General features: G+C 40.5%; 1 protein-coding gene across 1 annotated transcript; it reads right to left on the bottom strand.

The window, feature by feature from the left end:
• Positions 1 to 17,142: 17,142 nt before the first annotated feature.
• LOC115197791 (forkhead box protein P2-like) lies at positions 17,143 to 48,411 on the bottom strand. Its single transcript, XM_029759580.1, has 14 exons — positions 48,313 to 48,411; positions 45,472 to 45,631; positions 44,125 to 44,244; positions 41,190 to 41,406; positions 37,254 to 37,358; positions 37,076 to 37,163; positions 36,795 to 36,878; positions 25,035 to 25,233; positions 24,714 to 24,790; positions 24,491 to 24,592; positions 24,164 to 24,285; positions 23,729 to 23,798; positions 22,480 to 22,646; positions 17,143 to 18,364 (listed from the first exon to the last, which is right to left on the bottom strand). Exons 1-14 carry the CDS (start codon positions 48,409 to 48,411, stop codon positions 18,298 to 18,300), a joined length of 1,677 nt encoding a protein of 558 aa, XP_029615440.1. The 3' UTR covers positions 17,143 to 18,297.
• Between the last annotated feature and the right edge of the window lie 23,678 nt (positions 48,412 to 72,089).

Raw genomic sequence — 72,089 nt, 5'->3', positions numbered from 1 at the left:
ATCTCAGGAGGGATGTTGTCCCACTCCTCTTTGCAGATCTTTTCCAAGTCATTAAGGTTTCAAGGCTGACGTTTGGCAACTCGAACCTTCAGCTCCTTCCACAGATTTTCTATGGGATTAAGGTCTGGAGACTGGCTAGGCCACTCCAGGACCTTAATGTGCTTCTTCTTGAGCCACTCCTTTGTTGCCTTGGCCGTGTGTTTTGGGTCATTGTCATGCTGGAACACCCATCCACGACCCATTTTCAATGCCCTGGCTGAGGGAAGGAGGTTCTCACCCAAGATTTGACGGTACATGGCCCGTCCATCTTCCCTTTGATGTGGTGAAGTTGTCCTGTTCCCTTAGCAGAAAACACCCCCAAAGCATAATGTTTCCACCTCCATGTTTGACGGTGGGGATGGTGTTCTTGGGGTCATAGGCAGCATTCCTCCACCTCCAAACACAGTGAGTTGAGTTGATGCCAAAGAGCTCCATTTTGGACTCATCTGACCACAACACTTTCACCCAGTTGTCCTCTGAATCATTTAGATGTTCATTGGCAAACTTCAGACGGGCATGTATATGTGCTTTCTTGAGCAGGGGGACCTTGCGGGTGCTGCAGGATTTCAGTCCTTCACGGTGTAGTGTGTTACCAATTGTTTTCTTGGTGACTATGGTCCCAGCTGCCTTGAGATCTGTGACATGATCCTCCCGTGTAGTTCTGGGCTGATTCCTCACCGTTGTCATGATCATTGCAACTCCACGAGGTGAGATCTTGCATGGAGCCCCAGGCCGAGGGAGATTGACAGTTATTTTGTGTTTCTTCCATTTGCGAATAATCGCACCAACTGTTGTCACCTTCTCACCAAGCTGCTTGGCGATGGTCTTGTAGCCCATTCCAGCCTTGTGTAGGTCTACAATCTTGTCTGTGACATCCTTGGAGAGCTCTTTGGTCTTGGCCATGGTGGAGAGTTTGGAATCTGATTGATTGATTGCTTCTGTGGACAGGTGTCTTTTATACAGGTAACAAGCTGAGATTAGGAGCACTCCCTTTAAGAGTTGTTATTCTGTCTCTCACTGTTCAAATAAACCTACCATTAAAATTATAGACTGATCATTTCTTTGTCAGTGGGCAAACGTACAAAATCAGCAGGGGATCAAATACTTTTTCCCCTCACTGTACTTATACAGTACCAGTCAAAAGTTTGGACACACCTACTCATTCAAGGGGTTTTCTTTTAGTTATTACATTGTAGATTAAGACAAATCAAAATATATTTTATATTTGAGATTCCTCAAAGTAGCCACCCTTTGCCTTGATGACAGCTTTGCACACTCTTGGCATTCTCTCAACCGTCTTCATGAGGTAGTCACCCGGAATGCATTTCAATTGACAGGCGTGCCTTGTTAAAAGTTATATTGGGAATTTCTTTCCTCCTTAATGCGTTTCAGCCAATTAGTTGTGTTGTGACAAGGTGGGGGTGGTATGCAGAAGATAGCCCTGTTTGGTAAAAGACCATGCCCATATTATGGCAAGAACAGCTCACCTAAGCAAAGAGAAATGACAGTCCATCATTACTTTAGACATGAAGGTCAGTAAATACGGAAAATTTCAAGACATCAAGAGCTATAATGAAACTGGCTCTCATGAGGACGGCCAGAGGAAAGGAAGACCCATAGTTAACCCTGCAGCAGAGGATAGGTTCATTAGGATCCAGCCCAAATATTTTATTTGAAACTGCAGCCCAAATAAATGCTTCACAGAGTTCAAGTGACAGACACATCTCAAGATCAACTGTTCAGAGGAGACTGCGTGATTCAGGCCTTCATGGTCAAATTGCAGCAAAGAAACCACTACTAAAGGACACCAATACAAAGAAGAGACTTGTTTTGACCAAGAAACATGAGCAATGGATATTAGACCAGTGGAAATCTGTCCTTTGGTCTGATGAGTCCAAATTTTAGAGTTTTGGTTCTAACCACAGTGCCTTTGTGAGATGCAGAGTAGGTGACCTGATGATCTGTGTGGTTCCCACCATGAAGTATGGAGGATGAGGTGTGGGGGTGGTTTGCTGGTGACATTATTAGTGATTTATTTAGAATTCAAGGCATACTTAATCAGCATGGCTCCCACAGCATTCTGCAGCGATACTCCATCCCAAAAAAGCAGCCAACAAGTGCTCAGCATATATGGGAACTCCTTCAAGACTGTTGGAAAAGCAGTCCTTGTGAAGCTGGTTGAGAGAATTCCAAGGGTGTGCAAAGCTGTCATCAAGTCAATGGGTGGCTACTTTGAAGAATCTCAAATATAAAGTATAGTTTGATTTGTTTAACACTTTTTTTTGCTTCCTACATGATTCCATATGTATTTTTTCATAGTTGTGATGTCTTCACTATTATTCTACAATGTAGAAAATAGTAAAAATAAAGAAAAGCCCTTGAATGAGTAGGTGTGTCCAAACTTTTGACTTGTACCGTATATTACATATTTAAACAGGGAGGCCCAAGGGGCTGTTCTTAAACGCGACACAACGCGAAGTGCCTGGATATGGGCCTTGGCCGTGGTGTGTTGGCAATATACCACAAACCTCTAAGGTGCCTTATTGCTATTATAAACTGGTCACCAATGTAATTAGAGCAGTAAAAATAAATGCTTTGTCATACCCGTGGTAAAAGGTCTGATGTGCCACACCTCTCCGACAATTAGCATTCAGTGCTCTAACCACCCAGGTTATTATTCTATATAAGCTGTTTAAACTACTTTTTATTTTCTTGATCCTAATGACATAGGCCTAGGTGTAAAACAGCCGAGGTGATAAAGAAACGACCCTGGAATAAAAACAAAATGTGTGTGGGTGGAGAGAGGGTTGGTTTTTTACAGGTTTACTCGCTTTGGATTGTCATTACTCCATCTATTCTTGGCTATTGTGCCATGGCTGTGTCTGGGTTGATTGTAAGTTAAACTTACGTATTCCTTTATAAGTAGTGTGATGCCTAAGACACATTTCTACTGGCAGTCATTAGTGGCCATTAGAATCTGTTCCCTTTTCCTCCTTCCTTTTTTGTCGGAATAAAACAGGAAATAATGAGGACAACATGACATACGTCTTGCATGTAATCGACATACAGAACTGGTCTTACAATATATATATAGGTCGTTTTCTCTTAATTGGATCCACTGAAAAGAGCAGGCTGGGCTGACATGCCTATAGCCTAGCTAGGACTTTCTAAATTTGAGCATGAGTTTATAATATTGTGCTGTTATTATTTCTATTAATATGGTCTGTTTTTTGTTGTTGTTTTTTTAAGACTTTTTTTCCAAGCTTGGCACACCTGTATTTGAGGAGTTTCTCCCATTCTTCTCTGCAGATCCTCTCATACTCTGTCAAGTTGGATGGGGAGCTTTGGAGCACAGATATTTTCAGGGCTCTCCAGAGATGTTAGATTGGGTTCAAGTTTCGGCTCCGGCCGGGCCACTCAAGGACATTCCTTGAGTGGCCACTCAAGGACATTCCTTGAGACTTGTCCCAAAGCCACACCTGTGTTGTCTTTGCTATGTGCTTAGGGTTATTGTCCTGTTGGAAGGTGAACCATTGCCCCAGTCTGAGGTCCTGAGCGCTCTGGAGGAGCTTTTCATCAAGGATCTCTCTGTGTTTTGCTCCGTTCATCTTTACTCCAATCCTGAATAGTCTAAAACCTTACCAAGTGAGGAAAAATTTGCTCACAGTTCAGTCTGGATGCTTGCTATGGGGCTTTCGAGTCATCATACCGCTACCACTGAGAAGGCAGGAGCTTGAAGAACTCCATTCAGGGCACTGTGGCATGGTGCGAATGAAGGAGATTTCACGCAGCTACTTTTGGTGTCCAGGTTTGAACGCAGCTATCGAAGACAAGGCCAAGTCAGGTTCCGCATGTCAAAAGATGAACATTGTTTTATTTCACCTTTATTTAACCAGGTAGGCTAGTTGAGGACAAGTTCTCATTTACAACTGCGACCTGGCCAAGAAAAAAGCAAAGCATTTCGGCACATACAACAACACAGAGTTACACATGGAATAAACAAACATACAGTAGAAAAAAATCTATATACAGTGTGTGCAAATGAAGTAAGGCGGCAAATAGGCCAGGGTGGCAAAGTAATTACAATATACCAATTGAACACTGGAGTGATTAATGTGCAGAAGATGAATGTGCAAGTAGAGATACTGGGGTGCAAAGGAGCAAAATAAATAAATAAATACAGTATGGGGATGAGGTAGTTGGATGGGATATACCGTAATTTCCGGACTATTAAGCGCACCTGAATATAAGCCGCACCCACTGAATTAAAAAAATAATAATATTTTGAACATAAATAAGCCGCACATGTCTATAAGCTGCAGGTGCCTACCAGTACATTGAAACAAATGAACTTTACACAGGCTTTAACGAAACACGGCTTGTAACAAAAATAAATAGGCTTTAACGAAACACGGCTTGTAACAAAAATAAATAGGCTAACGAAACACGGCTTGTAACAAAAAATAAAAAATTAGCAGTAAGCTTTAGTTGTCTTTTTGCACTGAGTCAAATCCTCATGCTGCTGTTTCCAACGTCTTATCATCGACTCATTAAGACCAAGCTCCCGTGCAGCAGCTCTATTTCCTTTTCCAACAGCCAGATCAATCGCCTTCAACTTGAAAGCTGCATCATATGCATTTCTCCGTGTCTTTGCCATGATGAGGGTGACAAAATGACTACCGTAATCAGAATGATGGGAAGTTTGAGAGCGCTTGATTTAATCTAAACAGTAAACAAAAAAGTTGTTTGACCTTAACCCGTTCGGCAATTTCATTGGTCTAATGAAAGCTTCATGCCGCCAAAAAACTGAGCACGTCACAGAATGTGTTTTTTTGGAGAAAAAAATAGAAAGCGGGAAAAATCCATATATTGTTTAAGCCGCGAGGTTCAAAGCCTGGGAAAAAAGTTGCAGGTTATAGTCCGGAATTTACGGTATATAGATGGGCTATGTACAGGTGCAGTGATCTGTGAGCTGCTCTGGTGCTTAAAGCTAGTGAGGGAGATTTGAGTCTCCAGCTTCAGTGATTTTTTGCAGTTCGTTCAAGTCATTGGCAGGAGAAAACTGGAAGGAAAGGAGGAATTGGCTTTGGGGGTGACTAGTGAGACATACCTGCTTGAGTGCGTGCTACGGGTGGGTGCTGTTATGGTGACCAGTGAGCTGAGATAAGGCGGGACTTTACCTAGCAGAGACTTGTAGATGACCTGGAGCCAGTGGGTTTGACGACGAGTATGAAGAGAGGGCCAGCCAACGAGAGCGTACAGGTCGCAATGGTGGGTAGTATATGGGGCTTTGGTGACAAAACGGATGGCACTGTGATAGATTGCATCCAATTTGTTGAGTAGAGTGTTGGAGGCTATTTTGTAAATGACATCGTCGAGGATCGATAGGATGGTCAGTTTTACAAGGGTATGTTTGGCAGCGTGAGTGAAGGATGCTTTGTTGCGAAACAGGAAGCCGGTTCTAGATTTAATTTTGGACTGTAGATGCTTGATGTGAGTCTGGAAGGAGAGATTACAGTCTAACCAGACACCGAGGTATTTGTAGTCGTCCACATATTTTGAATCAGAACCGTCCAGAGTAGTGATGCTGGACGGGTGGGCAGGTGCAGGCAGCGATCGGTTGAAGAGCATGCATTTAGTTTTACTTGCATTTAAGAGCAGTTGGAGGCCACGGAAGGAGAGTTGTATGGCATTGAAACTCATCTGGAGGTTAGTTAACACAGTGTCCATAGAAGGGCCAGAAGTTTACAGAATGGTGTCGTCTGCGTAGAGGTGGATCAGAGAATCACCAGCAGCAAGAGCGACATCATTGATGTAAACAGAGAAGAGAGTCGGGTCGAGAATTGAACCCTGTGGCACCCCCATAGAGACTGCCAAAGGTCCAGACAACAGGCCCTCCGATTTGACACACTGAACTCTATCAGAGAAGTAGTTGGTGAACCAGGCGAGGCAGTCATTTGAGAAAACAAGGCTGTTTAGTCTGCCAATAAGAATGTGATGATTGACAGAGTCGAAAGCCTTGGCCAGCTCGATAAATACGGCGCCACAGTAATGTCTCTTAACGATGGCGGTTATGATACCGTTTAGGACCTTGAGCGTGGCTGAGGTGCACCCATGACCAACTCTGAAACCAGATTGCATAGTGGAGACGGTATGGTGGGATTCGAAATGGTTGGTAATCTGTTTGTTAACTTTACTTTCGAAGACCTTAGAAAGGCAGGGTAGGATAGATATAGGTCTGTAGCAGTTTGGGTCTAGAGTGTCTCCTCCTTTGAAGAGGGGGATGATCGCAGCAGCTTTCTAATCTTTGGGAATCTCAGATGATACGAAAGAGAGCTTGAACAGGCTGGTAATAGGGGTTGCAACAATTTCGGCAGATAATTTTAGAAAGACAGGGTCCAGATTGTCTAGCCCGGCTGATTTTTGCAGCTCTTTCAGAACATCCGCTATCTGGATTTGGGTGAAGGAGAAATGGGGGAGGCTTGGGCGAGTTGCTGTGGGGGGTGCCGGGCAGTTGACTGGGGTAGGGGTAGCCAGGTGGAAAGCATGGCCAGCTGTGGAAAAATGCTTATTGAAATTCTCAATTATAGTGGATTTATCGGTGGTGACAGTGTTTCCTACCCTCAATGCAGTTGGCAGCTGGAAGGAGGTGCTCTTATTCTCCATGGACTTTACAGTGTCCCAGAACTTTTTTGAGTTTGTGCTACAGGATGCAAATGTATTTTTTAAAAAGCTAGCCTTAGCTTTCCTAACTGCCTGTGTATATTGGTTCCTAACTTCCCTGAAAAGTTGCATATCACGGGGGCTATTTGATGCTAATGCAGAATGACACAGGATGTTTTTGTGCTGGTCAAGGGCAGTCAGGGCTAGAGTGAACCAAGGGCTATATCTGTTCCTGGTTAAATTTTTTGGGAGATTGTGAGGAAGGCACTTTTAAAGAATAACCAGGCATCCTCTACTGATGTGATGAGGTCAATATCATTCCAGGATACCCCGGCCAGGTTGATTTAGAAAGGCCTGCTCGCTGAAGTGTTTTAGGGAGCGTTTGACAGTGATGAGGGGTGGTCGTTTGATCTCAGACCCATTACGGATGCAGGCAATGAGGCAGTGATCGCTGAGATCTTGGTTGAAAACAGCAGAGGTGTATTTGGAGTGCAGGTTGGTTAGGATGATATCTATGAGGGTGCCCATGTTTATGGATTCGGGGTTGTACCTGATAGGTTCATTGATAATTTGTGTGAGATTGTGGACATCAAGTACAGATTGTAGGATGGCCGGGGTGTTAACCTCTACGGGCCACGGGGGCAGTATTGAGAATTTTGAAAGAAATATGTGCCCATTTTTAACTGCCTCCTACACCAACTCAGAAGCTAGGATATGCATATTATTAACACATTCGGATAGAAAACACTCTGAATTTTCTAAAACAGTTTGAATGGTGTCTGTAAGTATAACAAAACTCATATTGCAGGCAAAAACCTGTGAAAAATAGATTAAAAAAAAAGAGAATTTTGTGACTGTACTATTTAGTGTCATTGTTTTAAAGATACCACAGTGAGAAAGGATTCAGTTCGCAACTCCTACTGCTTCCACTAGATGTCAACGATCTTTAGAAAGTTGTTTGAAGCATCTGTGATAAATACACACCGAATTAGAAAGCTTACAAGTTGACACGTCATCACTTCATTTTTTGCGCCTGCGCATGAATCTGAGAAGAGTGCCTTTGTCATTATCGTTTATTCTAGACACTTGATAGGTTGTGTGAAAATATTACTGATGTTTACTGATGTTTCACGTTAAAAATGGAACAAAAGATTAGTGCTAAACAACGTTTGACATGTTTAAACAAACGTAAATAGATTATTTACTAGGTTTTCTTTAGTTTTTCGACGTGACTTTACACTGCCCACCTCATTTTGTGGGAGCCTACTGAACGCTAACTATTTGGACATAAATTATGAACTTTGTCAAAAGAAACCACATTTGTTCTGGACCTGGGATCTCTGGCAGCGCCTTCTGATGGAGATAATCAAAGGTAAGGGGATATTTAGAATGTTATTATCGATATTAGATGATGCTAATGCTAACGGTATAGCTTAGCTTAGCTTAGCATATAGCTTATTGTTGTTAGCATAGTACCCAGTTTATACAAAATGTGATTTCCCAGTAAAGTTATTTTGAGATCTGGCCCTTCGGTAGCAATTACGAGATGATAATATATTATTCTTTGAATGACAATATTATAATTTACCAATGTTTTCGAATAGTAATTCCGTGATTTGTAATGCTGGATTCACTGGGTGCATTCGAGCCGAAAAAAATTCTGAATTTCACCGCGACTGTAAATGCTGTTTTTGGATATAAATATGAACTTGATGGAACTAAAAATGCATGTATTGTATAACATAATGTCCTATGAGTGTCATCTGATGCAGATTGTCAAAGGTAAGTGCATAATTCTAGCTAGTTTTCTGTCTGTTGATGCCCTTCTTTGAATTGGCTAAACATTACACGCAGCTATTGTCAATGTACTCTCCTCACATAACCTAACTTTATGCATTCTCCGTAATGCCTCTGAAAATCGGACAGCGTGGTTAGATTTAGGAGATATATCTTTCAAATGGAGGAAAATAGTTGATTATTTGATTTTTTGAAATGATTACTCTTGCAGTTTTGAATTCCCCGCCATGGTCACATGACAATGAATCCCAATACCGGGATAAGATCGGGATAAGATCCTCAACAGGTTATTAAGCATGTCCCAGTTTAGGTCACCTAGCAGAAATGAGCTCTGAAGATAGATGGGGGCAATCAATTCACATATGGTGTCCAGGGCACAGCTGGCGACAGAGGGTGTTCTATAGCAAGCGGCAACGGTGAGATACTTGTTTCTGGAAAGGTGGATTTTTAAAAGTAGAAGCACGAATTGTTTGGGTACAGACCTGGATAGTAAGACAGAACTCTGTAGGCAACTCCGCCCCCATGGCAGTTCTATCTTGGCGGAAAATGTAGTTAGGGATGGAAATGTCAGGGTTTTTGGTGGTCTTCCTAAGCCAGGATTCAGACACAGCTAAGACATCTGGGTTGGCAGAGTGTGCTAAAGCAGTGAATAAAACAAACTTAGGGAGGAGGCTTCTAATGTTAACATGCTTGATAGCATAGCGATAGAATAGATTCAAGGCATAATGAATGTACAGACAAAGGTATGGTAGGATGTGAGTACATTGAAGGTAGACCTAGGCATTGAGTGATGATGAGAGAGATATTGTCTCTAGAAACATTTAAACCAGGTGATGTCATTGCATATGTGGGAAGTGGAACTAAAATTGTTGGTTAAGGCATATTGAGCAGGGCTAGAGTCTCTACAGTGAAATAAAACAATAATCTCTAAACAGAACAGTAATGGACAAAGCATATTGACATTAGGGAGAGGCATGCATAGCCGAGTGATCATAAGGGTCCAGTGAATGGTTGGGCTGGTGGAGACACGGCGATTCAGACAGCTAGCAGGCCAGGGCTAGTAAGCTAGCCAAAAGTGCCTTAGAGGGACGTCGCGATGGAGGGAAGTCTGTTTTAGCCTCCTCTTGCAGTTCCGTCGATAGACCAGTCGTGATGGATTAGTAGGGTTCCGTGTAGCAGAGGGGTCCAGTCCAATTGGCAAATGGATCTATTCAGCTAACAGTCCAATATGCTCTAGACAGCTAGTTTGCCGCGGCTAGCAGGCTAGCGGATGGGCATTCAGGGGATGTCGCGACGAAGGGGCCTGTTGGAAGAAGAAAAAACCTCGGTCAGATTCCGTCAGTAGTCCAGTTGTGATGAATAAGCAGGGCTTTGTGTGGTAAAAGGGGCCCAGGCCGATTGGCAAAATAGAAATAGTGGCAGGAGAAATTGGCCTATTAGCTAACAGTCTATGTTAGCTATTAGCTAACATGCCTCACTACACCCATGAGACTTCCCAGAGGAGCCTTAGCAGCGAGTCCACATAGACTATGCAGGCCCACTGGCATGTTCTTAGTCATAGTAGAACAGCAAATGACCTGAGGTCACAGTGATGAAGAGCTCCTCAGCAGAGAGAACAATCGAAGCGCTACGGTCAATCTTCAGTCGCTTCAGATTGCCAACGCAACTCGTTAGCAATAACGGCCCCTAACTGGTGTCTGAAGAGTTCCAGTCATTCATGGAAGCAAATGGAATTCAGCACATCAAGTCAGCACCGTATCACCCTGCAACGAACGGCCTCGCTGAAAGATTTATTCAGACAATGAAGCAAGCTTTAAAATCATCACAAGGTAACAGGTCCCTCAATGGGTGCCTAAACACCTTCCTGTTGACCTATAGAAACACCCCCCCATGCTACAACCAATCTGGCACCCGTGTCAGCCATGATGAAAAGACCGCTTCGCACGCGACTCGATGTCCTGAGACCTCCAAAGACTAAACAGGTTGTACAGACACAACAGAGAGCACAGGTGGAGAGACAAAAGACAGAAGCTTCAGAGCTGGAGAGAGAGTTCTTGCTCAGAGCTACTACAAAAGTTCAAAGTGAATACCAGCAACAGTGGTCGCACAAACGGGGCCTGTGTCCTACATGGTTCACACACCGGAGAACATAATCTGGAGGAGACAAACCAAGATCAGCTACTGGAGACCTACCATGACTACGAGCCATCACCTGAACATTCACAGCAGCAACCTACAAATGTGGAAAGTGCACCTGACTCACCTGAAACAGCCAGAGTGCCTACTCAGGGTACTGTTACACCCCATTCTGGGCATACACATCACCACTCAGACTCAGAGACAATGGGACTGTAGACTCACCTGTACATCGTCATTACCCTGCAAGAGAAAGACGAGGCCTGAAAGGTGAAAGGTTGAATATTTAGTTTAGACTAACCTCCGAGATTGGGGCAGAATACACCCCAGGGTTAAGTCTGAGAAATGAGGCAGTCTACCCTCTTTCCCTAGATGAGAAAAGGCTATTCTGAAAAGGTCCTTTATTTACATAAAGAGAACAGTTATGTTGAAAAGAAAATAATATGAAAAACAGTGAATATTTACTTTTTCCTTACAAGGTATCAAAAGTAAAGGGGGAGGAATATGTTGTGTATTGATATTCTAGTGTGTCCCTTTACGGTACCTCTAACACCCCCCTTTTTTACGTACATTGCAATGCTTGGAATTTTTTGTCCTGTGGAATGCAATAAACAATGCCCACGTTAGTTTCTACTCCTGTCTCATGTCCTGTCCTTATATTAGCTGTATAAGTAATAGTGTCCTATCTAAATCAAATCAAGCTTTATTTGCCACATGCGCCAAATTCAACAAGTGTAGACTTTACCGTGAAATGCTTATTGAAGAAAATATTTACCAAGTAGGCTAAAATAAAAAGTAACACAATAAGAATAACGAGGCTATATAGAGGGGGCATCGGTACCAAGTCAGTGAGCAGGGGTACAGGCTAGTTGAGGTAATCTGTACATGTAGGTGGGGCGAAGTGACTGTAGGTGTACCAAAACACTGAAGTGCCATTTTCTCAAAAGTGGGGTTACAAGTTTATCAACATTCACAGCAGAATTACTTTCCCATTGTTCCTCAACTGTAGTGGATGATATAACATTTTGTAGCTCAGAGTCTCTATTTTTATCCAATGTAAAAACTACATTTCACATTTTTCTATATAAGACCGAATCGAACTGGTCAGTCACACATATATATTTAATTGCATTTTTATTTATTTATTTCTCACAAAGGTATTGCACTGGGCCTTTACTAGTCCTGTTTTAGCCATCTAATATGTCCGTCTGTAGCTCGGGGAAAAATAAATTGCAGCAGCCCCACCCCCAAACATCTTCCCGCGATCATAGCATCTGAGACCTCATTCTTCCACCTCTGCTACATCTGTGGAGTCAGGTCCTCCCTCTCCTGTCCTGGCGCTAAACCCTCATTCATATATTAATCTCTGCACAACTAGACTTCTGTAACTCACTACTCTTTGAAATCAACACAAGCTCCCTCCATAAACTCCAAATGGTTCAAAACTCTACAGCCCGACTTCTACATTTGACATTTTAGTCATTTAGCCGATGCTCTTATCCAGAGCAACTTACAGGAGTGGACTGATATAGCGATCTGTAGCACATGCAGAAAAATATATTCTTCCACTTCTTCCACACCCACCTCCATACATCATCCTGCGGCTATGGTTAAAGTGTCTTGCTCAAGGGCACATCAGCAGATTTTTTTTCACCAAGGTCGACTCAGGGATTCAAACCAGAGACTTTAAGTTATTGGCCCGACACTTTTAACCACCACCTGCCGACTTCTCACCCACACCAAGTCCTGGCAGAACATTGCTCCTGTCCTATAATTCTTTTCAGAGTGTAGTGGTTAAACCATGCCCTATAAGGAATTAGTAGGAATTGTAAATTGTTAGAAGCTATGTCTATCTGTGTTTGACTGGATGACTATTTGAATACACATTTGTTTAGGGGCCGTGGTCACCACCTGGAGATTCCTAAAGATCTATTCTCAGGTAGATTTTAGGATTCCACCAAACAAGTTTTTGGTGAGGAGCTAAGTGTAATTGTGTCGATGCAATAATTGTGCAATACTGCAACTCTTCCACTTTTCCTGTCAGGGGATGGGATTATAGTTGTGTATACACTCCAAAAGGGTTATTTGGCTGTCCCCATAGGAGAACCATTTTTGCTCCCAGGCAGAACCCTTTTTGGTTCCAGGTAAAAACCCTTTTGGGTTCCATCTGCGGAAAGGGATTTACATGGAACCCAAAAGGGTTCTACCTGGAACCAAAACGGTTCTGCCTGGGTTATCCTATGGGGTCAGCCAAAGAACCCTTTTAGGTTCTAGATGGCACCTATTTTTTGAAGAGTATTGTAATGTCAGTGTTCAAGAAAGCTGGTGATGACAATGTAAATAAAACCACAACTTTTTTGTTTTTTATATCATCGATGAATATTCTGTTTCTGCATTACACCTCCTATACGATTATGTTCAGCTAACACCTTCCTGTTTTCACCATGATCTGTTTTCCTTCACAGCCCTCCAGAGCTTGAGCACATGTAAAACATCAACTTGAAAAGATACATGCCATGATTTTGACTTTTATTATAACCTTGTGTATGATCTGTTTTATGTTATGTACAGTAATTAACTGACAAGCAAATTTATGAAGAATGACAACCTTCCATTGCGGTCTGGTTTCTTTATCAGCAGTTCACCCACAAGTCTCCAGAAAAAGTGTGTTTTTGGAGCAAGAGGCACCTTTTCATTATAACGTGTGAAGAACTTGTTTATTGGCCTCAGAAATGCTAGCCAGCTAGCTAATATTGAGTTACCCATTTGAAACCCCTTTAGCTTTGCTAGCTATCTTGCTGGATAGATATTGAGGTTAACCGGCTAGTTACCGACAGTAGTTAGCTACAGCCATCAAGTTCTTGTGTTATCATATTTTGCCTATTCCACTGTTTGCAGAATGCATACTGGCATTTGAATATAGCGTGGGGAAAGGGAATCCAGACACGGTATACACATTTAAATGTAGGTGTAGATGGGTGATGAGTTCGGAATTCCATGATCAGAACTCCATGATAAGAATAAAAAAACTGCATTAACTGTTAGTCTTGACAAGGCCTGTTTTCCACTAGTGGCAATAAATATTATTGTTGCCTAAGGTTTTCCGCAGATCCACTAGTGGCAAACATTTGCAAACTTCTAGCCACATTTTGTGTCACACCCTGAATGCCCAATTTGATTAAAAAAAAATTAGGACCTCAGTCGGGGTCTCAACTTACTGTTGTCAAAATAGTAGAATACACAAGGTGCAGTTTTGAAATTTGATAATATATCAGCTATTTTTAGTTTGTCAGTCACTGATGGTCAGTAAATTAGTCCATGTCAGGGTAAAATTTTTTAGATTGCTAAGTTAGTTTAGTGGCCAGCATGGTCGAATTACTGGCCGGGGGGCCCCGATTTGCTTTTGTTTGTCAGTCTTATTCAGATATCATATGAAAATCAGCAAATTTTCCTCTCTTCACAGGCGAGAATTCAAACTTTTTAAAACATTTTTTTATTAAAATGTTTTTTTGGGGGGGCAGAAATGCCTTCTCGAACATGTGAACTTTCATGTGCCAAATTACAAACTTGTAAGCCAACTGTAAATACGAAAACAGTTACTAGCCTTTTTGGTTTAGCCGCAGAAAAAGTCAGCAACCTTCCCGCTAGCCGTGATTGGCTGAGATAATGAGTGGGCTGGACATGCTGAGAGATGATTTTGGACTGGTCTGCCATATAGCACGCTTCTGTCTATTTGAGCTGGTCAGTATGTGTAGGTAATCCGGTCTAACGTCCCTTTTACATTTTTTGATCACGTAGTAAAACTGCATGAGTGTTGCTCTCCACTTTCTGGAGGCCCGAGTTTTGAAATCAGTGAAATTTGAGTATGATTGCTAAAGAGATGGAGAAAACACCTGTCTCCAGATTACATCTTCAAACTAAGGCATCCGTGACAGGAGACGCGTCCATCGATGATGATAGTCTAGCTAGCTACATTTTCAGATATTACACATTTCTAATTTTGACAGAAAGCAGTTTCATTTCAAGTTAAAGTGTACTGTTAGCTAGCGAACGTTAGCTGGCTGGCTCACCGGACATGTATGATCTTATTATTTGTATCTTAGAACCATTTGCTTGCCTAGTTATAGCCTAATGTTAGCTAGCTAACGTTGATCCTGGTTGGTTAGCTACATGCAGATTCATAAAAGGGTAGTAACGTCATTAGTTGGGATTATGGTTCATTGTTTAGCTAGCTAAGCTACATGTTTTAACAAAAGACTCCACTATACAAGTATCCATTTCAATAGAATGTCACTGCAACAACTGTTGATAGACGGTAGTTGGTAAATTCGCTCTGGCTATCTATTCTGATTTCAGACCACGGGTAAGATAGTCTAGCTAGCTACATTTTCAGATATTGCATGTTTCTAATTTTGACAGTCTTTTCATTTAACGTTAAAGTGTACTGTTAGCTAGCTAGTTAATGTTAGCAGGCTGGCTCGTTAGCTAATGTCGTGTATGATCATATTCTTATCTCAGAGCCATTTGCTTGCCTAGTTATAGCCTAATGTTAGCTAGCTAACATTGAACCTGATTGGTTAGCTACATGCATATTCATGCAGGGTAGTAATGTCATGAGTTGGATTATGGTTCATTGTTTAGCTAGCCAGCTAGCTACATGTCTTAACAAAGGACTCCACCAGGCAAGTAACTATTTTGGTTGCGATTGTAAATTCAGTATGGCCATCTACTCTCGTCTGAGTGTGCCAGAGCGCAGAATAACTGATGAATTTATGAACGCTCAACACCCGTTGAATATGGCCAGTGTCCGTAAACATAGGCAAAAAAACATAATTAAATTGTTGCCAGCAGCACAGTTAGTCACCAATGCTCTAGATAACATGAAAACAGCCTAACCAGCTCTGCTAGGGCGAGTAAAATGGTCAGAGTGGGGTGTACTCTCATTTGTGTCTGGAAGTAGCTAGCCAATGTTAGCCAGTTAGCTTGGGTGCTTGACTGCCATTGTGAGGTCAGAACGTTCGGATCAACCCTACTCATTGGCCAGAACGTCCAGTGTGCACTCTGAATGCTCCGAGAGCGAAACGCTCTGAATTTATGAACGGACAATCTGACAGCACAGTTTCAGTCACCAACGCCCTGGATAACATAACAGCCTAACCAGCTCTGCTTGGGCGAGTAATGCTCAGTGAGCTGTTCTCTCATGTATGTCTGGAAGTAGCTAGCACGTTATCTTGGGTGCTTGACTGCTGCTGTTAGTACAGAACGCTCGGATCAACCTTTAAAGAGATGGGTGGGGCTAAAGCTTAAGAGGATGTGAACGATGCTGAATGGGAGTAGACAAAGAAGGGCTCTCCAGTAGTAGTAGTACCAAAACATTCAAAGGCCATTTTCTCAAAGTGAATTTCAAGTTTATCAACATTCAAAGCAGAATTACTGTAGCATATGATATACAATTTTCTAGCAAGTCTCTACCTTCATCCTATGTGTAAAAAAAAAAAAAAAAAATTAAACAATTTCACATTTTGCTAAATTAAGACCGATTTGAGACGTCTGTCACAAATGAGTAGAGATGCATGAAATAAGCTATAAAATTGCAAAATCTTCTCTCCGACCCATGAAAGAATTGGTCTTATGTAGCAAAATTTGAAGTTGTTTTTTACATTGGATAAAAGTAGTTAACAGTACACTTTTACTTGAAATGAAACCACTTTCTGTCAAAATGTGTAATATCTGAAAATGTAGCTAGCTAGACTATCTTGGGATTATCAATTATCTCCATCAATGGATGTGTCTCATGTCAAGGATGCCATTGTTGTCCTTAGTTTGAAGATATAATCTAGAGACAGCTTTTTTTCTCCATCTCCTTAGCTATCATACCTGAATTCCACTGATTTCAGAAAGTGGAGAGCAACACTTACACAGTTTTACTACATGATACATAAAAAAGCTACATTAGACAGGATTACCTACATATACTGACTAGCTCAAATAGACACAAGCGTGCTATAAGGCAGACCAATCCAAACTCATCTCTCGGCATGTCCAGCCCACTCATTATTTTAGCCAATCATGGCTAGCGGGAAGGTTGCTGCCTTTCTGTGGGTGGCTAAACCAACTAGGCTTGTAATTTAACAATTTGATTCATATTTACAGATGGCATACACGTTTGTTATTAAGGCACATGAAAGTTCACATGTTCGAGAAGGCATTTCTGCCCCAAAAAGTTTACGTACAAATGTCTCTCCTTTGAAGAAGTGACCTGCGACATACGCCTAGTTTCCTGAAACAGGTCAGAATTGTAGCAACATTTTCTTTACACCCCCTGACAAAATGTTTAGATTGCACAAAATTAACTCTAAATTGTAACATTTTGGGGATATGGGTACACAGAACCGTGAGCAACTGCGGCCCCTCATGATGAGTTAAAAATTTTTGTAGCCCCCACCACCATCAAAGTTGCTCATCCCTGGTCTACCTTCTGAGGACCTAGCCAATGGCTGACAAAGCTAGCTCGATTTTTCTCCCCAAAGAAAAATCCTGATTGGATATTTTTTTTCTCTTCAGTGTTTTTCCAACACAAACTGAAGTGAAGAAATCAGAATATAATTTTAATTATCGAAAAGATTAAAACGAAATAAAAACATAAGGCCATTACGGTTCTCCACTGTTCAAACACACTGTAATTCACAATTTATTGTTGTAGTGTAGTAAAAAAACGGTGTTTTTGCATTTGTGTAACTACTATATTGCATGAGCCAAGCAGAAGTAGACATACTTGTCACATTTACATCTCTTACTTTTAGAAGCAAGTAAAAGACAAAACAACGATTAAACACAAGCTTACGTATCTCTGCGAATCACATATTTGCATCTGGGTTGTGCTCATTAGGCACCAAATGGAAGAAAATGGACTGAAACAGTGAGAGAATACCTGGACATGTCCAATAAGAAAGCCACATTTACACTTTCAATTGCAATATGCTTTAAAACTTTTTATTTTGCGTGCCCAAAGAACACGGCCCTGGTCAAACCGATGCTGCTCATTCACATTCTATTATGTTTGGTTTGCATGTTTTTTGTGTTGTGGGCTAAAGATTAAGAGAAGCAATCACATTCAATATATTGCTTTGATGTACTCCTTGGGTGCATGTTTATGTTACAATAACATGTTTACAGTTCTGCAAAGACCACTTTGACAGAGAAGACAATCATGAATAAACAATCACTACAATACAATAGTTTGCACGTCTCGTAATTTTGTAAACAAAGGACCATAATCTGTGAGCCATTATTGCATTAAGTGATTATAAAGGATATTTTGTCCAGTTAGAGAAACAAATGCAAACTGGACACACTGGAAGTTGAGAGTTCTCACTGCCATGGAATGTAAGTCTTATTCACAATAAAATAAAGTTGGGCAACAAAGGCCAGTCAGTAAGGTTTCCGACTGTAGGGTGGAGTCCATTCCAGATTACGGTGTCCATATTAGGATAGCTTCAGAGATAGAAGGCATTGGTGTCAGAGTCAGGATGTTGAGTTGTAGTCATACTCAGCCATATTCAATCATTGAGGTTCCCATTGTTATTCCAGGTCTGATTGATGTCCCTCCTTTTGCTCCATGTCCTGCTACATCTCTGGACTGGGATTAGCTGTTGTCAGCAATTACATCAGACATTCTTTATCCTCCAAATTCTTAACCACTGGTGATGTCTCTTCCTTGACGAGGGGCCTGCAATAAAAAAAATACTATATATTATCAAGACGACTTAGTTCTTCTCAACCAAACAATGTCTGTCAATCAATATATTTATTGTCCCAACTGGGAAAGTTATAGTTCGGTTAGGGAAAAAGATCACATCACACCTAGTCTCCATAGGCAGACGGGTTGCGTCCCACTGACACTTACTTCCTGATTTGGCCTTGTTTTTCATCAATGCTCATTAAGAAATGCTAGCGGCCATGATTGAAGGCAAACAAGAGATGCCTTGGGGGTGTGGTTTGATGTGGGTGCAGGGCTGTCAGCTTTCGAAGATGGCTTGGAGTGATATTTCCTACTGTGAATGTCATAGGCTCCATCCCTAGCCAGGGGGGGAGAGTCGGGTTGGAAAATTGTTTTAAAGCTAATTTCCTCCAATTCTACAGATTTTCACTTTTTTATTTTTATTTATTATTTCACCTTTATTTAACCAGGTAGGCAAGTTGAGAACAAGTTCTCATTTACAACTGCGACCTGGCCAAGATAAAGCAAAGCAGTACGACACATATAACAACACAGAGTTACACATGGAGTAAAACAAACATACAGTCAATAATACAGTAGAAAAATAAGTCTATATACAATGTGAGCAAATGAGGTGAGATAAGGGAGGTAAAGGCAATAAATAGGCCATGGTGGTGAAGTAAATACAATATAGCAATTAAAACACTGGAATGGTAATTTTGACAGTAGATGAGTGTGCAAAGTAGAAATACTGGGGTGCAAAGGAGCAAAATAAATAAATACAGTAGGGGAAGAGGTAGTTGTTTGGGCTATTTATAAATGGGCTATGTACAGGTGCAGTGATCTGTGAGCTGCTCTGACAGCTGGTGCTTAAAGCTAGTGAGGGAGATAAGTGTTTCCAGTTTGAGATTTTTGTAGTTCGTTCCAGTCATTGGCAGCAGAGAACTGGGAGGAGAGATGGCTTTGGGGGTGACAAGTGAGATATACCTGCTGGAACACGTGGGTGCAGCTATGGTGACCAGCGAGCAGAGATAAGGTGGGACTTTACCTAGCAGGGTCTTGTAGATGACATGGAGCCAGTGGGTTTGGCGACGAGTATGAAGCGAGGGCCAGCCAACGAGAGCATACAGGTCGCAGTGGTGGGTAGTCTATGGTGCTTTGGTGACAAAACGGATGGCACTGTGATAGACTGCATCCAATTTGTTGAGTAGGGTGTTGGAGGCTATTTTGTAAATGACATCGCCAAAGTCGAGGATCGGTAAGATGGTCAGTTTTACGAGGGTATGTTTGGCAGCATGAGTGAAGGATGCTTTGTTGCGAAATAGGAAGCCAATTCTAGATTTAACTTTGGATTGGAGATGTTTTATGTGAGTCTGGAAGGAGAGTTTACAGTCTAACCAGACACCTAGGTATTTGTAGTTGTCCACATATTCTAAGTTAGAACCGTCCAGAGTAGTGATGCTGGACGGGCGTTTAGGCTGGACATTGCTTAGGCCCTTGACCAGGGTAGAATAAACATGTTAAAAATCACAGGCCGGGTGTATTCAGGATTCTTTTAAAGTTGAATACACACAAAGAATTTGACCACTTTGTTTGAAGTTACTTTGAGATTATTTGGCCATGAAATTTAGAGTATGCTAACTGGGGGCCGTTAAATAGGGTGGCGCACAATTGGCCCAGCGTCGTCCGGGTTAGGGTTTGGCCGGGGTAGGAGGTCATTGTAAATAAGAATTTGTTCTTAACTGACTTGATTAGTTAAAAATAAAAAATGTAAATTACATTGGTTTTTGGTTAGAAAATCCTAATATTAAATGGTTGGTGGCAGTGGCTAAACATATGATGGATTGCAGTCTCTCCTTGTCCATAAGAAACAAACAAGTAAATATGTAATTAATTTGGGTGAAATAGGCTATCCCTTTAAAATAGACCATAGAAAATCCTGCCTAGTGGTAACTCTCCAAGAGGGTTGGCCACCCCTGATCTATGTTCACAAGTACCATAATTTCCGGACTATTAAGCGCACCTGAATATAAGCCGCACCCACTGAATTAAAAAAAATATATATATTTTGAACATAAATAAGCCGCACATGTCTATAAGCCGCAGGTGCCTACCGGTACATTGAAACAAATTAACTTTACACAGGCTTTAACGAAACACGGCTTATAACAAAAAAATAAAAAAAGACAACTAAAGCTTAGCAGTAAGGTTTAGTTGTCTTTTTGCACTGAGTCAATTAATCACGCTGCTGTTTCCAACGTCTTATCATCGACTCATTAAGACCAAGCTCCCGTGCAGCAGCTCTATTTCCTTTTCCAACAGCCAGATCAATCGCCTTCAACTTGAAAGCTGCATCATATGCATTTCTCCGTGTCTTTGCCATGATGAGTGTGACAAAATGACTACTGTAATCAGAATGATGGGAAGTTTGAGAGCACTCGATTTAATCTAAACAGTAAACAAAAAAGTTGTTTGACCTTAACCCGTTCGGCAATTTCATTGGTCTAATGAAAGCTTCATGCCGCCAAAAAACTGAGCACGTCACAGAATGTGTTTTTTTGGAGAAAAAAAAGTAAAGCTGGAAAAATCCATATATTAGCCGCGTCATTGTTTAAGCCGCGAGGTTCAAAGCCTGGGAAAAAAGTTGCGGCTTATAGTCCGGAATTTACGGTACTGGGCTTTTGAATATGTTCGTGACATTTGATTTCTACAAATTACTCCACATTTAAGAAAAATCTCATGTAAATCTTCAGGTGGTTGAGTCTGATTTGCAAAACTTTTAATCATCTTACTCTACTCAATGTTTCCCAACTCCAATCCTTGAGTACCCCCAACAGCACACATTTTTATTGTAGCTCCAGACAAACTCACCTGATTCAACTGATTGAGGGCTTGATGATTAGTTGACAAGTTGAATCAGGTGTGCTTGTCCGGGACAACATAAAAAATGTGTGCTGTTGGGGGTACAGTTGGGAAACACTGCATACATGGGCAACATCTTTTGCATTGCTGACTCCCATTTCTGTCTAGCAGGCTTGTGCACAACACTACAATTACAAAACAGTATATTTGAGCAAGGGGCATTTCAATATAACCTATTCTCATTTTACCACTTAGCCTGTACTCCACACTGTTCATAAATGCATGGACACGAGTTGGCATATCAGATTTCAAATTACACCAGCAATATTGGTAAGAAGTGAAATAATAAGTCTGTGGAATAACAGTAGTGTTCTTGTTGAGAAAAGCACACGAATTAGTCTATTTTAGCCCATAGTAGGGGATGAGAATTGTTCTAATGACTTACATCAGCTATTGTGAAAGAACAAATAAAATAAATACATAAAATCTCCTGAAGATTACATAAATCTGCCCCTAAACCCAACACAAATTAATGTATTGTCCTCCCACTAGAAATAGTAACACATTTGGGTTCACAATCTGTTTGCGCAAAATAATGTTCATAATACAGTTCGACAAATCTGGTCATCTTACCAAAATTCCTGCTGAATGCTGCCTTTTCAATGTTACAGCCTAATGAACCTAGTGCTAAATTTACATTGACCAAACGAGGTAAATAATGTAAATAATGTAGCCTATGTATCTGGGCTCATGCAAGTGGTGGATTAAATCACTAGTAATATGAGTGCAATTGCTAAAGTTATGTAGATATTCTAAAAAGTATTTTGATAACTTTCAAGTGTAACAGTTCCATGTAAACCATACGCCACATAATATAGTAGAAGCAGTGTTCTGTTAATATAACAATGTGCAAATATTAAACCTTCCTGTACGGTGTCATTTAAAACAGGAGTTCCCTGACATGTTTGAAGAATACACCCCCCCCCAAACACACACACATTGATTAAATAATAACAAAAGATGATCAAAAGTAAGTCTAATCTTTTTAATGCTGAGTGCAAGGTCTCTCCCAATTCAGACATCAGTATCAACCTGTTTCAGTCAGAGGACTCCATTTCAAAAGCATCTCTTCTGCCAATCTGTAGAAACGAGGAAGAGTTGATGAGTGACATTACTAAACACTTGTGATGTCTGGGATTTCCGGGACAACATGACACCTGTCATGTCTTTACCATAACAGTGATATACTGTGACATACTCACAGCTGGGCCAGTGAAGTGGAGTGTGGGCTGCGTTGTCCATTTGTGTCCTGGAGGTCCGGATGTTTTAGTAACTTGGTCCGGTGTACCAGACCCAAATAACTGCTGCCTATCAGGTCTGCAGGGGTCCTGTTCTTTAATACAGTCAGAGCATTCTCAGTCAGTGGAGCCTGAGTAGATGTGATTGGGAGGGAATGGATGACAGAATGTATCACTCATAAACCTCATGTCAACACTAAGAGGAACTTTAAAAACTTTAGTGAACAAGCTTTTTTTTACATTATCTTTACTTTAGTGACCTTGATTGTATCTCATCTAACCCTGAACCTGATTTAGCTTTAAGCTTCTTGCAAATGTGTTCAATACAATTGTAGATAATCATTCCCCCTTCAAAACTCAGAGTTAAATAGATTGCATGCCTGGTTAATTCCTGAATTATCTGAAACCATTCATAAAATAATTGTTGCCTAAATCAAGGCCAGGAACAAAGGCTTGGGCCCAGATTGGCAATCTATTAGGTAATTGAGGATTAATGTGTAAAACTGATCAGAAAGGCTAAATCTGATTATTATGTAACTACCCTTTCTGATTGTAAGGCGAATCCAGCTAAAATCTGGAAAACTGTCAAATGTGACCCTTTTCAGGTAGCTAGGCGTATGTCACACATCACACAGGAGAGGAATTTTCATTTTTTTCTTCTTCATTTTTATCTAAATATGTTTTGGGGCAGAAATGCCTTCTGGAACATGTGAACTTTTATGTGTCTTAATAACAAACTTGTATTCCATCCGTAAATAAGAATTAAATTGGTAAATTACAAGCCTAGTTCGTTTAGCCATGGAAAAAGATGGAATCCTAACTCTAGCAATGATTGGCTGAGATGATGGATGGGCTGGACATGCTGAGAGATGTGTTTGGATTGGTATTTTTTTAGGGGGTAGGATACCTTTTTACGGAAGAAGAATGGTTTTTTTTATGATTGATTTTATTTTGCTTTTTATGTATTGTGTATATGGATGTGCAGTTTGAGGTGTATATTGGATCTTGATCTGTATTGTTGTGTTATACAGGGCTCATCTGAAAACGAGACCTTGGTCTCAGCTTTGACTCCTTGTCTCCCTGTTATTTATTTTGCCAGAGTAGGAGTTTGTATAGTTTTGCTTTATGAAGTTTCAAGTTTTAATCACATGCACAAGTACGGTGAAATGCCTTTTGTAACAGTTCTGAAGATTAATAATAAAGGTACACTCACTTGTAAACTGGTATTAAGAGCAGTCCAATAAGCAAGGCTGGAGAGAAGGTTCTTCCCTAGCGTTGGGCTTCTACAAAATGACAACAAGGCCTTATAGTAATGTATTCTCACAAATCAATACAACTCCACGCAACTTATATAGTTAGAGGCAAGGTTTAGCTAATACTAATTAAATCTGACAGGTTTGATCTCTTTCCTTTTCAAAACACAGTAAAAATAATCTGAAAAGCCAGATTTCTAGAATATACATCCTTAAAAGAAATACATACAGTATGTGTACAAAATACTGTATAAAAGGCCTATTTGGAGTTATAACACTCTTCATTGTAAATAAGAATGTGTTCTTAACTGACTTGCTTGGGTAAATAAAGGTGAAATAAGTAAATAACTGTATGCTCTATATCATTTTATAAAAGTATCAACCCAATACAATACCTTGTGATCTTCTGAGACCTCCTTCTCTGGTACTCCACCTCATCCACAGTCCACACGGCCCCCTTCACATTTTCCACACGCACAAAACACTTGTGCAGGCTCAGGTTGTGGCGGACTGCATTCTGTGTGTGTTTGACAGGCAATAGGGTCAAAAAAGTCTTCACGTACAGAACTCAAGGAGGCGTTATCACAGTTATGGCATCCCTATTAGGAAGTCATCACATCAGACAAAACTGATGACTTCCTAATATGGATGCTGTACACTTTATTATTTTCAACTTGTAAGTCACAATCAACATTATAACAAAGATTAAGTCAATACAGTACCTTCCACGCTGCAGCATTGCGTCTGAAGTAGGCAAAGGTCTGTGTAAACCAGCTGTATATCTCATTAAGTGTTAACTGCATGTCTGATGCATCCATTATAGCCTAAAACGATGACAACAAAAAACATGTAGGTTGTAACCCATCTAATGGGGCGAATGCTGATATACCCCTTTTTACGCAGGGATTACAGGGGAAACTATAAGTTAAATTCATGTCTACTTACCTGTCTTATCAGAGTAGCATAGGTAAAAGGTGGCCTGATATCTGCATTTCTGTACATCTCATGATTTGGGCTAAATTCTATTTTAAAAAAAATACATTGTACAATTGATTAATTTCATTCACACGGATATTTCAACCAGGTTGGTTAATATTCAGAAAAAATCCTGAGTATTAAATACGTGTCACAGATGATATTGAAAAGGACATGCAAAGGCCAATATTGACTTTTTCATAGCACAAGACTGGAGCAACAGTGAAGCAGGGACAAAGCTATGTACATCTATTCAGTATGGACTGTGTTGACATCTGTGCGGGTTGTTACCTGAAGACAGAGAGCAGAGAGAGGTGTGCTTGTCTGAGTGGTGTCTTCGCATTGCCCCTACACTTGTGGGGCAGAGTCCTGCAGGCCCCCGGGGTGAGGATGGGGAAGTGACAGGGGCCATTGGGGACATCTGAGGGTCATCTTGAGGGGACAGTGGTGGCAGGCTCTTGGACATGGTGACACCGGACCCAGAACTCAACTGCACACAGAAGAAGAAGTAGAAACACAGACCAGGGTGGAAAAGGAGAGGAAAGAAAAAGACCAGAGGGAGAGGAGGGAGCTTTTTAAATGGGTGTGACCGATGCCATTGGATTTGCTTCTTCATTGGTGTTTCCACTAATATCCTTTGGAGAAGGAAGTCAATCGTCAGTAATTAAAGGGTGAAATTGTATCATAAGTATTGTCATTACAGCGCCATGTTAGCTAGATTAGTTAATAATTAGCTTCTCTATTATCCAAGCTTGTGTCTTAACCTGCTGTCTTCAAATGTCTGATCAATGTCTGATGTAAACAGAATTCACAAAAACTAAATGTTATTGTGATCACGTTAATTTATTGTCAGCGTTATTTCAGGTTTATTTTTGCATTGCTGATATTTTAAGCAATGTATGTCATGTTCGGGTTGAAAATATCATGCCTCTAAATATCATTCAGACAATAAACATAAAATATAGCTGTGAGCAGCAGCAATGAATGGGGTTCACAAGATGACTAAAAGGACACAAGATCAGTTTGATAACAAAGCAAGCACTCTATCATGTAGGAACTATCTTCCTTTAGGTGCAATCAGTGAAATTATTACCATTATTACCATGTTTATCTCTCAATACCACAAGGAGGATGCTAGGGAAGTTTAGTATAGTGCTGTAGGGTGGTTCTTTGAATGCAGCAGGTAACGATTGTTAAAGTAGTTCATTATTGAGTTTATATACCAATTCTGGGGTCAATTTGACTAGTGGTTTAGGTTAAGATTAGTGAAATAATTTCAGCATTAGTGTATTGGTATATTGCGGTCATCATTGAATTCTGGGACTTTATTTTGTCAATCTGTTTGTAAAGGATTTAAATCTCAGTTTGTACACTCTACATTAGCATTTCAAAATACTTCAATACATATGTAACACACTGACTGTTGAAGTGGCAGGACTGCCGGTTTCAAATTTTCCCAAATAAAATATCCACTTTCACTACGTTCAGACCACATAATAGGGCAACAATATGTAACCTCCCTATACCGGTACCCCTGTATATAGCCTCACTACTGTTATTTTATTGTTGCTCCTTAATTATTTGTTATTTTTTTCAGTTTATTTTAGTAAATACTTTCTTAACACTTATTTTTCTTTAGTGGATTGTTGGTTAAGGGCTTGAAAGTAAGTATTTCACTGTAAGGTCTACACCTGTTGTATTCGGCGCATTGACAAATACAATTTGATTTGATTATAAAGATATACTACATGTTCATCTGCATAATTTAAATCTAACATTAATTTGCACTGAGACAAAGTCCACTTGATCAATAGTTATTAATCTAGTATTTTATTGTGCAACTAGTGCCAATGACATCTATAGTGCCATCAACTGGTCTGGTGCAGCTATCTAAGGTTCACTCAGCATTTAAGGACATATGTATGAGGTTTACATACCAAATTTCTTGGCCCCATGGCCATCGGTTCAGTTCATTTAGTCCTGGTGTGATACGGTGCAATCCACTGTGTAGTGTAGCTAACGTTGAATGCAGCAACTAGTCATTCTCCATTTCATTAGAGACTAATTCATTGAGTCTATATACCAAATCTGGAGTCAATCTGACTTATGGTTAATGAGAAGAAGATTTGTAAAGAATTTCACCATTAGCATATGCACTAATAGGTACAGTACCAGTCAAACGTTTGGACATACTTTCTCATTCAAGGGTTTTTCTTCATTGTTACTATTTTCTACATTGTAGAATGATAGTGAAGACATCAAAACTATGAAATAACACATATGAAATCATGTAGTTACCAAAAAATGTTAACCTGTTATGACTAGGGGGCAGTATTTTCACGGCCGGATAAAAAACGTACCCGATTTAATCTGATTATTACTCCTGCCCAGAAACTAGAATATGCATATAATTATTAGCTTTGGATAGAAAACACTCCAAAGTTTCTAAAAATGTTTGAATGGTGTCTGTGAGTATAACAGAACTCATTTGGCAGGCCAAAACCTGAGAAGATTCCAAACAGGAAGTACCCTGTCTGACCATTTCTTGGCCTTCTTGATTATCTCTATCCAATTCAGGGGATCTCTGCTGTTACGTGACACTTCCTACGGCTCCCATGGGCTCTCAGAAGGCGGCAAAAAGCTGAATCGTGGCTTTGCAGGCCCTGGCTGAAAAACATTAGCGCGTTTGGATATTGGCCGGTCAGAGTACTATGAGACTGAGTCGAGCACGAGTCGACTCCATGTTTACTTTCTCTCTCTTTGAACGAAAATCACCACTCCCGGTCGGAATATTATCGCTTTTTTATGAGAAAAATGGCATAAAAATTGATTTTAAACAGCGGTTGACATGCTTCGAAGTACGGTAATGGAATATTTAGAATTTTTTGGTCACGAAACACGTCGGGCGCGTAACCCTTCGTCACCCTTGGATAGTGTCTTGAACGCACGAACAAAACGCCGCTATTTGGATATAACTATGGATTATTTTTAACCAAACCAACATTTATTATTGAAGTAGCAGTCCTGGGAGTGCATTCTGACGAAGAACACCAAAGGTAATCAAACTTTTCTAATAGTAAATCGGAGTTTGGTGAGGGTCAAACTTGGTGGGTGTCAAAATAGCTAGCCGTGATGGCTGGGCTATCTACTCAGAATATTGCAAAATGTGCTTTCACCGAAAAGCTATTTTAAAATCGGACACCTCGATTGCACAAAGGAGTTCTGTATCTATAATTCTTAAAATAATTGTTATGTTTTTTGTGAACGTTTATCGTGAGTAATTTAGTAAATTCACCGGAAGTGTTCGGTGGGAATGCTAGTTCTGAACGTCACATGCTAATGTAAAAGCTGGTTTTTGATATAAATATGAACTTGATTGAACAAAACATGCATGTATTGTATAACATAATGTCCTAGGAGTGTCATCTGATGAAGATCATCAAAGGTTAGTGCTGCATTTAGCTGTGGTTTTGTTTTTTGTGACATTATATGCTAGCTTGAAAAATGGGTGTCTGATTATTTCTGGCTGGGTACTCTGCTGACATAATCTAATGTTTTGCTTTCGATGTAAAGCCTTTTTGAAATCGGACAGTGCGGTTAGATAAAGGAGAGTCTTGTCTTTAAAATGGTGTAAAATAGTCATATGTTTGAAAAATGTTAGTTTTTTTTTTTTAGGAATTTGTAATTCGCGCCACGCCTATCATTGGATATTGGAGCAGGTGTTCCGCTAGCGGAATGTCTAGATGTAAGATTAAACAAATCAAAAGATATATTATACTTTAAATTCTTCAAAGTTGCCACCCTTTGCCTTCCACAAATTAACTTTTAACAAGGCACACCTGTTAATTGAAATGCATTCCAGGGTAACGACCTGATGAAGCTGGTTGAGAGAATGCCAAGAGTGTGCAAAGCTGTCATCAAGGCAAAGGGTGGCTACTTTGAAGAATCTCAAATCTAAAATATATTTAGATTTGTTTAACACTTTTTTGGTTACTACATGTTTCAGTATGTTATTTAATAGTTTTGATGTCTTCACTATTATTCTACAATGTAGAAAATTGTAAAAATAAAGAAGAACCCTGGAATGAGTGTGGCCATATTTTAATACAGCAACTATTTCTTCACAAAACCATTAAAGGCTGATGTACTGAATCTAAATATAAAATCTGTAGCGAATCTGATGTTAGGTTCAGGAGGAGAAGGTGATTGCAGATGATTTTGAGCGTTAGCATTACATATGCGAAGAATAAGTTGTTAATAGTATCCTAGCCTCTGCCGAATCTCCAACAAGCAAATGTTTTGGTTTTCAGGGGAAATGGTAAGAGAGCTTGTGATTTTTGTCCTTCTCATCAAGATCAGTATTTAGAGGATCTAGTTTCAGGCGTTTTCTTTTACGCCTGCAATGTTAGGTTAATAGTTTCCTTGTTTTTTAAGACATCAATACCAAATTCAGTATGGTTCATCTTAGGGACGTCCATGATAGCGATGACATGTTTAAAGTTGATAGGCCTATGTGGAGTGGATTTACAGTGTTTAAAATGGACACGTAAAATCTGTCAGCCATCTTTTGACCAATCACTTAGCAAACCAAGTTACAATTTCTTAGGGATAACCCCCTTTTTTTCAATTTTCACCTAAAATGACATACCCAAATCTAACTGCCTGTAGCTCAGGCACTGAAGCAAGGATATGCATATTCTTGGTACCATTTCAAAGGAAACACTTTGAGTTTGTGGAAATGTGAATTGAATATAAGAGAATGCAACACAATAGATCTGGTAGAAGAAAATGCAAATAAAAAACAATTGTTTTTTTCTCTACCACCATCTTTGAAATGCAACAGAAAGGTCCCACATCTAGCCATCACTCGGGTTGTTCCGATGGTGTCCACAAGATGGCAGCAGTGTATGCGCAAAGTTTCAGATGGATAACTTGAAGTATGAGCAAACTACAGTACATGACATTTAGTGTGAAGTCACCCAGGTACATTTAGGCAAATCGTGAAGGAGACATTAACATTCGCATTACATTTTTCTGCAAGAATATCATCAAATCTGTATACTTGGACTTTGATTTAGCTTTTCCAGTATTAGTAGCCATATTATAAGTTCAACATTAGCAAAACAACCAGTTTTCATAACTGTCCATATTCTTATAATTTTTGTCCAAAAGGAAAAGGCTTGATGTCGCACAAGGTTAGCAGGTACATTTTAGAACAGATACAAGGTTTCCAGATACTCCCGTAAAACCCAGCTCATTGGCTATCTAGCTAGCTTTGTTTGACCCCGATTGCTGCTTATTTGACAAAGTTACAGTCGATTAAGTGTAGACCGCTCGCGTCATCGGCGTGCCATGAAGGCGTCACTCTCTGACCAAATGTGGTATCCTATATGAAATACTACACCCCTACTGATATAGTGAAGTCTGGTTACGTTCTAGGATCTCTAACGAATAAATACGAACGTGATTTGATTCATTGAAACAACGTTTAGGGTTAGATTTTCACAGATTCCTTTCTTTGCAAATTGAACGAGTAGAAATACAAAATCGATTGTGCATGCTATATGGACCTTTTTAGGATATGAAAAAGAATTTTTATCTAAAACGACACTTCATGTTATCTCTGGGACCCTTTGGATGATAATTCAGAGCAAGATTTCAGAATGTTAGTCCACATTTCACCTTCAGAGGTGAATTTATCAAACCTATCGTGGTGAAAAAAGTGTTTTGTTGTTAGGAGCTCTCCTCAAACAATAGCATGGCATTTTTTTCACAGTAATAGCTACTATAAAGTGGACAGTGCAGTTATATCTTACATCTAGACGTTCCGCTAGCGGAACACCTGCTCCAATATCCAATGATGGGCGTGGCGCGAAATACAAATTCCACAAAAATCTGAAAACTTCAATTTTTCAAACATATGACTACTTTACACCATTTTAAAGACAAGACTCTCCTTTATCTAACCACACAGTCCGATTTCAAAAAGGCTTTACAGTGAAAGCAAAACATTAGATTATGTCAGCAGAGTAAGGAAGGAATACCTGGGATAGGATGAAGTAATCCTTCTAACCTCCCCCCCTTAAAAGATTTAGATGCACTATTGTAAAGTGGTTGTTCCACTGGATATCATAAGGTGAATGCACCAATTTGTAAGTCGCTCTGGATAAGAGCGTCTGCTAAATGACTTAAATGTAAATGTAATGTAAATGTAATAAAAATCTGAGGTGACAGACAATGACACATGGACAGACAATAGTGACTCAATACTGCCTTGCACACTCTTGTCTGCATCTAGCTGATCTTGGGTGTAATCGTTAGTCCAACAGTTGCAAACGAGAGTGTTTATTGGACAAAGGGAAATTCTCCGCTTCGTTCCGTTTGCATCCATTTAAGAAATGTTTTTCACCAGAATCAGCAGAATAAATACACCACTGGTCATCTGTAAACACAGTTCACTTTCATAGCAGAAACGTTGTATTCCTTCTTGCGTCTATGCGCTCTCCCCTTTGTTTGTGGACTTCAACACATCAGCTGCATGTGACTAGGCAAAAAACCTTTACAAGCCAAACCATATCATAACCGCTACACACAACCTACATACAGTGCATTCAGGAATTAATCAGACCCCTTGACTTTTTCCACATTGTGATAGGTTACAGCCTTTTTCTATAATGGATTTAAAAAAAATCCCATCCAACTACACACAATCCCCATAATGAAAGTGAAAACAGTTTTTTTGACATTTTGGAAATGTATAGAAAAAATAAATACCTTATTTGCATAAGTATTCAGACCCTTTGCTCTGAGACACGAAATTGAGCTCAGGTACATCCTGTTTCCTTTGATCATCCTTGAGATGTTTCTACAACTTGATTGGAGTCCAGCTGTGATAAAGGAACACACCTGTCTATATAAGGTCCCACATCTAACAGTGTATGTCAGAGCAAAATCCAAGCCATGAGGTCAAAGGAATTGCCCGTAGAGCTCTGAGACAGGATTGTGTCAAGGCACAGATCTGGGGAAGGGTACCAAAAACATTCTGCAGCATTGAAGGTGCCCAAGAACACAGTGGCCTCCGTCATTCTTAAATGAAAGAAGTTTGGAACCACCAAGACTCTTCCTAGAGCTGAGCAATCGGGAGAAGGTCAGGGAGGTGACCAAGACCCTGATGGTCACTCTGACAGAGCTCCAGAGTTCCTCTGTGGAGATGGGATAACCATCTAGAAGGACAACTATCTCTGCAACACTCTACCAATCAGGCCTTATGGTAGAGTGGAGAGATGGAAGACACTCCTCAGTAAAAGGCACATGACAGCCTGCTTGGAGTTTTCCTAAAGGCACCTAAAGGACCCTTAGACCATGAGAAACAGGATTCTCTGGCCTGATGAAACCAAGATTGCACTCTTTGGCCTGACTGCCCAGTGTCATGTCTGGAGGAAACCTGGCACCATCTCTACAGTGAAGCACTGGTGGCAGTATCATGTTTTTCAGCAGCAGGGACTAGAAGACTAGTCAGGCTCAAGTGAAATATGAATGGAGCAAAGTAGAGACATCCTTGATGAAAACCTGCTCCAGAGCGCTCAGGACCTCAGATTCGAGCAAAGGTTCACCTTCCAAGAGGACAATGACCCTAAGCACCCAGCCAAGACAATGCCGAAGTGGCTTCGGGACAAGTCTCTGAAAGACCTTGAGAGGCCCAGCCAGAGCCCGGACTTGAACCCGATCGAACATCTCTGGAGAAACCTGAAAATAGCTGTGCAGTGACACTCCCCATCCAACCTGACAGAGTTTGAGAAGAGAGAAGAATGGGAGAAACTCCCCAAATACAGGTGTGCCAAGCTTGTAGCTTCATACCCAAGAGACTCGAGGCTGTAATCGCTGCCGAAGGTGCTTCAACAAAGTACTGAGTAAAGGGTCTGAATACTTATGTAAATGTGATATTTCAGTTTATTATTTGTAATACATTTGCAAACATTTTTAAAATCCTGTTTTTGTTTGTCATTAAGGAGTGTTGTGTGTAGATTGATGAGGGGGGGAAACAATTTAATACATTTTAGAGTGAGGCTGTAACGTAATTTTTTGTTGTTGAAAAAGTCAAGGGGTCTGAATACTTTCTGAATGCACTGTAGTTGTCACCATTTTAGCTAAATTAACTTCAAAGTAAACCCGCTACAAACATGCATTAACATTGCAGTGTATAGTCACTAAGCTGTTTAGCAGTTGGCAATAAATGTGTAAAACCAAAAGCTTACCTTGATGTGAAGAGTTCCAGTGTTGTGTTGGATTGTCATAGCCAGCTAGCTAACATAGCATCCCTCTGTTTGAGTAGGGTGTTTGAGTAGGCTGAACTAGCTAGCTGCATTTGTTAGCTAAGTAAGTGAAATGGGGAAAAAATGACGCACTCTCTATTGATTCTCCATAATTTTGGAAGAAATTAATTTGTTCAAAATTGTTTAACTATTGTATTTTTCTCTCTTCGAGACAACTACTCAGCACATTTTACGCACTGCAGTGCTAGCTAGCTGTAGCTTATGATTTCAGTACTAGATTCGTTATCTGATCCTTTGATTGGGTGGACAACATGTCAGTTCATGCTGCAAGAGCTCTGAAGAAGAGCACTGTGAAGCGCACAGGGTGCCAGTGGCGAATTTGCCAATCTTGGTGTTCTCTGGCAAATGCCAAACGTCCTGCACGGTGTTGGGCTGTAAGCACAACCCCCACCTGTGGACGTCGGGCCCTCATACCACCCTCATGGAGTCTGTTTCTGACCGTTTGAGCAGACACATGCACATTTGTGGCCTGCTGGAGGTCATTTTGCAGGGCTCTGGCAGTGCTTCTCCTGCTCCTCCTTGCACAAAGGCGGAGGTAGCGGTCCTGCTGCTAGGTTGTTGCCCTCCTACGGCCTCCTCCACGTCTCCTGATGTACTGGCCTGTCTCCTGGTAGCGCCTCCAGGCTCTGGACACTACGCTGACAGACACAGCAAACCTTCTTGCCACAGCTCGCATTGATGTGCCATCCTGGATGAGCTGCACTACCTGAGCCACTTGTGTGGGTTGTAGACTCCGTCTCATGCTACCACTAGAGTGAAAGCACTGCCAGCATTCAAAAGTGACCAAAACATCAGCCAGGAAGCATAGGAACTGAGAAGTGGTCTGTGGTCACCACCTGCAGAACCACTCCTTTATTGGGGGTGTCTTGCTAATTGCCTATAATTCCCACCTGTTGTCTATTCCATTTGCAGAACAGCATGTGAAATTTATTGTCAATCAGTGTTGCTTCGTAAGTGGACAGTTTGATTTCACAGAAGTGTGATTGACTTGGAGTTACATTGTGTTGTTTAAGTGTTCCCTTTATTTTTTTGAGCAGTGTATTTAGTATAGTTTTATCTAAAAAGTTTAACTTTTTAAATTTTTACCATTTATAAATAAATTCACTGAGGATGGTCCTCCCCTTCCTCATCTGAGGAGCCTCCACTGATGGGCTTACATTTCAAATTTGGTATCATTTCGTCCTATGGCTCATGAGAAGATGTATTAGCATATGTGCATCTTCTGGTATAGTGTCGACATCTTTGAATGCATCAATGTTATTTTCAAAGGAGCACTTTTTTAGTTTCCTTATTTTGTATGATATCAATCCCAAACTTAACATCGTTCATCATGTCTTTGATTACCGTAAAAAGTTTCAAGTTGATAGACCATTATGGATTGGATTTACAAAGGATTTAACTTGACATGTAAAATCAAATTTCCTGATATATCAATAACAGCCATCTCTGAACCAATCCCTTATATTTTCTCAAACTAAGTTAAGAGATCTACCATGGGCCTACATACCTGTGTTAATTGAACTAATGGTTCATGAAAATATGGTTCATGAAAAAGGTTTTCCAAAATTTCCAATATGGAGGAAAATCTATCCTCTTGCACCTTATGGGAAAATTGGTTCAGCATGAGTAAAGACGCCGACATACAACGTTTCAAGTCTCTAGGTCAAATGGGGCAGCGGATATGAGGGTTTAAGTGAGACTGCTTATAACTACACCAGCTATAGGCCAATCGGTGACATTATTTTTGACCAAGTTACTCATGGCCTCTACCTTCGCTGTGAACCCATAATAAAGAAATGTAATGAAGGACAGTAATCTCATGAAAAAGCAATACCAATTGAATGTGGGTAACCTATTGAGTCCATTTGAAAACATTCTTGATGGGGTTGGGAGAGGTCAAAAGTCACCTTAGATTTTCATACACACACACACAAGCACCTTTTGCTCAACAATTGCTTACACATCATATCTTTACAATAGCTTCTGTTAGTGTTTTCTATGCCCAGCGAACCTGATAAGAAAAGTCTGACTCCCCTTGTAGGCTGCTGAGAGATTCACAAGGAATATAACGGTTTCCCTCATTCACACCAGGCCAAAGGGTCAGAACTATTGGTGCTTTCATCCCATGCTGCACCTTTTAAAATCAGATATAACCTCACTTATTATAGATCTGGACTCATATCAATTGAGTGAACAAAATATTAGGAACACCTTCCTATTATTGAGTTGCACTCACTTTTGCCCTCAGAACAGCCTCAATTTGTTGGGGCATGGACTCTACAAGATGTCAATAGCATTCCACAGAGCAGCTGGCCCATGTTGACTCCAATGCTTCCCACAGGTGTCAAGTTGGTTGGATGTGCTTTGGGTGGTGGACCATTCTTGATACACCCTGGAAACTGTTGAGCGTGGTCTGGTCAGTCTATGTCATGGAAAGAGCAGGTGTTCTTAATGTGTGGTGTGGTGTCAGGAAAATAACCTCACACTCAACGTCAAGAAAACAAAGGAGATGATCGTGGACTTCAGGAAACAGCAGAGGGAGCACCCCCCTATCCACATCGACGGGACAGTAATGGAGAAGGTGGAAAGTTTTAAGTTCCTCGGCGAACACAACACGAACAAACTGAAATGGTCCACCCACACAGACAGCGTGGTGAAGAAGGCGCAACAGTGCCTCTTCAACTTCAGGAAGCTGAAGAAATTTGGCTTGTCACCAAAAACACTCACAAACTTTTACAGATGCACAATCGAGAGCATCCTGTCGGGCTGTATCCCCGCCTGGTACCGCAACTGCTCCGCCCACAACCGCAAGGCTCTCCAGAGGGTAGTGAGGTCTGCACAACGCATCACCGGGGGCAAACTACCTGCCCTCCAGGACACCTACACCACCCGATGTCACAGGAAGGCCAAAAAGATCATCAAGGACAACAACCACCCGAGCCACTGCCTGTTCACCCCACTATCATCCAGAAGGCGAGGTCAGTACAGGTGCATCAAAGCTGGGACCGAGAGACAGAAAAACAGCTTCTATCTCAAGGCCATCAGACTGTTAAACAGCCATCACTAACATTGAGTGGCTGCTGCCAACATACTGATTCAAATCTCTAGCCACTTTAATAATAAAAAATTGGATGTAATAAATGTATCACTAGTCACTTTAAACATTGCCACTTTATATAATGTTTAGATACCCTACATTACTCATCTCATATGTATATACTGTACTCTATACCATCTACTGCATCTTGCCTATGCCGTTCGGCCATCCATCATCCATATATTTATATGTACATATTCTTATTCATTCCTTTACACTGTGTGTAAGGTAGTTGTTGTGAAATTGTTAGATTACTTGTTAGATATTACTGCATGGTCGGAACTAGAAGCACAAGCATTTCGCTACACTCGCATTAATGTCTGTTAACCATGTGACCAATAAAATGTGATTTTATTTTATTTGGGACGCATACAATAGCTAGAGCAATATACCAAAGGACTCCAGAAATATAATTTGCCTGCTCATGCTAATGTGTAGTGTCACCTACACCTACACTTGGATTTATGATGGAATTTTTATGGTATGGCATTATCTCTAAAGAACCATACAATTTAGAATCTGTTGTTCACAACTCATCATTCTTCACAGCGCGTTATACATGTTGACTGAATAGGGCATTTTCTGTGAGACACTATAGGTGTGGTCGGTCGGTATACTTACAGGTTTGGAAGGGGACTGTGGTTCCAAAGGTGGCAGGTGTAAGTGGGCCATCATAGCTTGGAGACGCTCCCGTTCTTTAGAGAGCTGATAGAGGAGGAGAGAGTGCAAGAAGAGGAGAGAGAGAGAGAGAGGGGGAGGAAAGAGAGAGAGGTACCACGGGATGGAGGGAGCAAGAAGAGGTGAAGAAACCCCAAAGTAGTTTGAGCAGAGGTACGCCGTCACAACAGTCTCACACACACACACACACACACACACACACACACACACACACACACACTCACCTGGAGGTCTAACTGCTGCACCACTTGCATCTGGACTCTGCACTGGGCTGTGCTCCTTTCATCCAGAATGTGCTCAATACTTAGGTGCCTGAGAACGCTCACATGAGTTACTAGGGTGATACACACACGCAGAAACCGCTTTATACACTATACATACACTCTCCATAGGAAAACTTACTTGATAAACTGGCTGATGTTTTCACAAACAGTCTCACAGCCTGGCCAAATACACACACCATATCCATAGAGTGAGTGTGTGATTGTTTGATCCACATTCAGCAAGCTGCAGGTAGAGGAGGAAGGTCTAAGGGTTACACATAGAGAAGAGCATCAGCATCATTAAAAAAAATACATAAAAAAATACATTTGTTATTTTACAGTCTGAGGAACAAAGAGAGAGGGGTTAAATAAAAATTAAAAGCACCTTGTTTCTGATTTTGAACAAGCCGCTACAGTGCTTTACTATAAACTTTACTACAGATTTTGCTGATCAAAAAACCTAAAGCAAAACAACAAACAAACAAAATAAGTTGTCCCAGTGGGACTCTTACTAAAATTGAGAACAAACGACTTGGGGAAGTGAAGCTGTCTGTGGCTAACAGCTTAATTGATGTTTACAAACAGACCGTTATAAATGTATTTTTTCTGTAGGCTGCACAGAGAAAGTGGTACCACTTTACCCAATGGCAGGGGTGTCAAAATCAAATCAGCGCAAGGGCCATATTGAAAAAATACAATGAATTTGTGTGCCAGACATGTATTTATTTTTTATTATTGCATACAACTGCTACCCAAACTGGCCATTGTTTTATTTTAAAAAAAACATGGCCCTTTATAATGTCCACTTATGTATATAGGATGAAGATGAATTAGATATTAGTCTAAAAGAAATGTGAGATAATGTCTAGATGCTTTTTATAGTAGAGATCAAGTTTATTAATTGAGACAGTGGATTGCACAGTCAGATGGAACATAGTAAATAGGCATTTTAACGTCATAGATTTAGCCGTTGGTATCTTGTGGAATAGACATCGGCTGGAATGTGCTTTTAACCAATCAGCATTCAGGATTAGACCCACCCGTTGTATAAAGCATTTTTAACATATTACAATTTTAATGTCACGACTTCCGCCGAAGTCGGTTCCTCTCCTTTTTCGGGCGGCGCTCGGCGGCCGACTTCGCCGGTCTTCTAGCCATCACCGGTCTTCTAGCCATTGCCGATCTACTTTTCATTTTCCATTGGTTTTGTCTTTGTTTCCCCCACACCTGGTTTTCATTTCCCAAATACTGGTCATGTATTTAACCCTCTGTTTCCCCCATGTCTTTGTGTGTGATTGTTTATTGTTAAGGTCAGTACGTTTCCGGCTGTTTTTTTCCGGGTGCTGTTTTCACCCGTGTTTTGTGGCAACCGTTATTGTTCGCACATTGGTATTGTTACTTTGTGCTGTTTTCTCAAGTAAAGTGCATTGTTCACTCATATCTGCTCTCCTGCGCCTGACTTCATGCACCAGCTACACCCACCTTCTGACATTTAACATATACTGCTCAAAAAAATTAAGGGAACACTTAATCAACACAATGTAACTCCAAGTCAATCACACTTCTGTGAAATCAAACTGTCCACTTAGGAAGCAACACTAATTGACAATAAATTTCACATGCTGCTGTGCAAATGGAATAGACAACAGGTGGAAATTATAGGCAATAAGCAAGACACCCCCAATAAAGGAGTGGTTCTGCAGGTGGAGACCACAGACCACTTCTCAGTTCCTATGCTTCCTGGCTGATGTTTTGGTCACTTTTGAATGCTGGCGGTGCTTTCACTCTAGTGGTAGCATGAAACGGAGTCTACAACCCACACAAGTGGCTCAGGTAGTGCAGCTCATCCAGGATGGCACATCAATACGATCTGTGGCAAGAAGGTTTGCTGTGTCTGTCAGCGTAGTGTCCAGAGCATGGAGGCGCTACCAGGAGACAGGCCAGTACATCAGGAGACGTGGAGGAGGCCGTAGGAGGGCAACAACCCAGCAGCAGGACCGCTACCTCTGCCTTTGTGCAAGGAGGAGCAGGAGGAGCACTGCCAGAGCCCTGCAAAATGACCTCCAGCAGGCCACAAATGTGCATGTGTCTGCTCAAACGGTCAGAAACAGACTCCATGAGGGTGGTATGAGGGCCCGACGTCCACAGGTGGGGGTTGTGCTTACAGCCCAACACCGTGCAGGACGTTTGGCATTTGCCAGAGAACACCAAGATTGGCAAATTCGCCACTGGCACCCTGTGCTCTTCACAGATGAAAGCAGGTTCACACTGAGCACGTGACAGACGTGACAGAGTCTGGAGACGCCGTGGAGAACGTTCTGCTGCCTGCAACATCCTCCAGCATGACCGGTTTGGCGGTGGGCCAGTCATGGTGTGGGGTGGCATTTCTTTGGGGGGCTGCGCAGCCCTCCATGTGCTCGCCAGAGGGAGCCTGACTGCCATTAGATACCGAGATGAGATCCTCAGACCCCTTGTGAGACAATATGCTGGTGCGGTTGGCCCTGAGTTCCTCCTAATGCAAGACAATGCTAGACCTCATGTGGCTGGAGTGTGTCAGCAGTTCCTGCAAGAGGAAGGCATTGATGCTATGGACTGGCCCGCCCATTCTCCAGACCTGAATCCATTTGAGCACATCTGGGACATCATATCTCGCTCCATCCACCAACACCACGTTGCACCACAGACTGTCCAGGAGTTGGCGGATGCTTTAGTCCAGGTCTGGGAGGAGATCCCTCAGGAGACCATCTGCCACCTCATCAGGAGCATGCCCAGGCATTGTAGGGAGGTCATACAGGCACGTGGAGGCCACACACACTACTGAGCCTAATTTTGACTTGTTTTAAGGACATTACATCAAAGTTAGATCAGCCTGTAGTGTGGTTTTCCACTTTAATTTGGAGTGTGACTCCAAATCCAGACCTCCATGGGTTGATAAATTGGATTTCCATTGATTATTTGTGTGTGATTTTGTTGTCAGCACATTCAACTATGTAAAGAAAAAAGTATTTAATAAGATTATTTCTTTCATTCAGATCTAGGATGTGTTGTTTAAGTGTTCCCTTTATTTTTTTGAGCAGTGTGTTTTAACAAAAGAATATCAATACTATTTGTCCTGCCTTTGCTGCTATACTTGCATAATATGCTGCGACCCTAGTCAAAAAGTATTTAATAATTCCAAATAACAAAAATGTTGCTAGGTTGGTGTAACATTTAAAAATAAATAAAAATTGCACTGCATGGATCACTGGTGTGGTTGAATGCAGCATTTCTGTATGGTGCACTCAAAATGTCTTGTAGTTGACTAGCCAGCCTAGGTTACTGCTCAAATGTTGCTGTAATAAGCCTACATGTTTTTCCGTTGCATGGTGTTTTGTTGCAGGTTTCGTTTTTTGGTTATTCATTGTCATGCTTTAAAAACCAAAGCCGGAGTGCAACATTTTAGTAGCCTAGCTAGGACTGTGGCATGTGTCTGTACACTTTTCCGCCACTGCGCGATGTAAACAGGACACGTGAATGCAGCACAATTGATGTTGAATTCACAGATGTGAGCCCATCAGGCTGTAATGTTAAAGTAAATGACTCAACTGTTGACTCATTTACACTCACTTGGGTGTCCTATTGTCCTTTAGTAGTATAGTCATTTATACCCGCGTGTGAATCCTTTACTGTATCTTCTAACTTTTTGACAACCAAGATTATATTTTCTGTAGGCTACCGTTGGAACCGAAACTTGGCATGGACACTTACCCTACAACACCTTTAAACTTCGGTCTGGTAGAAGATTTCGTCAGTGCCATTAGTGATGATATGATACAGTGCTCTGGATGGTGTGTGTGGCAATGCACTGCCATTTGGCATGCAGCACATTGGCAGTGCTTGCTGGGATTTAAAGTATTAAGTATTGCGGGCTGTATGGAAAATGACCAAAATTAATTGACAACCCATATAATTGCGCAGGCCGGAGAGAAATGTGTAATGGGCCTGATTCGGCCAGCTGGCCATGTGCTTGACACATGTGCCCCAAGGATTCTAATCCATATACCTTTATTGTAAAGTGTTATGGAGAAGGCTTTACCCTTCTCTTGGGCTGGAACTAAGAGATTGGCCGTTGGTAGGGAAGTTGTGGGTGTTTGACATTGATGCTTTGGCTGTAGTTACGGGTTCAGTAGGGGACGGAGTGCTGGTGGTGGTGATGACACGGTCTGGACAGCTAGCCTTTGTGCTTTTATCTTCCATTGTGGTGTTGGTTAGCTCCTTCCATATCTGCTGGAGCTCAATAGTACTCAAGCCAGCTGAAACACATAGACATACATGTACAATATTACCTTGCAACATGGGTTAAAGGTTATAGCTTCAAGGAGAGAGTATGTGTAGGTAGGGGTATAGTTTTACTTGAGTCTTTCTGAGCAGTGAAAGTAAGGGCAGATATAAGAGTATGCTTGATGAGAATATGTTGGGTCGCCTGATTTGAAAACGGGGCTGCGAAAGTAACTGGAAAAAAAGCAGTCAAAACCCTGAGACAAATCCTAACAGGAAGTGGAAATCTGATGTGTGGAATCACTTTCAAGCCTTTGCCATTGAAACACACAGGGACTTATTAATCATTTAGCACTTCCTACGGCTTTCACTAGATGTCAACAGTCTTTACAAAGTGGTTTGAGTCTTCTATGGTAGAAACTGACCCAAAAAGAGGCTTGGGAAGTTGATCACAGGGGGAGGGCCATTACTACTATGACGCGGGCGCCCATGGGAACCCTTTTGTTCCGAAACGTTTAGTAAGACAATGCAATCGTCCACCTTGAATATTATTGAAGCTCTGGTTGAAAAAGGCCCTAAAGATTTATGTTATACAACGTTTGACATGTTTGAACGAACGTAAATATATATTTTTTGCACATTCGTGACGACAAGTCCCGCGCGCTTCAGTACATTATGAGTAGCCTTCGGAATGCGCTAACAAGAAGGAACTATTGGGACATAAATTATTAACTTTTTGGAACAAAACTACATTTGATGTGGACCTGGGATTCCTGGAAGTTCCTTCTGATGAAGATAATCAAAGGTAAGGGAATATTTACAATAGTATATTTGATTTTAGATGGTTCCAAGATGGCGCTAACATGTATCGCCTAGCCTATTTTTCTGAGCATACCACGTTGTTTATTGCAAAGTGTGATTTCCCAGTAAAGTTATTTTTAAATCTGGCAATGTGGTTGCATTCACGAGATGTTAATCTTTAATTCTTTGAATGACAATATTACATTTTAACAATGTTTTCGAATAGTAATTTTGTAAATTGTAGCGCTGATTCACCGGAAGCATTTGAGGGAAAATATTTTCTGAACGTCACGCGCCGATGTAAAATGCTGTTTTTATATATAAATATGAACTTTATCGAACAAAAAATGCATGTATTGTGTAACATGATGTCCTAGGAGTGTCATCTGATGAAGATTGTCAAAGGTTAGTGCTGCATTTAGCTGTGTTTTGGGTATTTGTGATGCATGCTAGTTGCTTTGAAAATGGCAGTGTGATTTTTTTTGGCAGGGTACTCTCCTAACATAATCTAATGTTTTGCTTTTGCTGTAAAGCCTTTTCTGAAATCGGACAACGTGGTTCAATTCAGGAGAGGTGTATCTATAAAATGGCGTAAAATAGTCATATGTTTGAGAAATTGAAGTTATAGCATTTGTGAGGTATTTGTATTTCGCGCGACGCGATTCCACTGGCTGTTGACAAGGGTGGGACGCAAGCATCCCACGTTCCCAGACAGGTTAATGAAATATATCCATAGCATAGTGCATTCATGTCATGCTATGAAAGACCTCATATTTAGGTATCCTTATAGCTGCATTATTTCAATGATAGTGTAGTGTCATCATAATTGCTGTTCTCAAAAGTGTGTTTCTACCATACCAGTTCCTTAATTTATCCTGTTTTAAAAATGTTCACAATGTGCAAATGTACAATGGAGATAGTGAAATAACATTAACTAAATGCCTCATGAGTTTTATTACATTTTGTAACATTTATTGGCAGAGTTAGAAAAAGTGTTGACATTGTGCCAGGGGCTTAGCTAGCTGTAAGGAAATAAAACCAAAAAATGTCAATAGTAGTTAGGAGTCTTCGGCGAAGTCCTCAGCATTACCTATGTTACATCTGGAAAATTGTAAGGAAAAGTTAATATTTTATTAACATTCTGTGTTGTGTCCATATTCTTTTCGATAAGTGAGTAATGTTTATAAATGCTTTATGAATGGGAAAATAGATTTTACTTTAGACTAGTATGACCATCTAATTTCTGATGTGGAGGAGGGCTGGTAATGACTTACGAAAGAGTTTTGATATGATCCTTAACTATGTGATTTGATCTGTAAAATTTGTCCTGAAGATGTAACCTTGTGGGGATCTTCATCCACAATTGACTTTGAGTAGTAGTAGTAGTAGTAGTAGTAGTAGTAGTAGTAGTAGTAGTAGTAGTAGTAGTAGTAGTAGTAGTAGTAGTAAACTGGCCAGTGGGGGAAATGGGGCTGGTACAGGCTATATATATCAACATAATATAAAAAACACACTTTTGAGAACAGCCATAAGGATGACACTACATGCATCAAGATACCTAAATATGAGCTCTTGCATAGCATGACATGAATGCGCAATAGATATGCTATGGAAATATTTCATGAACCTTTAATAATGCAGTTGGGACCTGTTATAACAAGTTAATAAAATGCTTATAGATGTGTATTGAATGCGTTATGGCTATGAGGTCAAAGTAAAACGTTACCCTTCAAACCATACTTTCTTCAGATTGAAAGTACTGTCAGACTGATTTCTTATAGACTGTCATAGCCCCAAATAAAAAAGTAAACATTGGCTGTTGATTTCATGAAAATGTTTTGGTGTGGTCGCAATTGTTTCTTAAATATCAAGATATGGTCATGGACCAAAAAGGTTTGGGGAACCCCTGCACTAAGTAAACCAAGGAGTTAGCTACAGTAGAGAGGATTTACCTGGAAACAAGGTGTGGGAGGCCAGGCCTGGTCTCTGCACTTTGAACAGCTCCTGCTGGAGGAGCTGCTGGAACACTAGCTGCTGCCTAGAGAGCTGAGTGAGAGAGTGAGTGAGACATGCTAAGGGTTCAGTGTCTATGTTTACAGTGTTCATATTCAAACATCCATAGAAGTTGTGTCAGTGTCACTTGGAGTTTGGAGCAGGTGCTGTTGTCCGAGTGACTCTGAACTCATTGTTACTCTGAGGCTGTCCTAATATGGACACCGTATCTTGGCTACATTGTCCATCACCATAGAAACACACACAAAATAACTATAACATTTTACTTTGATAGATTATGCGAGACAAGTTCCAAGTACTGCAACACTTACTTACTTGTAGGTTACTTCTCGACAATGCCACAACAATAAGAAATAATAAAAGATAATAAAGTAAATGGCTTAGTAGAATAGAATAAACATTTTAGCTTAAGTATAATACAGGAAGGCACCATTTATAGTCCAATATTTACATGTGTATTGGAGAAAGGGGGGATAGGGGGCAGTGCATAAACTGAGCATTATAAGAGTCTGTTAGCAGCAGTTGTGATGTGTGTGCAGCATGAATGTATATGTATATGTCTGTGTGGGTGTGTGCATGAATGAGTGCATGTGTGCTAAGGTGTGGAGAATCAGAGTGTGTTCAGCAGTCTGGTGGCTTGTATATAGACACTTTTTCTTAGCCTCTTATCAGACCTCATGCTTTGATACCATCTGCCCCACGGTAAGGGAGAGAACATCTCGTGGCAGTGGTGTGTGGGGTCCTTGATGATGCTGCGTTCACTCACTTGTCTGGTTATCAGGCCTACAACCATGGTGTCGTGCAAAGCCTCGCAGTCGTGGGTGAACAGGGAGTACAACAGAGGACTGTGTTAAGAGTCAGTGTGGAGGAAGTGCCAATCCTCACAGCCTGTGGTCTGCCCTTCAGGAGGTCCAGGATCCAGTGGCAGAGGGTGATGTCCAGACCTAGGGCTTTTTTTTTTTTTTAACTAGGCAAGTCAGTTAAGAACAAATTCTTATTTTCAATGACAGCCTAGGAACAGTGGGTTAACTGCCTTGTTCAGGGGCAGAACGACAGATTTTTACCTTGTCAGCTCGGGGATTCGATCTTGCAACCTTCCGGTTACTAGTCCAACGCTCTAACCACTAGGCTACCTGCCGCCCCGAGCTTGGAGGAAACAATAGTGTTGAATGCCGAACAGCATGCAGTAGTTGTTCCTCTTGTCAATAGCGAATTAATAGAGATGGAAATGGCATCTTCCGTGGATCTGTTGGAGCGGTAGGCAAATTGGAGTGGGTCCAGTGGGCCTGGCATCCTGGCCTTGATGTGGGCCATGACCAGCCTCTCGAAGCATTTCATGATGACCGAGGTGAGCGAGGTGGGGCGATAGTCATTTGGGCATGTCACCTTGTTTTTCTTAGGCACTAGGATGATGGTAGTCTCCTTAAAGCAGGTGGGGACTACAGCCTGGGACAGGGACATTACATTATATTATCATATAGTATAGCAGGGGTGCTCAACTGGGGGTCTGCGGAGGTACTGCAGGGGGTCCGCGAAATAAATAAATATATATATATTTATATATATATAAAAAGTGGATTTATTTTATTGAAATGTTATTATGAATATCACTAGCAACAACATACAAAATATTTGTATTACATACCTACAGTATAAAAGAGGGGAATATCATATTTCTAATGACATCAACTTTATTTCTCAACTCCGAATATTGAGCAAATTACACTCATTGGAGCTAATTGCACTCACTGGAGTATCTGAATTAGGCTTTCAAAAAGCACCCGAAGTGATGCTGGCTGCTGGCAAGCTTTCTTGACTTGAGTTTATTTCCAAAATGTTAAATGTATGTTTTTTAACAAGAAATAGCATTGCTTATGGGTACCTTCATTTGTGTGTAAAATATTACTGTGCTCAGATTTTTAAAAATATATTTTAGGTTTGTAATAAAATGTGTTTTTTTTTTTAGCTACAATGGCATTTTCATTTACTGTATATTTGACTGTGATATGTGGTTGTCCCACCTAACTATTTTAAGATTGATGCACTAACTGTAAGTCCCTCTGGATAAGAGCATCTGCTAAATTACTAAAATGTCAAATGTACATGTTTTATGTACATATCTCATTGCTGTATTGATCGATTAAAAAAATATGTTGCCATCACAAATGTATTATTTGTACAGTTCTTTATTCATGTATTTTATTTAACCAGGCAAGTCAGTTAAGAACAAATTCTAATTTACACTGACGACCTACACCGGCCAATTGTGCGCTGCCCTATCGGACTCCCAATCACGGCCGGCCTGGATTCAAACCAGAGTGTCTGTAGTGACGCCTCTAACACTGAGATGCAGTGCCTTAGACCGCTGTGCCACTCGGGAGCCCAACTACATATACAAATGTAGTTATTTGTTACATTTGACTGTGTAAAACCTAGCAGTACTATGTATTTCTCAGAGAGTGAGGGAGATATATAGTGTTTTGTAAAAAACATTTGTCTCTGAAATGTAACCAAGTGATATATTATTTTGAAATCTATCTTTCATTGAACAACCCCATGCCATGATTTGATACTTAAAAAACACACCAATCTCTTTCATAAGTTCTTCAAACAATAAAAGCTCATTTACCAACATTTCCGAAAATGGATATACACTGAGTGTACAAAACATTAGGAATACCTTCCTAATATTGAGTTACACCCCCCTTTTGCCCTCAGATCAGCCTCCACTCATCGGGGCATGGATTTTACAAGGTGTTAAAAGTGTTCCACTGGGATGCTGGCCCATGTTGACTCCAATGCTTCCCACTGATGTGTCATGTTGGCTGGATATCCTTTGGGTGGTGGACCATTCTTGATAGACAAAGGGAAACTGTTGAGTGTGGAAAAACCCAGCAGCGTTGCAGTTCTTGACACAAACCGGTGTGCCTGGCACCTACTATCATACCATGTTCAAATGCACTTAAATATTTACTATTGCCCATTCACCCTCTGAATGGCAAACATACATAATCCATGTCTCAATTGTCTCAAGGCTTAAAAATCCGTCTTTAACCTGTCTCCTCCCCATCATATACACTGACTGAAGTGGATTTAACAAGTGACATCAAGCTTTCACCTGGATTCACCTGGTTAGTCTATGTCACGGAAGGAGCAGGTGTTCATCATGTTTTGTGCACTCAGTGTATAGCATTTTGGCAAAATCTCTTCAGTTGGACATACACATTGCTAACCAGAGTAGTTACAAACAGCACAGGAATGAAATCCTCAACATGTACACATGGATTTTGTGTTGTAGATATGTGGTAGTGGAGTAGAGGGCACACACTTAGTGTGTTGTGAAATCTGTTATGAATGTATTGTAATGTTTTTAAAATTGTATATCTGCCTTAATTTTGCCGGACCCCAGGAAGACTAGCTGCCTATAATAAATACAAATACAAATAAAAATGTAAACCTTGATTTAACCAGCTAAACAGCTGCTATTAGTGAAGATGTGTTTGGGCTGATATTAATAGATTCGTTTAGGAGACAGGTGGATTCAACTTTATAATCAAGTAGATATAGTTTACCCAATTTCAGTTTCTTAAGTGGGTAAAGTTGGTAATCATTTTACAAGCAGAGTGGCACAGTTGGGAGGAGAAGCTTCATTTCCAAAAGTTGTAAGCAGTCAAAACCATGGGATTTTGAGACAGGAGTGTCTAATTAGCAAATTTTCAAAGATGCATTACAAGCTCAAAACTTTTTTCAACAAAAATGACAATTATGACAATAATTGTGGGCATTTGCATGACAATTAATCGTTACCCCAAATTCCATAATCGTCACAGCCCGAGTTACCTTTCTAGCAATAGGCTATGTTAGACTTTACACTTCTTCCAATTATAGTGTGGGGAGGTCAAAATAATGAAAACCAAATATAACAATTTTAAAATGTTGATTACTTGTCTTTGCCATTACCATTCTCCGGACAATAAAACAAGACGTGGAAAAAAAACATATGATGGGGTCCCTGGGTTGCCAGATTGCCTGGGCGGTGGTCCCTGGGCAAGAAAAGGTTGAAGACCTTTGTAGTATAGTATAGTAATGCAGCATAGTATAGTAATTTGTATTGGATCGTGCTGTACCTGCTGGAGCAGGATAGCGTGCTGCTGTTGTTGGAGCAGAGCCTGGAGCTGACCCGCGGACAGAAGCTGCTGCATCTGCTGAGGACTCATCATAGTCATTGAGACCTGTGTGAAGAAGAAGCGGCGGATCGGACATTGAGGAGACAGATCGGATGTTCTGGTGCTTACCTCTCTTAGAAGGTTTTATTTACAATATTAACAGGTGCTGGACTAATTGGCCCATAAACTTCGTACAGAAAATGTTACTTGCCTAGCCTGCTCTCCTTCAAGCAAAGTCAACTGAGCACCTAGTACTCTTTCTAGGAACTCCCTTCAGCTAGGAATGTTCCACCATGACAGCCCTATAACACAGTTCTACCATAAATACGTAATTTCTCATGGACATATAACATCCTAAACAACAGTTTTACATAAACAAAGACTTCAATAACTTGTGCCATAAATTCTTCTTTAAGTCACACAATACACATTCATGAAGTAATTCTCCTCAGGATAATGAATCACTTTGGCTATTCCCGTCAATTTTCAAAGATGCATTACAAGACAAGCTCAGGACCAAGCTCTAATGTTTCTGCCACTGTCTCTTATGACCGGAAAGAGCTTCTGCAATACAGGACAGCAATTGCTTACCTTGTACTGGACAAAGATTTTTTATTTTACAAGTTGGACGCAAAGTATTTACTGCAGATAGCTCGAGGTGACATGTAAGGATCCGACGGCGGGTGAGTAATCCCTTGTACCATCAGTCCTATTAGCCAACGTGCAATCATTGGATAACAAAATGGTTGAGCTCCGATCAAAACTATCTTACCAACGGGACATTAAAAACTGTAATACCTTATGTTTCACCGAATAGTGGCTGAATGACGACATGGATAACATACAGCTGGCGGTGTTTTCAGTGCATCGGCAAGATAGAACAGCTGCCTCCGGTAAGACAAGGGGTGACGGTCTGTGTCTATTTGTAAATAACAGCTGGTGCACAAAATGTAATATTAAGGAAGTCTCAAGGTTCCTTATCTCATGAAAAGCGGTACTCCACACTATTTACCAAGAGAGTTTTCATCTATATTTTTCGTAGCTGTCTATTTACCACCTCAAACCGATGCTGGCATTAAGACAGCACTCAACAAGCTGTATAAGGCCATAAGCAAACAAGAAAATGCTCAGCCAGAGGCGGCGTTCCTAGTGGCCGGGGACTTTAACCTGTTGGGGCTAGGGGGCAGTATTTGCACTGCCGGATAAAAAACGTACCCGATTTAAACTGGTTACTACTCTTGCCCAGAAACGAGAATATGCATATAATTAGTAGATTTGGATAGAAAACACTCTAAAGTTTCAAAAACTCTTTGAATGGTGTCTGTGAGTATAACATAACTCATATGGCAGGCCAAAACCTGAGAAGATTCCATACAGGAAGTGCCCTGTCTGACAATTTTTTCTCCTTCTGTGGCATCTGTATCAAAAATACAGCATCTTTGCTGAAACGTGATATTTTCTAAGGCTTCCATTGGCTCTCAAAAGGCGCCAGAAAGTGTAATGGGGTGTCTGCAGTCTCTGGGCTAAGTACAGCAGCTCTGTTTGTTACTGGTCAGGCTGAGGACAGTGACACTGGAGATGCGCGTTCATGAGAATTCTGCATGTTTTTCTTTCAGCCTTTGAATGAATACAACGTCGCCCGGTTGGAATATTATCGCTATTTAACGAGAAAAATCGCATAAAAATTGATTTTAAACAGCGTTTGACATGCTTCGAAGTACGGTAATGGAAGATTTTGAATTTTTTTGTCACGAAATGCGCTCGCGCGTCACCCTTTGGATTGTGACCTGAACGCATGAACAAAACGGTGCTATTTCAATATAACTATGGATTATTTGGAACCAAAACAACATTTTTTGTTGAAGTAGAAGTCCTGGGAGTGCATTCTGACGAAGAACAGCAAAGGGAATCCAATTTTTCTTATAGTAAATCTGAGTTTGGTGAGGGCCAAACTTGGTGGGTGTCAAATTAGCTAGCCGTGATGGCCGGGCTATGTACTCAGAATATTGCAAAATGTGCTTTCACCGAAAAGCTATTTTAAAATCTGACACCGCGATTGCATAAAGGAGTTCTGTATCTATAATTCTAAAAATAATTGTTAGGTATTTTGTTAACGTTAATCGTGAGTAATTTAGTAAATTCACCGGAAGTTTGTGGTGGGTATGCTAGTTCTGAACATCACATGCTAATGTAAAAAGCTGTTTTTTATATAAATATGAACTTGATTGAACAAAACATGCATGTATTGTATAACATAATGTCCTAGGAGTGTCATCTGATGAAGATCATCAAAGGTTAGTGCTGCATTTAGCTGTGGTTTTGGTTTTTGTGACATATGCTTGCTTTGAAAATGGCTGTGTGATTATTTTTGGCAGGGTACTCTCCTGACATAATCTAATGTTTTGTTTTCGCTGTAAAGCCTTTTTGAAATTGGACAATGTGGTTAGATTAAAACCTCTTACATCTAGACGTTCCGCTAGCGGAACACCTGCTCCAATATCCAATGATAGGCGTGGCGCGAAATACAAACTCCTCGAAAATCCGAAAACGTCCATTTTTCAAACATATGACTATTTTACACCATTTTAAAGACAAGACTCTCCTTTATCTAACCACACTGTCCGATTTCAAAAAGGCTTTACAGCGAAAGCAAAACATTAGATTATGTCAGCAGAGTACCCAGCCAGAAATAATCAGACACCCATTTTTCAAGCTAGCATATAATGTCACATAAACCCAAATCACAGCTAAATGCAGCACTAACCTTTGATGATCTTCATCAGATGACACTCCCAGGACATTATGTTATACAATACATGCATGTTTTGTTCAATCAAGTTCATATTTATATCAAAAACCAGCTTTTTACATTAGCATGTGACGTTCAGAACTAGCATTCCCACCGAACACTTCCGGTGATTTTACTAAATTACGCACGATAAACGTTCACAAAAAACATAACAATTATTTTAAGAATTATAGATACAGAACTCCTTTATGCAATCGCGGTGTCAGATTTTAAAATACCTTTTCGGCGAAAGCACATTTTGCAATATTCTGAGTACATAGCCCGGCCATCACAGCTATATGCATATATGCATATTCTAGTTTCTGGGCAGGAGTAATAATCAGATTAAATTGGGTACGTTTTTTTATCCGGCCGTGAAAATACTGCCCCCTATCCATAACAAGTTAACAAGAGTCTTGTCTTTAAAATGGTGTAAAATAGTCACATGTTTGAGAAATTGAAGTTATAGCATTTATGAGGTATTTGTATTTCGCGCCACGCAATTCCACTGGCTGTTGACGCAAGCGTCCCACCCTGCCCAGGGAGGTTAATGCAGGGAAACTTAAATCCGTTTTACCTAATTTCTACCAGCATGTTAAATGTGCAACCAGAGGGAAAAAACCTCTAGACCACATTTACTCCACACACAGAGACGTATACAAAGCTCTCCCTCGCCCTCCATTTGGCAAATCTGACCATAACTCTATCCTTCTGATCCTGCTTACAAGCAAAAACTAAAGCAGTCCTTGGTGTCAACATCACCAACAAACTATCATGATCCAAACACACCAAGACAGTCACGAAGAGGGCACGACAATGCCCCTCAAGAGACTGAAAAGATTTGGCATGGGTCCTCATATCCTCAAAAAGTTCTCCAGCTGCACCATTGATAGCATCCTGACTGGTTGCATCATCGCCTGGTCTGGCAGCTGCTCGGCCTCCGACCGCAAGGCACTGCAGAGCGTAGTGCATACGGCCCAGTACATCACTTGGGCCAAACTTCCTGCCATCCACGACCTCTATACCAGGCAGTGTCAGAGGAAGGCCCTTAAAATTGCCAAAGACTCCTGCAACCCTAGTCATAGACTGTTCTCTCTGCTACCGCATGGCAAGCGGTACCGGAGAACCATGTAGGGGCCCAAAAGGCTTCTTAACAGCTTCTACCACCAAGCCATAAGACACATGAACAGCTAATCAAATGGCTAACCGGACTATTTGAATTGTCCCCCCCCCATTTTTACTCTGCTGCTACTGTTTTTTTAGTACACTTTTTTTTCTTAAAACTGCATTATTGGTTGTAAGTAAGAATTTCACTGTAAGGTCTACACCTGTTGTATTCGGTGCATGTGACAAATACAATTTTCTTTTCTTTTCTTTTTTATTTGAATTTGCACCTATAAACCATATGGAATAGTATGGAATTTTGAAGACACCGGGGTAGTGCACAAGAGAACAGACATATTCATAAATGTCTGACTACATGACTGCATAACAACAGGTTGCGTCTATTTCTAAAGGTGTCCCTAGAATGAGAAGGAGCTGTGTTCACCGGTTAATTAACAAAATAATTACATGCATGGTGTCACTCCTAATGGGAATTTATGGACATTATTCGAGACAAATGCACACTGAATACTAACTGACCAGTGCCCAATGACACCAGTGAATGGCCACAGTGATAAAGAATAAACAGCAGCATGTTTTATCTTATTTTGTATCAGGAACCTAAATGACTGACATGACTAAATTAAACGTATGTCTTATGCAATCTGAGGACAAACTACACCTCTTGACAGATCTTATGCCAATTGGAAATAAATATGTTTTCAGTGTTTCAATTGCAAGAAAACATCAAATAAAAGACTGCAAAACAGAATATCAAATAAAAATGCACACTGTCAATAGTTTGGTAATGCAAACACACTTAAAGGTACTTTTTTGTTAAGAAAACACACACATGACGCAAACTATGATTCTAGTATGATGAAATAATAATCATTGTTGGCTCAATAATTTTATTTAACATTGATATCATGAAATATTCTGAAAGTATGGAAATCACCTCGTGCTGCCACTCCATAAGTGCGGGGATAGTAGTGATCTTCATAACTATCACCCCATTTCAAGGCTTCCTTGTCTAGCTAAAATTCTTGAATCCTTGGTAAATGTACAACTTTGCTCTTTTTATCTGGTAAATGTCATTTTTTTATTTAAACCAATCAGGGGTTAGGCCTGGGCATAGCACTATTACAGCAACCACTTTAGTTGTTAATGATCTTGACAATGCTTTGGACAAAACAATTAAATGTACTGCTTTATTTGAGGACCTGTCAAAAGCTTTTGATACTGTTGATCATGCTATTTTATTGAATAAGTTGTCTTCTATAGGCCTGATCATGGTTTCATAATTGTCTTAGTGACAGAACTTCAGGTCATTGATGGGAGTTTCTTGAAGTACATGAAGGTGCACCACAGGGGTCGATTTTGGGACCTGTTCTTGTCACTATTTATATTAAAACCATTGGTCAGTATGTTAAAAATGGTTAATCTATATGCGGATGAGACTATTATGTATGCTAATGCCCCGACTGTTGATCTGGCTGTGTCAAAACTACAGTCCGATTCTATAGCTATGCAGGAATCCCTTGGTAATTTAAACTTTGACAAAAAGGTGTACGTGGTCAGAGACCCACTAAAGCAGCACCGCCCCCTCAAGAGTCTGAGCCTGCCTGGTCCAAAAGCCAAAGTCCCCAGATGGGTGAGCATAATATACAAGGATTATCTTAAAGCTGCTAATGAGAACCTTGAGAACCTTGTACCTAGCCGTTAGGAATTCCGGTGGAGTACCATACCAAGGTAATGGCAGTGCTGGCAACAATGGCTGCAGTAACCCATGGAGAGGGAGTCACACTCGGACAATCAGAGAGTGGGCATATTATTGTGGCCCTGGCGGTACAGAATAATCAAACGGTCTGACTGCACAGAGGTACTTGGAAAAATGTGTCATAATGAGGGACCAGCGTGTGTGGGTGTTGGGGGGAAGGGGGGTATCCGAGCTCCATCAGCTAGGACTAGATATTGGTTAATCAAATCTTTCCATTCCTGCTCAATTTGGCATGCCTTCTTAAACAGCATAACTGTATACGCATTAATACATCAGTCTTCTGTTGAGTTGGGCTCGGGGATTGAACAACTGTTAAATATTTGAGTTTGTGCCTGTGTGTGTATATATTTTTTTTAAATCACTAGATGCACTATACCCGAGGTGAAGGCGTTCAAACTTATGTTGGCTGCGTATCTGGTTCTGTACTATAGGTGGCACTATGTGCTATTTTTTACAGGATGGGCTAAAGGCCCTAGGATCCATGTGTACAGGTCAGCTAGTCACTGGAATGATAACCCAACTTGACATGAGGGGGAGGCTTTAGAGGGTGGAAGATTTGAGGACAATTAGAGGTTTACTTAGTCGCAGCTACAGTATGCTTAACAGTGCAAATATCCTGGTACAGCTATATGGACACTTAATTATCATGGTACTTCTTAATGGTAAGTTTACAAATATTATATATTATGGTAAGTACAATCAAAATGTTTATTTCATTATGGTAAGTGGTGTGAAATAAGTATATCTAGTTATAATTGTAATGGCTTAGCAGAAAATAAGAAAAGACAGTTTTCACCTGGCCTAAAGATAAGGAATATAATATCTATTGTTTACAAGAAACTCATTCTAAACCTTTAGAAGAAGTTGTATGGAAAAAGCAAGGGGGGGGGGGGGGGTGACGACGACAACTCAATAGGAGTGATGATATGTGGAGTTCCAGGTCTCCGGCAGCCTCTGGAACTGCTGGTCTGCGGCCAACAAGGCAGAGTTCATCTCAGCCTATGCTACCCTCCAGTCCCTCGACTTCTTGGCGCTGACGGAAACATGGATTACCACAGAAAACACTGCTACTCCTACTGCTCTCTCCTCATCTGACCACGTGTTCTCGCATACCCCGAGAGCATCTGGTCAGCGGGGTGGTGGCACTGGATTCCTCATCTCTCCCAAGTGGACATTCTCTCTTTCTCCGCTGACCCATCTGTCTATCTCCTCCTTTGAATTCCATGCTGTCACAGTCACTAGCCCATTCAAGCTTAAGGAATACCTGGGATAGGATAAACTAATCCTTCTACCCCCCCCAAAAAAAGATATAGATGTACTATTGTAAAGTGGTTGTTCCACTAGATATCATAAGGTGAATGCACCAATTTGTAAGTCGCTTTGGATAAGAGCGTCTGCTAAATGACGTAAATGTAAATGTAAATGATATCAATTTACAATAATGTTGGTACAAATGTGCAAACTGTTCAAACAGGAAGGTGGATCGTATAAACAGATTTGGCTCATTAATCTATATGTCCCAAATAATGATGATCCACGCTTCTTTGAAAATATGCATAATCATTTATCAAGTTTACAGGCAATACATGACTCAATAATTATGTTGGGAGATTATAATACGGTTTTAATTACCTCAATAGACCAGAAAGGAAATCACTACAAAATATCACCCTCATGCACTTAAGGAAATTATGAATATTATGGATATATTGTAACTACTGGATATATGGAGGCTTAAAAATCCTTACCTACTGAGATATACATGGCAGAGGCTCAATCAAGCTAGTTGTCTTGACTACTTTCTTATGTCATTTTTGCTGACACCAAAAGTTAAAAGAGTGTTGATAGGGGACAGACAACACTTAGTTCAACGGGGAATCTCTAGCAGGGAAGAAATATGACTAAATTACTTGTTGGAAAGGTGACATCCTATGACGGTGCCACGTTAAAAGTCACTGAGCTCTTCAGTAAGGCCATTTTACTGCCAGTGTTTGTCTATGGAGATTGCATGGCGGTGTGCTCAATTTTATAGACCTGTCAGCAACGGGTGTGGCTGAAATAGCCGAATCCACACATTTTAAGGGGTGTCCACATACTTTTGTATATATAGTGTAACATAGGTACAGCAGATCCCCTTATTGTATGGGACACTTTTAAATGTGCCTTTAGAGGCCAAACAATTCAACACTCATCTTTGAAACAAAAACTATTTAAGTCAAAAGAGTTCAGATAGATAGCAATAACAACTAACAGAGGCACAGAATAAGTTAGAGGAAAAACAACAAAAAAATGGAGGAACGATCAAGTGTAATAAAGCGAACTGGATGGAATATGGTGAAAAATACAGAAAAAACTTTTTTAATCTTCAACATATAATTACTACCAAAAAGAATATACAGAACCGTGTTACAAATGACAGAGTAGTACATGATTCCTTAAACAATATTTTGAAAGAGGAAGCATAGTACTTTAAGCATATGTTTTCATTTCAGTCTCCTCCATGTCCACTAACTGAAGTTAATTGTAAGGATTTTTCTTATATTAATAGTGTTAAATTAACAGCTATGCAGAAAGACTCATGTAAAGGCCTAGGTACTAATTACAGAGGAGGAAATTGTAGATGCAAATTAAATAATTTGAACCACTCCTAAAACAATGGTAGACTATCTGATACCTAGCAAGAAGGTCTGATTTCACTTTTACTGAAACAGGACTCAGATGGTAAATATAAAGATGCAGTCAACCAAAAAACTGCTGACCCCTTACACTTCGGTGTTGTGAGGCCAAAATCCTAGCAAAATGCATAGCGCATAGAAATAAAAAGGTATTATTCATCCTGATCAGACACGTTTTTTTACATGGAGATAATATAAGACAGGTACTGGAAAGAATATAACGCTATGAAAAATCTGGGAAACCAGGCCTGGTATTCATAGCTGACTTTGAAAAGACCTTTGAAGTATGACGGGAATATATATATATAAATGCCTGGACTATTTTAATTTTATAGAATCTCTTACACAATGGGTTAAAATGATATATACACTGCTCAAAAAAATAAAAGGAACACTTAAACAACACAATGTAACTCCAAGTCAATCACACTTCTGTGAAATCAAACTGTCCACTTAGGAAGCAACACTAATTGACAATACATTTCACATGCTGTTGTGCAAATGGAATAGACAACAGGTGGAAATTATAGGCAATTAGCAAGACACCCCCAATAAAGGAGTGGTTCTGCAGGTGGTGACCACAGACCACTTCTCAGTTCCTATGCTTCCTGGCTGATGTTTTGGTCACTTTTGAATGTTGGCGGTGCTTTCACTCTAGTGGTAGCATGAGATGGAGTCTACAACCCACACAAGTGGCTCAGGTAGTGCAGCTCATCCAGGATGGCACATCAATGCGAGCTGTGGCAAGAAGGTTTGCTGTGTCTGTCAGCGTAGTGTCCAGAGCATGGAGGCGCTACCAGGAGACAGGCCAGTACATCAGGAGACGTGGAGGAGGCCGTAGGAGGGCAGCAACCCAGCAGCAGGACCGCTACCTCCGCCTTTGTGCAAGGAGGAGCAGGAGGAGCACTGCCAGAGCCCTGCAAAATGACCTCCAGCAGGCCACAAATGTGCATGTGTCTGCTCAAACGGTCAGAAACAGACTCCATGAGGGTGGTATGAGGGCCCGACGTCCACAGGTGGGGGTTGTGCTTACAGCCCAACACCGTGCAGGACGTTTGGCATTTGCCAGAGAACACCAAGATTGGCAAATTCGCCACTGGCACCCTGTGCTCTTCACAGATGAAAGCAGGTTCACACTGAGCACGTGACAGACGTGACAGAGTCTGGAGACGCCGCGGAGAACGTTCTGCTGCCTGCAACATCCTCCAGCATGACCGGTTTGGCAGTGGGTCAGTCATGGTGTGGGGTGGCATTTCTTTGGGGGCCGCACAGCCCTCCATGTGCTCGCCAGAGGTAGCCTGACTGCCATTAGGTACCGAGATGAGATCCTCAGACCCCTTGTGAGACCATATGCTGGTGCGGTTGGCCCTGGGTTCCTCCTAATGCAAGACAATGCTAGACCTTATGTGGCTGGAGTGTGTCAGCAGTTCCTGCAAGAGGAAGGCATTGATGCTATGGACTGGCCCGCCCGTTCCCCAGACCTGAATCCAAATGAGCACATCTGGGACATCATGTCTCGCTCCATCCACCAACGCCACATTGCACCACAGACTGTCCAGGAGTTGGCGGATGCTTTAGTCCAGGTCTGGGAGGAGATCCCTCAGAAGACCATCCGCCACCTCATCAGGAGCATGCCCAAGCGTTATAGGGAGGTCATACAGGCACGTGGAGGCCACACACACTACTGAGCCTCATTTTGACTTGTTTTAAGGACATTGTATCAAAGTTGGATCAGCCTGTAGTGTGGTTTTTCACTTTAATTTTGAGTGTGACTCCAAATCCAGACCTCCATGGGTTGATAAATTGGATTTCCATTGATTATTTGTGTGTGATTTTGTTGTCAGCACATTCAACTATGTGAAGAAAAAAGTATTTAATAAGATTATTTCATTCATTCAGATCTAGGATGTGTTATTTTAGTGTTCCCTTTATTTTTTTGAGCAGTGTATTAACCCCAGGTGTAAAATAGTAAATTTTGTCTCCTTCTCGGAAGGTATTAAATTGTCAAGAGGAGTAAAACAAGCTGTCCATTATTGGCTATCTATTTATTATGACAATTGAAATGTAAGCTATTAAAATCAGATCCAACAATAATGTCAAGGGACAAAATATCCAGGGGTTAAAATTGTACACTGACAATTCATGTTTTCTTTTAATCCGCAATTTGGATCCCTAACCTCTCTGGATTAAAAACAAATTATGATAAGTGCACCATATTATATATTGGATCTCTAAAAATACTACTTTTACATTACTGTGTAATTTACCAATAAAGTGGTCCGACGGAGAAGTGGACATAGTCAGTATTCATATCCAAAAATAAATAAATTCTCACTACAATACATTTTTATAGAAAGTTGGACACGATTTTGCTACCGTGGAAAGGACAACACCTGTCCATTTGTGGAAAAATCACCCTGATTCTTTAGTCATATCCCTGTTTAACTATTTACTCACTTATTGCCCTCCCTACACCTAACAACTTGTTTTAATTATAGAAAAAAATATTCCACTTTATTTGGAAAGACCAGCCAGACAAAATTAACCAGGCCTATTTATACAAGGAATATGAATTCTGAGGGCAGAAATAATTAAACATTTAAGCATTTGACCTCTCACTAAAGGTTTCAGTCATACAAAAACTATTCTTAAATTTGAACTGGTTCTCTAGAAGATTAGTAAGAAGAGCTCACCCTTTGTTCAAGAATGGCCTTTTCCACTTCATTCAGATTACAACCTCTCACTTTCAGGTTATTTGAAAATGAAATAATCTCCAAAATATTTTCATGAAAGCTGTACACCACCAGGGTACAAATGTTGTCTTAGGGTCATTTTTGACCCGGCAGTTATAAAATTATTTACACACCATAAAAACACACACACATAATGAGAAATTTAGATTATATGTGCTACTGATTGAACTCAGCCAGCAGCTCCTGAAAATGAAGATCACCATGGTTGGCACAGTTAGAAAGAACAAGCCTGAGTTCCCCCTTGCACTCCTCGCAACAAGGGGGAGAGAGGCCTTCTCATCCATCAAAGTTTGCCTTCACCCCCACCACCACTCTAGTTTCTTACCTCCCAAAGAGGAACAAGAATGTGGTCCTCCTGAGCACACTGCACAAAACGGCTGAGATCAGTGATCATGAGGACAGGAAGCCAGCCATCATCCTGGACTGCAACCACAACAAAGGAGACGTGGACAACCTGGACAAGGTGATTGCCACTTACAGCTGCAGGAGGATGACTGCCTGCTGGCCCCTGGTCATCTTCCAAAACATCATTGATGTGTCCTCATACAAAGCCTTCGGGATATGGAACAAGATCAACCCTACCTGGATGCCTGATAAGCAGAACAAGAGGAGGGTGTTCCTGAAGCAGCTGGGAAAAGCACTTGTAACCCCACACATTCAAAGAAGGGAGCGCCTCCCCCGCACAGCAGCCTCTGCATCGCTTGTGTTGCTGTTCAGGGGGCTGAATCTTGACTTATCCACTTGAGGCTGCAGCTGGGGCAGGCAAGAGGACGAGATTCCAAATCTGTCCCCCAAAGAAGGACATTAAAATAAATGCTATGTGCTGCACATGTGAGAAATACATCTGCAAAGTCCATGCACACACACTTGCATACTGTCCTACATGTGCTAATTAGAGTTGCTTGATTTATGTTCTTCCCGTTTTTGTTTCGTATCTATTATCTTACTTTTTTCTTATTTATTGTTGTTGTTTATACACCTTGTGGGTGGGGGCAATGTTTAAAAATATGGGAGAAGACTAGTATTTTGTAGTTGAATTCCTCATTGTACATTATAAAAGAATATATCACTATGTTGCCAAAAAAGTTCAAGACAATGTTTCCTTTCAATAGAATGCATACAAAACAAATTTTGGCACATTTCTGCTCCTTTCTTAGGCTATACAAGTGCTATCTCTTGCTAAAAAAAGTATGTTTACACCTATGCAGTACCTTTAGCAATAATAATAAACCTGTACTTTAGTAAAGAAAACAATGACAGGTGTTGTAATAAAAATGAGTGGTGTCCACAGATTAAATGCAGTCTTTCTGCATTGTGAAGAGGGAAAACCCAGATATTCACAATGTTTGTGTTGAATGACAGGTTGTTTCTTCATGCAAAATTTATTTGGGGTTTAAAATTCAATTAAGTTGCTTTATTTTAGGGGTTTATTGAAGGTGGGCCATTTTTTACCCTTTTACCCTTTTTACCCATAATGTTAAGACTACACAAGGGATAAGGGCCAAAAATGTGAAGTTGGGAGGAGATTTTTGATGTACTGATTCCATAGCACATGTGTATGAAGGTGTATGAACTGATACATAAAACGAAGCCAGATTCAAAACTTTTCTATGGTCTTCAGAGATGGGAGAGGTTGAGGGTAGCTGAAGGCTCGGACTAAAAACAAACAAAAGATAACTAATGTAAAATATACTGTCCGTGAAATGTATGTAGTACGTATAAGCTGGAAGTGTAAGCTTAAGTATTGTTGTCGATTAGTTTACGGGACTACTGTTCAGTCGTGTGGTCAGGTGCTACAAAGAGGGAAAATAATAAACAAGGAAAATATTTAAAAACATATATAAATATATTATATATTTACCCAGACAATTACATTGAGAGAAGCCACAATATCAGCAATATTAAAGCTGATCTAACCCCACAAAAATATATAAAAACAAATTAAAATTAAAATAAAAAACATGTTGTCTTTAAACTCTCGTAAGAATCTTCACTCATTAGATGGTTCTCCAATTGAACGTGCTTCCTGCATACAAATACTTACAGGGCCTTCAGAAAGTATTCATATCCCTTGACCTTTTCCACATTTTGTTGTGTTACAGCCTGAATTTAAAATGGATTACATTTAGATTTTTTTGTCACTGGCCTACATGTTTACTAATTCATAAAAAATGAAATGCTGAAATGTCTTGAGTCAATAAGCATTTAACTCCTTTGTTATGGAAAGCCTTAATAAGTTCAGCAGTAAAAATGTGCTTAACAAGCCACATATACAATTGCATGGACTCACTTTATGTGCAATAATAGCATTTAACATGATTTTTGAATGACTACTTCATCACTGTACAACACACAAACAATTACAGTGTCTTTGGAAAGTATTCAGATCTCTTGACTTTTTCCAAATTTTGTTACGTTACAGGACAATTCCTTCAACCTAATGGCTTGTTTTTTGCTCTGACTTGCACTGTCAACTGTGGGACCTTATATAGACAGGTGTGTGCCTTTCCAAATCATGTCCAATCAATTGAATTTACCACAAGTGGACTCCAATCAAGGTGTAGAAACATCTCAATGATGATCAATGGAAACAGGATGCACCTGAGCTCAATATCGAGTGAGGCTATGAATACTTATGTAAATAAGGTATTTTATTTATTCATTTTTTAATACATTTGCAAAAATGTCTAAAAACCTGTTTTCGCTTTGTCGTTATGGGGTATTATGTGTAGATTGCTGAAGATTCTTTAAAAAAAATCTATTTTAGAATAAGGCTGTAACGTAACAAAATGTGGAAAAAGTCAAGGGGTCTGAATACTACAACAACTGCATTGTTGGTTAAGGGCTTGTAAGTAAGCATTTCACTGTAAGGTCAACTCCTGTTGTATTCGGCGCATGTGGCAAATCAAATTTGATTTTGAGTTATTTGATTTAATACGCACCTGTAGGGGCCGTGGTTTGGTGTGGCTCTTTGCAGAGTTCAGACCACTCTTCTTCTGTTGCTGCTGGAGTAATATCTTAGCTGCCTGCAAAACCTGAAATGAGAGGACACATCCAGGATTCTGCCAGTATCATCCCAGTACCATTGTGGTATAATCACAGTACCAATGCTAGCACAAACCCAGTATCATCAGACTATTGAAATATGTCTTAAACCAGTGAGGCAGACTTTTGCATGTGTTTGGTATTGTTTGTCCATTCCATTGTAGCCATTACAATGAGCCCTTCCTCCCCATTTCTCCCTTAACTGCCTCCTCTGCCTCAAACATGCTGGCTAAAGTAAAAACCACATTATTTTTCTGATTGGCAGAGGGTAGCAGGAGGATCCATACCAGACAAAAGGAGAAGGGGAATTTCATAACAAGAAAGTGTAGGCTAGAAAAAATGATGCTTAAAATAATGATGCTTAGCGATTGACATTATACCTAAAGTGGACATTGCCATTGGCTGCATGGAATTAAGAGCCAAGTTTGAACATTGGAATGTGGGATGTAATCTACATCGCCTCGATTAGGCTGATAAAACTCAAAATTATTTTATTTAATAATTTTAAATTTAAGCATAATTATTTCTATATAGCCTACACTTTCTCGTTCTGAACTAGTGGGCCCTTCTAACATGAGTGGGATTAGTGTGGCTTCATGACAATGATCAAGGGCAGCTGCTCACCGATTTGACAGCTCCAATGCAGTTACTTCTCTGACACCACCAAACCATCAACTATGCGGGTGTCGGCTGTCGTCGGTTACCTTGATCTGTAGCTGGCTAGATTAACTAGACTAAGGCCTAGATTCACTAGGCCTTAGTCTAGTTAATCTAGCCAGCTACAGAATCTAAACTTGTAGTAATTATGGCCTTATTGATTTAGCTAGTGACTCTCACTCAGATATCATGGCATGAGCCATTGCAAAATGTGTAGAATTGCAGGAAATTAGCTGTAAAACTGCAAAAAATATTGTTCGGTAAAGCAAACTCATTTGTTAACTTTTTGTTAATATAGTTTTTTTCTGCTAACAGATCCCTCTATAGTTTTTAATCCAGTGCTAAGTTAATGTGAGTTAATGTGTAGCGGCTAATTGCATAGCTAATCAGCCATGTGAATGAAGCTACAGCAACCAATGTGATCATGGCTGGGGTAATTTTAGCTTGTTTTTGCTGTTCTCCAAATAGCATTTTAGAGTTTTTAAATTGTATAAATGCAGTAAATGATCTTCAACTTAAAATGTATTGGATGGGTGATGGGGGTAAACCTCTATAAGTATTTATAATGGATTATTCGTATAAGTTATTATAAAGTGTTACCAACTCAGTAAAGTGGGAAAGACCACATATTAACACACACAGACCAATGTCTCAGCAGCACTCCCTGATTAAATAAAGGTTAAATGACAAGTTTTACAAGGAAAATAATTGCATCATTGTATGCACAGACATTACCAGCCTCTCTCAGTGTCGCTAAACTCATCCAATTTGTCCCACATTTCAAGCAGAGCCATGATTTTGAGCTATGAATAATTAGACTACTATCAAACACTCTATACAACAAAGACAAGATACATGGCCAGTTTCAAAGTCACTGACTGAGGTGTGTAAGATGCACACACGTGTGCATGCAGGCTAGTGTCTGCATGCACGCGCACACACACCCACACATTAAATACACATTAAGATACAAACATAGTCAACTAAAACAAACACATTCTTCCTTATAAAAATCCTCTGTCAGCTGTCTGAATTGCCCTAGGGACACCAAAGCATCCAATCGAAACGTCTTTTGGAGAATATTCCAAACGTAGGTAAATCAGCCTTTAATTTCCTTGCACCCTAACTCTGTAGACACCAAAAGGAGTCTCCAGAGTTAACCAACCATGTGAACAGGTTTGATAACTAGTCATTTTAAATCTTAACAGTGATGTTAGGTAAGTTGGAAGATTGTGGAGCAGGGCTTTGCGAAATGATGTGATCAACGGGACTTCATAGAGGTCCAGCCAAGCTTTTGGTAAATCATTTAGTGATGAGTAATAAAACTGTCTCCTGTGATAAAACGAAGGGCACTTTGATAAATGGCATCCAGGGGTATAAGAGTGGTGGCAGCTGCAATTTGATAAATAGTATCACCATAATCAAGAACAGGTAGAAAGGTTGATTACACGATGTGCTTCCTACTGACCAGAGAGGCAAGATCTGTTTCTGTAAAAAGAAGCCCACTTTAAATCAACATGTACTTAGTTTTGCCTTTATTAAACACAAGTTTTAAGTGAGTAAGGGCTTCCTACACAGCTGTAAAATCTGACTGTAGCCTTGTCACAACCAGGTCATGCGTCGGGGCAATTGCGTAGATAATAGTAACATCCACATATAGATGAAATATATATATTTTTACAGATTGACCAATAGCATCTATATGAATACTGAAAAGAGCAGATCCTAGTATCGAGTTCTGGCACTAAGATAATCATGAAACCATGAGCAGGCGTCAGAGCCCAGGCCAATCGAGGACAACTTGTTCAATAAAATAGCATGATCAACAGTATCAAACGCTCTTGACAGGTCCACAAACAAGGCAGCAGAATTCATTTTAGCATCTAAAGCACAGGTGTCAAGCTCATTCCACAGAGGGCCAAGTGTGTGTGGGTTTTCCCCTTCCCTTGTACTTGATTGATGAATTAAGGTTACTAATGAGTAAGGTACTCCCCACACCTGGTTGTCTAGGGCTAAATTGAAAGCTAAAACCAAAAACCTGCAGTTATACTAGGTCCTCCATGGAATGAGTTTGACACTCCTGGTCTAAAGCAATGACAATATAATTAACAACTAATGTGGTTGCAGTGATAGTCTTGTGCCCTGGCCTAAACCCAGATTGATTTACATTCAAAATACCATGCTCAAATAAAAAAGAGTAAAGTTGCTTATTTACCAAAGATACGAGCTAGACATGGAAGCCTGGAGATGGGACAATACTTATCAAGATCACTACTATCCCTGCTCTTAATGGTTTACATACTTCTGGAATATTTCCCGATAACAATGTTAGATTTAAGATATGGGTTACTGAGCCAGCAATGAAGGTGGCAGCACACTTGAGTAGACTCTGTTCCAATTGATCAGCCCCTGTGGATTTCTTGGTATCTATAAGGCATCAAGGACAATGTTTTCTGTGAATTGCCAAAATGCAAAAACTTAATGACCATATTCCGAGTCAATCTGCAAAACTCCAGAAACAGCGTTTAAGCCACCCTTAGAGAAAGTAGAGTTAGACGATCTTTCCAAAAGATAGCCCGTTTAAATTAAATGAAGATAAAATGCATCAATGATGAGTCTGAATTAATTTGTTGAGGCAGAGAGGAGGAAGTGCAACCCTTCAGAGATTTTACAGTTTTCCAGAATTTAGCCAGATTCCCCTTACAATTAGAAAGAGCAGTTACATATTAATCAGATTTTGCCTTTCTGATTAGACTTACACATCGATTCCTTAGTTGCCTAAAAGATTGTCAATCCAGACCTAAGCCTGTGTTTCTGGCCTTGTCCCAGGCAACATTTCTCTTATGAATGACTACGGATACATCAGAAGTGAACCAGGCATTCGATCTACAGTACCTTAAACTCTCAGAGTTTTGAAGGAGGCATGATTATCTACAATAGTATTGAAGACATTTGCAAAAAAGCTTAAAGATAACTCATGTTCAGGGATAGCTGAAATAAATGTAATTAAAATAAAGATAATGTAAAAAAGCTTGTTCAAAAAAGTTTTTAAAGTTCTTCTTAAATGCATAGATTTATGCATTCTCACATCTCTGACACAGACAACTGGGCAATGGTCACAAAAATCCAGTTTGAAAACTCCACTAGCAACATATTTATCTAGTGTATTCTTCAAAATAAGATCAATCAGGATAGATTAGGATTCGGACATGTAAGCTCAGTTATCAGCTGAGGTTGGTTTTGCTCAGAACAAATATCCTTCAGCGTCTCTGACACTGGCGTCCTCCAATCAATATTAAAATCGCCCATAATTAGTAGTTCAGATTAACCATGCTTAATTCAAAAAAAATTCCTAAGAGCACATGAGGGAGCAGAGGGAGGGTGATACTCTTCTATTATTGTCAGCTGGTTATCATGACCAAGGCTCACATTAACAACGAGACAATCAAACTTATTAGGGATTGAGGTAGCAAGAGATACAGAGACATTTAAATATGGCAACACCCCCACTTCTGCCAATTCTGTCTGATCTGTAAACGTTATAACCAGACAGAGACACGTCAGAGTCCAGCACAGAATATTCAACCAAGATTCAGAAATGACCAGAATGTCCACATTGGATTGAGAAGCCAGAATTTCAATAAAATCCTTCTTTGAAATCAAACTTCTGGCATTTACATGAACAAATCCAAAACCGCAGCTGCGGGATTTCAGGTCAGATGGAGTCTCTAATACAAGGTAACCCGTTATTAGAAAATACCATGGGATTGCTTTGAATTGGTATAGGCAGAGGATTGTCTAGACCTGAACAATTTGGCCTATAGTATGCCTCTGGTAAGGATGTGGGTTGAAACAAGAGTCAATGAGGGTTACCTTTTGCAGGTCTCCCAATTAGAGGTTGATGCATGAACATGGCAACTATGGCCCTGTGGGATTCTGGCAGGAATGGGACTAAAGTTCTAGTCAAGCTCGAGATGGGACAGGATCGACGGGGGGCATTTCATAAAAAATAAAAATCTATAAAAAATAAATGATCCCCCTTCGACTCGCTCTCGCACCTTGCAATTGGAACCAGTCACTACTTTACCTCATATGCCAATGTAGGCTATGTCTGTGAATAATGAAGCACTCAAGAGAGGAAATGCATAATCTAGTTGCAGGCAAGGACCCATCACTAACATTTATATTAGAGCCAAGGAAAGAGCGATGTTTTATCTGCATTTGATAGAGTTGTCTTTGACAATGAAGGAACCAAGTACATGGCTGTGGTTTAATCAAATAGGCTAGGCTACCAACCGGAGAGCGGGATAAGCGGCCTGAAGCGCATAGCTGCTCTAGTCCCAACAACTTTACCGGTCAAGCCCAATTGTTTGCCATTTAATTAAACCTGTGCCATCTGAAGTAAAGAGATACATAAAAAATAGATTGACTGATGCAGTACTGCTGTTGTAAATGTTAATGTTCTTGTTTTAAATGTTGTAGCCTAAATGTTCATATATGTGCAGTACTCAGCTGTAGGCTAGGGTTTTATATGCTGAGCAGACCATCCTACTGGGGTCTCTGTCCTCATCATCAAGCCTTAATCATCTACATTTTGGTCAGTTAAAAGATACTCATCCAGACTGACTACAGTCAGTGCATTTAACTAAGATAGGTAAGATGACCATATTGCATTAATTAAATTATTTTCAATACTTCCTAAAAATACATAATAGCCTACATATTTCTGCACATAGAAATTAGCCTGGAGGCGGGAGTGATTTAAAACATGCTCTTTGACTACAGTCAGTGCATTTAACTAAGATAGGTAAGACAGCCATATTGCATTACTGAAATGATGTTCAATACTTCCTAAATACAAGCAATAATCTACATATTTCTGTGCATAGAAATTAGCACGGGACGGGAGTGATTTTTATCAGAAGGGACAGGAAAGTTCCGTGGTAACAGAACAGTTGCTGGTTCAGGACAGTACAGGACAGGACATTTTTTTTTACAGGAAAAGACGGCACAGGAATGAATTTTCACCTGTGCCAACCTCTACTCCCAATCCCACCCACGACAAAAATATATACATTATCTGCATATTTCAAATAATTTAACTCAATGTACATTTCAGATCTACACTCTCATGATAAAACTATCATCACATAGCTTAGAATAATTGTGAGTTATTTAGATGACTAAATAGAAAAAACTTACCATCTAGACTGAGACGTTCAAGCATAACAGTGTTGGGCTTCCCAAGTCCTGTAGTCATTGAGAGAATGAGAGAGGATAATAGGATGGAACGAGTTGAGTGTTTATCTGAGGAGGAGGAGTTGGAGGGGGAGGAGTTGCAGTGGATGGAGAGATGAGGGAATGGCAGTTGTGGTTTGAAATGATGGGTAATTTCAAGAATTGTGGTAGCAGGATCATGTTTGGGTATGCTTGTCACCTGCAGGGGCTGGGGAGTTTGTCAGGATCAAAATAAATATGAAAGGAGCAAAGCCCAGGTAAAAAGTTTGAGGGAAACCTGTCTCAGTCTTCTGAATACCTAACCTTGGGTGTAAGGACCAATGCTGGAGTAGAGAAGCAGGTATGGAGAGTCAAACATTTAATTAGAACATGACATGGAACAAGACAGGACCAGCATCAGCACATGGGTATACAAGGACATATGACAATCAATGCTGAGCGGGGAACAGAGCCGGGGGAACAGACAGATATAGGGGAGGTAATGACAGAGCTAATTGAGTCCAGGTGAGTCCAATACTCGCTGATGCGCGTGACGGGGAAGGTAGGTGTGCATAATGATGGTGGCAGGAGTGCGTAATGCTGGGGAGCCTGGTGCCCTCGAGCGCCAGTGGGAAAGTGCGGGAGCAGGTGTGACACTTGGAATAGGATACAATTTTTCAGCGTGACAATTGCACACATTTTAATGCCAAAGACACACCAGAATGGCTTTACAAGAGGTGTTGAGTGTTCCAGGTGGGTCCAGCTTCAATCCTGAACTTAAATCTGCTTGAAAATCAGACATGGTTTGAATATTGCTGTCCATCTATGATTTCCAAATAAATGTACTGAGCTTGAGCAGTTTTGACAATATCAATGGATATATGTTACCCTAAGAGTTGTGCAGAGTTGGTAGAATCTTATTGAAAATGATTTACACCTGTAATTGCTGCCAAAGGTGCTTCCACCAAGTATTAATTCTGAGGTGTTAAGACAAACGCAATCAAGACATGTGTTTTTTTATTTTTTATTAATTTAGAAAATGTTATACTTTTTCTTTCACTTTGAAAATGTGGAGAAGGTTGTGGAGATTGAAGGAAGAACATGTAATGCAATATCTTTTTAGATTTACTTTTAAGGCAGCAAAATGTGACAACTGTGCAGACTTTTCCTAGGCACTGTATCTTCTAAATATCTTAGAGTGGTATCATGCTTCAAAAAGAAAATGAAATGCCATTGATAGATAGCAGCGTGAAGAACAAAAAAAAGTCTGCAGCTAGCCAGCTGTCATAGCATTTGTCAAAGAGCTATTTGCAGTAGTGTTTGTCAACACTTAGCTCAGGCTCCATCTGAGGACGATGGCATTATGCACTGCTAATTAAAAACAAATGAAAATGCCCTGTGATTGCACTGTAGCACAGGGACAAGTGGTAAACAAAAGCAGCATTTAAACGCATTGGCATGTCGCCAATTCAAATTGTTATAATATATTTTATAATTTAGGTTAAACCAAGTATATGTTATTTTCCAAATAATGTAAAAATGTATCTGATGATTTATGCATATGTACTTTGGATGGTGCCCTCAGGGCTGTAACCAGGGTCTGAGTTTAAGTGAGGTTCGGTTAAAGAATGTTAATTAATAAAAAAGTTGAAGATCATTTACACAATTTAAAAACTCTAAAATGCTATTTCGAGAACAGCAAAAATGAAATAATTCAGTCACCATTTATTCTGGTTATTGACTATGGCGATATCGTCTATATCAGTGGTTCGCAAACATATATAGTCCCGTACCCCTTCAAACATTCAACCTCCAGTTGCATATCCCCTCTAGGACCAGGTTCAGCGCACTCTCAAATGTTTTTTTTTGCCATCATTGTACGCCTGCCACACACACTATACAATATATTTATTAAACATAAGAATGAGTGCGAGATTTTGTCACAACCCGGCTCGTGGGAAGTGACAAAGAGCTCTTATAGGACCAGGTCACAAATTGTGAATAACTCAGCACAGGTTAATGAGAAGGGTGTGCTTGAAAGGATCCACATAACTCTGCAATTTTGGGTGGTATAGGAGAGAGTCTCAATCTTTATTAAGTTTGCTGACGACACAACAGTGATAGCCCTGATCAATGATGAGATGGCCTATATCTGTAAATAGCCCATCCAATCTACCTCATCCCCATACTGTATTTATTTATTTATCTTTCTCCTTTGCACCCTAGTATCTCCACTTGCACATTCATCTTCTGCACATTCTACCATTCCAGTGTTTAATTGCTATATTGTAATTACTTCACCACCATGGCATATTTATTGCCTTACCTCTCTTATCCTACCTCATTTGCACATGCTGTATATAGATTTTTCTACTGTATTATTGATTGTATGCTTGTTTATTCCATGTGTAACTCTGTGTTGTTGTATGTGTCAAGCTGCTTTGCTATATCTTGGCCAGGTTGCAGTTGCAAATGAGAACTTGTTCTCAACTAGCCTACCTGGTTAAATAAAAGGTGAAATAAAATAAAATAAAAAAATAAAATGAGGAGGTCAGAGAACTTGCAGTGTGGTGCCAGGACAATAACCTCTCCCTCAATGTAAGCAAGACAAAGGAGCTGATTGTGGACTACATGAAAAGGCGGGCCGAACAGGCCCCCATTAACATCGACGGGGCTGTAGCGGAGTAGGTCGAGAGTTTCAAGTTCCTTGGTGTCCACATCACCAACAAACTGTCATGGTCCAAACATACCGAGACAGTCATGAAGAGGGCACAACAAAACCTTTTTCCCCTCAGGAGACTGAAAAGATTTGGCATGTGTCCACAGATCCTCAAAAGGTTCTACAGCTGCACCATCGAAAGCGTCCTGACTGGTTTCATCACCGCCTGGTATGGCAACTGCTCGACATCTGACCATAAGGCGCTACAGAGGGTAGCATGAATGGCCCAGTACATCACTGGGGCCAAGCTTCCTGCCATCCAGGACCTATACAATAGGCGGTGTCAGAGGAAAGACAATAAAATTGTCAGAGACTCCAGACTGTTTTCTCTGCTACCGCACGGCAAGCAAAACCGGAGCGCCAAGTCTAGGACAAAAAGGCTCCTCAACAGCTTCTACCCCCAAGCCATAAGACTGCTGAATAATTAATAAAATCGCACCGGGCAATTTACATTGACCCACCCCCCTCCCCTTTGTACACTGCTGCTTCTCGCTGTTTATTATCTATGCATAGTCACTTCACCCCCACCTACATGTACAAATTACCTCAATTAACCTGTACCCCCGTACACTGACTCTGTACTGGTGCCCCCTGTATGTAGCCTCGTTATTGTTATTCTTATTGTGTTACGTTTTATTATTACTTTTTATTTTAGTCTACTTGGTAAATATTTTCTTAACTCTTCTTGAACTGCACTGTTGGTTAAAGGCTTGTAAGTAAGCATTTCACAGTAAAGCCTACACTTGTTGTATTCGGGGCATGTCACGACTGACTTGGACTAGTGTAAAGGCGGAATCAGATGCAGGAGACAGAGGTGCTGGAGGTGAGTGTCTTTTAATAAATCGACACACACAAAAGGCCGTAAGGCACAGGGCGCTACATACAGTCTGCCTGGGAAAAACACATTCCCATAAAACACGAAAATATTATCACACGGCACAAAAAGCAAGGGGCGCAGCCCGGTAAATCTTCTGACAAAACTGTCAGTGAAAATGTATAA

Source organism: Salmo trutta, chromosome 7, assembly GCF_901001165.1.
Source record: "Salmo trutta chromosome 7, fSalTru1.1, whole genome shotgun sequence".
Classification (NCBI taxonomy): domain Eukaryota; kingdom Metazoa; phylum Chordata; class Actinopteri; order Salmoniformes; family Salmonidae; genus Salmo; species Salmo trutta.
Note: the sequence above shows the minus strand (reverse complement) of the source record. Positions and strands in the feature narration are given on the sequence as shown.

Excerpts from the sequence above, each read along its gene's own strand:
- LOC115197791 (XM_029759580.1), bottom strand. The coding sequence starts at position 48,411 with ATGACTATGATGAGTCCTCAGCAGATGCAGCAGCTTCTGTCCGCGGGT. Across the intron at positions 25,234-36,794 it reads CACAGTCCCCTTCCAAACCT|TTGAGTTCTGGGTCCGGTGT; the intron begins GTAAGTATACCG and ends TTCTGTGTGCAG. Across the intron at positions 18,365-22,479 it reads TCCACTTCACTGGCCCAGCT|GCCCCTCGTCAAGGAAGAGA; the intron begins GTGAGTATGTCA and ends TTTTTATTGCAG.